General features: G+C 45.4%; 3 protein-coding genes and 1 long non-coding RNA gene across 7 annotated transcripts in view; 1 reads left to right on the forward strand and 3 right to left on the reverse strand.

Moving 5' to 3' along the window:
* The window catches only part of scd (stearoyl-CoA desaturase (delta-9-desaturase)), a 13,988-nt gene extending 4,092 nt beyond the window's left edge, over window positions 1–9,896 (reverse strand). The window contains exons 1-4 of one of the 3 annotated variants that reach the window (XM_065022984.1): window positions 9,761–9,896; window positions 8,440–8,700; window positions 7,661–7,791; window positions 4,166–4,371 (exon numbers count right to left, since the gene is read on the reverse strand). In XM_065022984.1, coding sequence (XP_064879056.1) covers window positions 4,166–4,371; window positions 7,661–7,791; window positions 8,440–8,700; window positions 9,761–9,851 — 689 coding nt within the window. In that variant the 5' untranslated portion in view covers window positions 9,852–9,896. Of the gene's footprint in view, window positions 1–4,165; window positions 4,372–7,660; window positions 7,792–8,439; window positions 8,729–8,978; window positions 9,147–9,760 lie in introns of those variants that run through there. The other 2 variants (XM_065022986.1, XM_065022985.1) reach the window with 2 other exon arrangements.
* Window positions 9,897–24,197: 14,301 nt separating this feature from the next.
* Window positions 24,198–59,669, reverse strand: sec31b (SEC31 homolog B, COPII coat complex component). 2 transcript variants are annotated; one of them, XM_065022988.1, is made up of 25 exons: window positions 59,562–59,669; window positions 58,283–58,398; window positions 57,645–57,768; window positions 57,332–57,527; window positions 55,740–55,835; window positions 55,043–55,183; window positions 51,730–51,872; window positions 51,226–51,325; window positions 49,783–49,944; window positions 48,690–48,842; window positions 47,417–47,650; window positions 46,667–46,834; window positions 46,332–46,470; window positions 45,820–45,998; window positions 44,278–44,404; window positions 43,638–43,783; window positions 43,281–43,454; window positions 42,558–42,734; window positions 41,918–42,227; window positions 41,047–41,466; window positions 31,403–31,458; window positions 29,739–29,900; window positions 28,506–28,625; window positions 28,279–28,350; window positions 24,198–25,783 (listed from the first exon to the last, which is right to left on the reverse strand). In XM_065022988.1, exons 2-25 carry the CDS (start codon window positions 58,359–58,361, stop codon window positions 25,604–25,606), a joined length of 3,858 nt encoding a protein of 1,285 aa, XP_064879060.1. In that variant the 5' UTR covers window positions 58,362–58,398; window positions 59,562–59,669; the 3' UTR covers window positions 24,198–25,603. The 2 variants fall into 2 exon arrangements, with proteins under 2 accessions (XP_064879060.1, XP_064879059.1); XM_065022987.1 differs by having other exon boundaries at window positions 57,645–57,774.
* Window positions 59,670–68,642: 8,973 nt separating this feature from the next.
* ndufb8 (NADH:ubiquinone oxidoreductase subunit B8) overlaps window positions 68,643–72,089 on the reverse strand; it is an 8,839-nt gene continuing 5,392 nt past the window's right edge. The window contains 2 exon segments of the mRNA XM_065022992.1: window positions 68,643–68,811; window positions 70,104–70,259. Of these exon segments, the coding sequence (XP_064879064.1) occupies window positions 68,719–68,811; window positions 70,104–70,259 (249 nt within the window). The 3' untranslated portion in view covers window positions 68,643–68,718.
* On the forward strand, window positions 68,806–70,238 carry LOC135573648 (uncharacterized). Its single transcript, XR_010464804.1, has 2 exons — window positions 68,806–68,918; window positions 70,047–70,238. It is a non-coding gene; the product is annotated as an uncharacterized LOC135573648 (long non-coding RNA).

Consider the following 72,089-nt stretch of genomic DNA (forward strand, 5'->3'; position numbering starts at 1 on the left):
ACATCTTGTAATACCACGTCAAGACCAGAGACATAGTTCCAACCTCTATGACATCTAAAGTAATATCCTGTGAAAGAGAGAAGATACCTATTTTATCAGCCAACTGTGTGCTCGGGAACGCACTGGTAGAGAGCTTCCTCTATGACATCTTGTAATACTCAAATTTTCTTTCCGAAGACCCCACAGAGAGTTTGGTTTTAAATGCCTCACTCTACTGACATCAGAGAGACAATACCCTGCAGCTGCAAGTTTATTGCATTCAGATGACTCGTAATGTCACACAGAAAAGCCATTTCACACAGAAACATATCCTCTATTGACATCTCTTTCCCTACCTGTCCAAGACCAGAGACAAATCTCCTCTATGAAACATCTTTGAAGCACCTTTCCCTGGAGCCAGACCTCTGTGTGATAAGGCAAATCACCATATCCTTTCTAACTATGACACTCTAGTAAACCTGTCTGATAAACCCAACTGTGCCAGATGATGCTCTTACATGACCATTTTCATCTTTACCGATAACCTTCCTGGGATGATACAATGATAGAAGCTCACCTGTCTTTCCTTTTGGATCTTTTCCAGCAGATAGACTTCGTCACAGTGTCCACACATCGCAGGTGCTCTCTCAGGACCCAAACAGCAGATAGAGTTTTTCCCAAGGCAGCTCCATCTCATTTACACATCTTGACACTCTTCATACAGGATCATGCCCAGCCATGCATAGGACGTAACCAAAAACTCTCTGTCACAGGACCCAACACAGCAGATAGAATTGACTCTGGGCAATGTCAGAAATAGACCTCTCTCATCCACAGCCAAGGAATATGCAGATAGACCTCTTTTCAGGACCCAACAGCAGCAGATTGATGACAACTGGTCTCTCTCTCACAATGGACCCAGACTCACATTTAAAAAGCAGATAGACCTCTTTCTGGGCAGGACCCAAAACTTTAATCATGCAGATAGACCTCCCCTCCGGAAATGGCCAGCTGATAGACCTCTCTTCAGGACCAAAATAGAAGACTGGCTCTTGACAGGGCCTTGTGATTTGGCTTTTTTGAACAGAGCCTCTCGAGATTTGAGGCCTCCCAACCTCTGCCTTTTGTAGCCTTTGTTCCATGTCCATAGACTCTGTTTTTGTCAGGACCCAACATAATGTCGTCTCAGATTATACTCTTTCAGTACCGCCACACTTTCTCAACACAGCAGGTTTTCCAGACCTCTCATATACAGGACCCCACACAGTTTGATAGACCTCTTCTACAGGACCCAACACAGCAGATAGCCATTTTTGAGGGTATCTGAAGCAGATAGACCTTTACTGTGATGCTGACAGACAGCTGTGCCTACAAATATTGAAATGAAGACCTACTGCTCAGTCTAACAGAAATGTAGTATCTCTACAGGACCCAACACAGCAGATAGACTATCAGTTCTAATAAATCAGATCATCCCAGGGGCCAAAACAGGACCCATGTCAGATAGACCTCTCTGACAGGACCCAAACATCTAGTAATACCTGTGGAGAAGACCAGAGACATATCCTCTATTACATCTAGGACCCAACACAGACCAGAGACATATCCTCTATGACATCTTGTAATACCTGTGAAGACCAGGACATATCCAACACATCTAGATAGACCTGTCTACAAGACCAGAAACAGCAGATAGATCCTCTATTACATCTAGTAATACCCAAAGACAGCAGATAGACATCTTGTAATACCTGTGGAGGACCAGAGACATAGCCTCTATGACATCTAGTAATACCTGTGGAGAAGACCAGAAACAGAGACATATCCTCTATGACATCTAGTAATACCTGTGGAGAAGACCAGAGACATATCCTCTATTACATCTAGTAATACCTGTGGAGAAGACCAGAGAACAGAGACAGATCCTCTATGACATCTAGTAATACCTGGGACCCAGACAGAGAACAGATAGACATATCCTCTATGACATCTAGTAATACCTGTGGACAAGACCAGAGACATATCCTCTATTACATCTAGTAATACCCAGCAGAAGACCAGAGACAGGATCCTCTATGACACAGTAATACCTGTGGAGAAGACCAGAGACATATCCTCTATGACAACTTGTCCTGTGGAGAAGACCAGAAACAGAGACATATCCTCTATGACATCTTGTAATACCCATGGAGAAGACCAGAGACATATCCAATGACACAGTAATACCTGAGAAGACCAGAGACATATCCTCTATGACAACTTGAATACCTGTGGAGAAGACCAGAGAACAGAGACATATCCTCTATGACAGTAATACCTCTGGAGAAGACCAGAGACATATCCTCTATGACATCTAGTAATACCTGTGGAGAAGACCAGAGAACAGAGACATATCCTCTATGACATCTTGTAATACCCGTGGAGAAGACCAGAACATATCAGATATGACATCTAGTAATACCTGTGGAGAAGACCAGAGAACAGAGACATATCCTCTATGACATCTTGTAATACCCGTGGGAAGACAGAGACATATCCTCTATGACATCTAGTAATACCTGTGGAGAAGACCAGAGAACAGAGACATAGCCTCCTCTATGACATCTAGTAATACCTGTGGAGAAGACCAGAGACATATCCTCTATGACATCTTGTAAGACCCAACACAGCAGACTATCAGGCAGCAACAGAAGATACATGTCTATTCAAACTGTCAGATAGACTGTCAGTCTAACAGACCTCTCTCTACAGGACCCAACACAGCAGATAGACCTCTCTCTACAGGACCCAACACAGCAGATAGACCTCTCTCTACAGGACCCAACACAGCAGATAGACCTCTCTCTACAGGACCCAACACAGCAGATAGACCTCTCTCTACAGGACCCAACACAGCAGATAGACCTATCAGTCCCAACAGAGCAGATAGACCTCTCTCTACAGGACCCAACACAGCACTGTCTCATGGCAGATCTGTGAGTCACATTAACAGACCTCTCTCTAACCCAACACAGCAGATAGTCATACTATCAACTCTAACAGACCTTCTACAGGACCCATACTGCAGATAGACCTCTCTCTAACAGGACAGGTTTACACAGTAACACTGTCTCGGCTGGCAGCATCTTCTTTTGATGATCACATTATTCCTATTCTTAACCTTCTGAGTCATACTGGTGATCTAACTATGAACAGGACAGGTTTAGTGGGGAGTCATACTGGTGATCTAACTATGAACAGGACAGGTTTAGTGGGGAGTCATACTGGTGATCTAACTATGAACAGGACAGGTTTACTTCTGAGTTATACTGGTGATCTAACTATGAACAGGACAGGTTTAGTGGGGAGTCATACTGGTGATCTAACTATGAACAGGACAGGTTTAGTGGGGAGTCATACTGGTGATCTAACTAACAGGTTTAGTGTAGTCATACTGGTGATCTAACTATGAACAGGACAGGTTTAGTGGGGAACACTGGATCTAACTAGGACAGGTTTAGTGGGGTCAGTCTATATGAACAGGACAGGTTTAGTGATCATACTGGTAACTATGAACAGGACAGGTTTAGTGGGAGTCATACTGGTGATCTAACTATGAACAGGACAGGTTTACTTCTGAGTTATACTGGTGATCTAACTATGAACATGACAGGTTTAGTGGGGAGTCATACTGGTGATCTAACTATGAACAGGACAGGTTTAGTGGGGAGTCATACTGGTGATCTAACTATGAACAGGACAGGTTTAGTGGGGAGTCATACTGGTGATCTAACTATGAACAGGACAGGTTTACTTCTGAGTTATACTGGTGATCTAACTATGAACAGGACAGGTTTAGTGGGGAGTCATACTGGTGATCTAACTATGAACAGGACAGGTTTAGTGGGGAGTCATACTGGTGATCTAACTATGAACAGGACAGGTTTAGTGGGAGTCATACTGGTGATCTAACTATGAACAGGACAGGTTTAGTGGGGAGTCATACTGGTGATCTAACTATGAACAGGACAGGTTTAGTGGGGAGTCATACTGGTGATCTAACTATGAACAGGACAGGTTTAGTGGGAGTCATACTGGTGATCTAACTATGAACAGGACAGGTTTAGTGGGGAGTGAACAGAAACAGTTATGAAAAAGAGAATTCAAGGACTACGGTTGAAATGGATCGTCAGGAAGGAACACCTACTTCCTCTGGAACATGACGACCTTGTCAGCCTTCAAGTCACTGAGCTCCAGCTTCTTCCCCTTCTCAATGACGTCTGGGTGTTTACGCACCAGGAGCCAACCGATGTGGGAGAAGAAGAACCCTCGGACGGCGTTGTGCGGGTCGGCATCGGTCTCTGAAAACTTGTGGTGAACTCTGTGGTCCCGAGCCCATTCAAAGATATCATTCTGTAGTGGGGGGCACAAAGACCAATACATAGAATCCATAGAACGGGCCTGATGGCATAATGGGTGGACTTGGCAGCCATTTTGAGTGTACCCATGTAGTGGGGGGCACAAAGACAAATACATAGAATCCATAGAACGGGCCTGATGGCATAATGGGTGGACTTGGCAGCCATTTTGAGTGTACCCATGTAGTGGGGGGCACAAAGACAAATACATAGAATCCATAGAACGGGCCTGATGGCAGAATGGGTGGGCTTGGCAGCCATTTTGAGTGTACCCATGTCTAGGTCGTTAACATACTGGTTAAGACAGCGGAATAATTCCATGCGGAGTGTTCGAAAGGAAACAAATTCATTGGACCGGTGCCGGTGCTGATTCTACAGGATGAGCATTGAACACGTGACCAGCGGTCGGGACATCAAGTAATAAAAGTGGATGTAGATCATTTGAAAAACGTTTCAATGACCAGAACGACAGTTATTCTGTGTTTACTGAGAAGTTAGCTGAAATGAACTACGATTGTGTTTATTCTCCACTTTCATAGCGAACTTTCAGTACTGCTAAAATTCACTTGCAGTCCTTTTTAAAATCGCTAATCCTGTAGAATCAGCAACTGGTCCAATGAATTAGTTTATTTTCAAACGCTTCAGCATGGAATTATTACATTGGCCTAAACGTTGTTCGCTTCAAACTAGACCAATCCAGGAAATAAAACCAGGAAGTGGACCTTTCAATCTTTGCTGTGTTGTCAACTCAAATTACATGACAAAAATAGCAAAAATATATATAGTATAGATTTTTAAACATTGCATGTGACATATACAGGGCCTTGGGTAAGTTTTCAGACCCATTCACTTCTTCCAAACGTTTGTTAGGTTACAGCCTTAATCTAAAATTGATTTGAAAAATAATTATAATCAATCTACACACAATACCCCATAATGACAAAGCAAAAATATATATACAGTGTATAGATTTTTTTTTAAACATTTTTGCTAATGTATAAAAAAAACAAACAACGGAAATATCACATTTACATAAGTATTCAGACCCTTTACTCTGTACTTTATAAGTATTCAGACCCTTTACTCTGTACTTTATAAGTATTCAGACCCTTTACTCTGTACTTTATAAGTATTCAGACCCTTTACTCTGTACTTTATTGAAGCACCTTTGGCAGCGATTACAGCCTCCATTCTTCTTGGGTGTGATGCTACAAGCTTGGAGCACCTGTATTTGGGGAGTTTCTCCCATTCTTCTCTGCAGATCTTCTCAAGCTCTCAGGTTGGATAGGGAGTGTCGCTGCACAGCTATTTTCAGGTCTCTCCAGAGATGTTCGATCGGGTCCAAGTCTGGGCTCTGGCTGGGCCACTCAAGGACATTCAGAGACTTGTCCCGAAGCCATTCCTGCGTTGTCTTGGCTGTGCTTAGGGTCATTGTCCCGTTGGAAGGTGAGGTCCTGTGCGCTCTGGAGCAGATTTTCATCAAGGACCTCTCTGTACTTTGCTCTGTTCATCTCTGCCTCGATCCTGACTATTCTCCCAGTCTCTGCCGCTGAAAAACATCCCAATAACATGATGCTGCCACCACCATGCTTCACAGTAGGAATGGTTCCAGGTTTCCTCCAGACATGATGCTGCCACCACTATGCTTCACAGTAGGGATGGTTCCAGGTTTCCTCCAGACATGATGCTGCCACCACTATGCTTCACAGTAGGGATGGTTCCAGGTTTCCTCCAGACATGATGCTGCCACCACTGCTTCACATCCTGACTATGGTTCCCAGGTCCCTGCCAAAAACATCCCAATAACATGATGCTGCCACCACCATGCTTCACAGTAGGATGGTTCCAGGTTTCCTCCAGACATGATGCTGCCACCACCATGCTTCACCGTAGGGATGGTTCCAGGTTTCCTCCAGACATGATGCTGCCACCACCATGCTTCACTGTCGGGATGGTTCCAGGTTTCCTCCAGACGTTATTCAGGCCAAAGAGTTTAATCTTGGTTTCATCATAGATTCTTGTTTCTCATGGTCTGAGTCTTTAGGTTTCTTTTGGCAAACTCCAAGCAGCCTGTTTTTATGTATTTGTTTAGTATTTAACCTTTACTTAACTAGGCAAGTCAGTTAAGAACTAATTCTTATTTAAAATGACGGCCTACCAAAAGGACACAACACTACATAAAGAGAGACCTAAAGACAACAACATAGCAAGGCAGCAACACATGACAAAACAACATGGTAGCAACACAAAACATGGTACAAACATTATTGGGCACAGACAACAGCACAAAAGGCTGTCATGTGTCTTTTACTGAAGAGTGGCTTCTGTCTGGCCACTCTACCATAAAGGCCTGATTGGTGGAGTGCTGCAGATATGGTTGTCCTTCTGGAAGGTTCTCCCATCTTCACAGAGGAACTCTGGAACTCTGTCAGTGTGACCATCGGGTTCGTCGTCACAGCCCTGACCAAGGCCCTTCTCCCCCGATTGCTCAGTTTGGCCGTGAGGCGAGCTACAACTAGAGTCTTGTTGGTTCCAAACTTCTTCCATTTAAGAATGATGGTGGCCACTGTGTTTAAGGGGACCTTCAATGCTGCAGGGATGTTTTGGTACCCTTCCCCAGATCTGAGCCTCGACACAATCCTGTCTCGGAGCTCTAAGGACAATTCCTTCTACCTCATGGCTTGGTTTTTTCTCTGACATGCACTGTCAACTGTGGGACCTTATATAGACAGGTGTGGGTCTTTCCAAATCATGTCCAATCAATTGAATTTACCACAGGTTGATTCCAATCAAGTTGTAGAAATGTCTCAAGGATGATCAATGGAAACAGGAGGCAGCTGAGCTAAACTTTGAGTCTCATTGCAAAAGGTCTGAATACTTATTTAAATAAGTATATATATATATATTATAATTATTTTTTATACATTAGCAAAAATATTCCAAAACCTGTTTTCGCTTTGTCATTATGGGGTATTGTGTATATACAAATATATTTCAACCCAATTTAGATTAAGGCTGTAACGTAACAAAATGTGGATAAAGTCAAGGGGTCTGAATCCTTTCCAAAGGCACTGTAAATTAGCATAATTTGAATGAACATTCTACATTACAGCCTGATCTCGCGACAGCTCACATTCTGAGTGCATGCAGTCGTCTGCTTGACCAGGCTAACAGAATGATACTTCGGGAAAGTTTGTTCATCATAACAATGGAAGAGGTTTTGTCTGTCTTCTGATGTTCAACCCGGTTCAATAAAGGTGAAGTGGGAAAGACCCATGTTGTACCTGAAAGGCCATGGAGTTGGCAGTGGCTAGGAAGATTCTGAGAGGTAACGAGGCCTTGTAGGACCTGTGGCTCCATAGCCGGTGAGCCCCCGCGGTCACTCCTAAAGCACTTGTTAAAAAGCAAAACACAACTGTGTGGAAAGAGAGAGAACAAGGAAGATAGAGGAACAAAATATATTTCAATGGTCAGATGACAACAGCTCCTCGCGCAGAATCATTTGCATGATAAACAGAGGAAACACGACCATAAACATGAATAGCATCAGGTGGCAGAGAATGGGTCCTGTACTCTCTGGTTTTCCTAAAAACATTAATTCATTTGTTTGCCATCTAATCCAGAAAAAGGGTCTGCTATTCCATAACAGAGTATAAACGAGCGATAGTGAATAATAATATACACCGTCAAACAGAGTGGAAGGTTTCACAGATGATAATGTCTCTTTTCCATAGAATCATTCATTTGGAGTTTATCTCCGGGACACAATAATCATATTTGGAGTAAGAGTTTTTTTTAATGAATGCATAATAACAATTGTTTCTAGAACTTTCTACATGTCTGGTTATGATAGTATTACATTTGCAGAGAAATGACAACCATCCGTGTTCACCAGCAGGGGAGAGAGAAAGAGGCAGGGAGTTTGCGCTACGCAGCACTGAAGACTGGCGAATCCAGCTGTGCCGTGTGCCCAATCCGAGGTGAAAATTAACTACGCCATAAAAACAATACGAAAACTCAAGTTCATTTGAAATAACAAGTGGGTTAGCTTTATCATACTTACACCAAGCCCAGGTCAAAACATGAGCAGATGGGACGAGGGTGATGCCGTACACGGCTCCAATGTGCAATAAAGTCATCAATATGACATTTCTCCACACGATCATCATTGAAGGTTTAGGACCTTCTTTCTCTTTGTATGTTTCATCAAACACATCATCTCTTTTTGTCGCCGATTCTGCGAGCACATCACCGTTCCTGTGTCTCCCCGGACCCTCTATCTCCGTGTCAGTCATCCTCGCCGTGATTTTGTTGATGAATGAAACTGCCAACGAAAGCAGACATTTTGTTACCTTCAAAATAACGAGACAACACAACAGTCATAAAATAGTGGCGTGAATGTGAATTAAATGTAATGTTTCTGCAGAAATTGACATTTGTAACTAATGTCACTCGAAATGGTGGTTAAACGTTGCACGATGGTGACAAAACCTGTCTGTTGCTGGGTGATGCTGAACACTGGCATCAAGACACCGCGTACATTAGTTGACTAATGTTGGATGAAACATCCCTGTATTATATTAAATAAAATATCAAACGTACCTTATGAAGACTACTTCTGTTAATTGATGCGAACAAATATGACAGAATCCAGTTTCAAAAGGTGGTAAACGGCACTGAATTGAAAATAATATAATAACACTGTGATGACCTAAGTTCCAGTGTTGCTGGAGCCGTTTACCTTGCTAGGTGCTCCGGGGTTTGGAGAAGATATTTGCGAGACTGTAATTGGACACGCTGGGTTTGATACCACCTTTCGCGCCTCGTTTCATTGGTTGCCCTGTTATCTGATGTTCACGTTGTTATAAGAACTTGTTAATAGAATATTCTCATCATTTACATAATAATATACTACAGTCTGGTTTTCATGTCTATGCATAGTCACATGTACAAATTACCTCGACTAACCTGTACCCCCGCACATTTACTCGGTACCGGTACCCCCTGTATATAGCCTCGTTATTGTTATTTTATTGTGTTACTTTTTTTTGTTTTTTTTGGTAAATATTTTCTTAACTATTTCTTGAACTGCACTGTTGGTTAAAAGAGCTTGTAAATACGCATTTCACGGTAAGGTCTAAACATGTTGTATTCGACGCATGTGACAAATAAAGTTGGATTTGATTTATGACTACAGTACAGTTCTGGGTTATTACACAGCCCCCTCCCCTCAAAGATGAATATTGGATGGAGAAAGTGTAGGCCTACTTTAGTCACACATCATTAATACGATATTGATCCATAATAATCTATTGTACAGGTTTACACAAATAGTTTAGATGTTTTATTGGATTGGCACTCTAGAAATGTAATGCAATACTGACCATAGCAAGCCCATGCTAAAAACATCAAACGGTTGGTTTGGATCATCAGTGATAGCGACACTGTCAGCATGATGGGACTATCTGCAGCCATTAGATAGTAGATAGGCTACAGTCGTTCCTCCGCTCTCTGCTTCAGCTTTGCCATGTGATGTTACCACGTCTAGTGCTGTGCTTCCCACACCTCTATGATGAATTCCACAGGAAGCCTCTGAATGTCACACCACATTTCAGTGGTTTCGGTGGTTCATGCGCTTGGTGATAATAGGCATGTCTTTAATGGGCTTGATTAATTCATCATATCTTTTTTTTAATATCACCACTTTCATTCAAACACTTAAGAAAGAGGAGAAGAATGCGTTGTCCATTGATACAGCCACACCCACACCCACACGGTTGCCCTGCAATGTTGGGAATGCAGTGAGAGATAATGTCTAAAATTGCTTGATTTGGGCCGGAGCTGTCCCGACGAGCTCCGTACCCGGACTTCACATTTTTTGGTAATTGCAAACCAGCTACTCTATAAAACAAAGTAGCATGTCGCCGGCGCAGATTCACACACCGAGGTAAAACACGGTGATCAAAACGGAATGGAAGGCGGGATCTGCACTGAATAGCAATGAAAATTAGGAATTCATTTCCTGATTCCGCTTTGTTGAAATTGATTTGCCGCTATTCGGTGAAACTATGCATGACTGTAGGCTGTTCCAGATTGTGCAGATTGAAAATGCGCCAGCCTGAATGGCATGGTGTCAAATTAGGGTTTTTAAGGTCATGAAAGGTAATTGAAATGAGTTGAATAATTTTTGTTCATATAATTAATTAATGAAGGCACACTTTTAAATATGATCAATCACTTAAAAACCGACATATCAGCCATTACCGGAAGGACCATTCATTGCGTGACTGTTGTACGCTGCACGTGTGAGAGTATGAGTGGTCTGTTGCCCGAGGAGAGAGAGAGCGCGGCAATTCAGCAGCAGGTATAACATAATGACAGACAACAGACTAACTACCCTGAACTAAAATATAAACGCAACATGCAACAATTTAAAATATTTTTTACTGAGTTTACAGTTCATATAAGAAAATCAGTCCATTGAAATACATTCATTAGGCCCGAATCTATAGATTTCACATGACTGGGAATACAAATATGCAACTGTTGGTCACAGATACCGTGTGGATCAGAAAACCAGTATCTGGCTGGGGCGCAACAAGTCCCCACCACATTCCCCCATTTCATCATTGGAATGTGATACAAACCTAGGAAAAGGTGTGCTTTAGGACCATGCAGACGTTTGGAGTGTTTATCTGTCTGGATTCTACAAAATATTTATATATATTTGTGCTCGGAAGTTTACATAGACTTAGGTTGGAGTCATTAAAACTAGATTTTCAACCACTCCACAAATTTCTTGTTAACAAACTATAGTTTTGGCAAGTCGGTTAGGACATCTACTTCGTGCATGACACTAGTAATTTTTCCAACAATTGCTTACAGACAAATTATTTCACTTATAATTCACTGTATCACAATTCCAGTGGGTCAGAAGTTTACATACACTAAGTTGACTGTGCTTTTAAACAGCTTGGAAAATTCCAGAAAACGATGTCATGGCTTTAGAAGCTTCTGATAGGCTAATTGACATAATTTGAGTCAATTGGAGGTGTACCTGTGGATGTATTTTAAGGCCTACCTTCAAACCCAGTGCCTCTTTGCCTGATATCATGGGAAAATCAAAAGAAATTAGCCAAGACCTCAGAAAAAAAATTGTAGATCTCCACAAGTCGGGTTCATCTTTGGGAGCATTTTCCAAACGCCTGAAGGTACCACGTTCATCTGTACAAACAATAGTACGCAAGTATAAACACCATGGACCACGCAGCCGTCATACCACTCAGGAAGGAGACGCGTTCTGTCTCCTAGAGATTAATGAACTTTGTTGCAAAAAGGTACAAAAGTATCTATATCCACAGTAAATCGAGTCCTATATCGACATAACCTGAAAGGCCGCTCAGCAAGGAAGAAGCCACTGCTCCAAAACCGCCATAAAAAAGCCAGACTACGGTTTGCAACTGCACATGGGGACAAAGATCATACTTTTTGGAGAAATGTCCTCTTGTCTGATGAAATAAAAATAGAACTGTTTGGCCATAATGGCCATCGTTATGTTTGGAGGAAAAAGGGGGACGCTTGCAAGCCGAAGAACACCATCCCAATCGTGAAGCACAGGGGTGGCAGCATCATGTTGTGGGGGTGCTTTGCTGCAGGAGGGACTGGTGAACTTCACAAAATAGATGGCATCACAAGGAGGGAAAATTATGGGGATATATTGAAGTAACATCTCAAGACAATAGTCAGGAAGTTAAAGCTTGGTCGCAAATGGATCTTCCAAATGGACAATGACCCCAATCATACTTCCAAAGTTGTGTCAAAATGGCTTAAGGACAACAAAATCAAGGTATTGGAGTGGCCATCACAAAGCCCTGACCTTAATCCTATAGAAAATCTGTGGTCAGAACTGAAAAAGCATGTGCGAGCAAGGAGGTCTACAAACCTGACTCAGTTACACCAGCTCTGTCAAGAGGATTGGGCCAAAATTCACCCAACTTATTGTGGGAAGCTTGTGGAAGGCTACCTGAAACATTTGACCCAAGTTAAACAATTTAAATGCAATGTTACCAAATACTAATTGAGTGTATGTAAACTTCTGACCCACTGGGAATGTGATGAAAGAAATAAAAGCTGAAATAAATCATTCTCTCTTCTATGATTCTGACATTTCACGTTCTTAAAATAAAGTGGTGATCCTAACTGACCTAAGACAGGGAATTTTTACAAGGATTAAATGCCAGGAATTGTGAAAAACTGAGTTGAAATGTATTTGGCTGAGGTGAATGTAAACTTCTGACTTAAACTGTATGTCCCCCCCACTTCTAAAACCAATGTTGTGCCCCTTGTATCTGGTGTGACCACCATTTACCTAATGCAGCAAGACACATCTCATTCTCATGGAGTTGATCAGGCTGTTGACTGTGGAATGCTGTCCCACTCCTCTTCAATGGCTGTGCAAAGTTGCTGGATATTGGCGGGACCTGGAACACACTGTCGTACACATAGATCCACAGCATCCCAAACATGCTCAATGGGTGACAAGTCTGGTGAGAATGCAGGCTATGGAAGAACAATCACAGTTTCAGCTTCTAGGAATCGTGTACAGATCCGTGTGACATGGGGCCGTGCATTATCATGATGAAACATGAGGTGATGGTGGCGGATGAATGGCACAACAATGGACCTTTAAAAAACATTTTTTTAACCTTTATTTAACCAGGCAAGTCAGTTAAGAACAAATTCTTATTTTCAATGACGGCCTAGGAACAGCGGGTTAACTGCCTGTTCAGGGGCAGAACGACAGATTGGTACCTTGTCAGCTCGGGGGTTTGAACTTGCAACCTTCCGGTTACTAGTCCAACGCTCTAACCACTAGGCTACCCTGTCGCCCCAATGACCTCAGGATTGCGTAACGGTATCTGTGTCCATTCAAATTGCCATCAATAAAATGCAATTGTGTTCGTTGTCCACAGTTTATGCCTGCCCATACCATAACCCCACCGCAACCGTTGGACACTGTGTTCACAACGTTGACATCAACAAACGGCTCGCCCACACCACGCCATACACGTTGTCTGACATTTGCCTGGTACAGTTGAAACCGGGATTCAAGGTCAAGACCCTGGTAAGGACGACGAGCACACAAATGAGATTCCCTGAGACGGTTTCTGACAGTCAACTGTCCAGGTGGCTGGTGGCTGGTCTCAGACGATCCCGCAGGTGAAGAAGCCGAATGTGGAGGTCCTGGGTTGGCGTGGTTACACATGGTCTGCGGTTGTGAAGCCGGTTGGACGTACTGCCAAATTCTGGAGGCAGCTTATCGTAGAGAACATTAGATTCTCTGGCAACAGCTCTGGTGAACATTCCTGCAGTCAGCATGACAATTGGACACTCCCTCAAAACTTGAGACATCTGTGACATTGCGTTGTGTGACAAAACTGCACATTTTAGAGTGGCCTTTTATTGTCTCTAGCACAAGGTTCACCTGTGCAATGATCATACTGTTTAATCAGCTTCTTGATATGCCAGACCTGTCATGTGGATAGATTATCTTGGCAATGGTTAAATGCTCACTAACGGGGATGTAAACAAATTTGTGCACAAAATTTGAGAGAAATAATATGTTTGTGCGTATGGAACATTTCTGGGATCTTTTATTTCAGCTCATGAAACATGGGACCAACCTTTTACATTCATATTTTTGTTCAGTGTAGATAGCCAATTCAAAACAATGTGTAGCAGTTATCTCGCTAGTTAATTATAACTAAGCATTAATGTCGTTGTCTCCTTTCCACCCGCACTCGCCTTATTAAATCTGCACCGTTGGAAAACTAGGATTACCCTCTATTAAACCGTAGCCGTGGAATTGCGACTACAAAAAATGGTAAGAATTGACAAATGACTTGCTGTGCATCACAGGAGGTTGGTGGTACCCTAACTGGGGAGAACAGGCTCATGGTAATGACTGGAGTGGAATCAATGGAATGGTATCAAACACATGGTTTCCATAGTTTCCAGGTGTTTGATGCCATTCCATTTGCTCCGTTCCTGTCATTATTATGGGCTGTTCTCCCCTCAGCGGCCTCCTGTGCTGTGCATAGATATCTCCTGAAATATGAATATTTGAGCCTTATATATAAACAGTTAAGCCGTGTTCACATTGGCAGTTTGAAGTGACTCAAATCCTATTTATTTGCATAATCTTAGCTTGCTACATAACGTCTGAGTGATAGGAAGCACAAGCACCACCAATAATCAGCCTACACCACTATGGCATACACCTGTTGTTACTATGACGACTAGGGTAGCCTTGTCTGCAAATGACTGCTGTCTGAACACACACAAATCCGATTTGGCCACGCTGTTTGGACAGTCAGTAGTCCAAAACGGATTTGAAAAACAAAACTGATTTGAGCATTAAGGCCTGCAGGAACAAGGCTTTAGATACCTTGCTTTGAAGTATCCTACCTTATCCATCTGATCAATATATCCATCTGATCAATATATATCCATCTGATCAATATATCCATCTGATCAATATATTATATCAAGGGTGGCAACCATCCTCCAGGATAACAGTGGCGAAAAAAGTATTAAATTCTCATACTGGAGTAAAGATACCTTAAAAGAAAAGGACTCAAGTAAAAGTGAAAGTCACCCAGTAAAATACTACTTGAGTAAAAGTCTAAAAGTATTTTTAAATATACTTAAGTATCAAAAGTGAATGTAATTGCTAAAATATACTTAAGTATCAAAAGTAAAAGTACCAATAATACAAAATTCCTTATATAAATTCCTTATATACAGCCAGGGTCACACGCCAACACTCAGACATAATTTAAAACAAAGCATTTGTGTTTAGTGAGTCCACCAGATCAGAGGCAGTATGGATGACCAGGGATGTTCTCTGTTTAATGAGTCCTCCAGATCAGAGGCAGTATGGATGACCAGGGATGTCCTCCAGATCAGAGGCAGTAGGGATGACCAGGGATGTTCTCTGTTTAGTGAGTCCACCAGATCAGAGGCAGTATGGATGACCAGGGATGTTCTCTGTTTAGTGAGTCCACCAGATCAGAGGCAGTATGGATGACCAGGGATGTTGTCTGTTTAGTGAGTCCTCCAGATCAGAGGCAGTATGGATGACCAGGGATGTTCTCTGTTTAGTGAGTCCACCAGATCAGGGATGTTCTCTGTTTAGTGAGTCCAGATCAGAGGCAGTATGGATGACCAGGGATGTTCTCTGTTTAGTGAGTCCACCAGATCAGAGGCAGTATGGATGACCAGGGATGTTCTCTGTTTAGTGAGTCCACCAGATCAGAGGCAGTATGGATGACCAGGGATGTTCTCTGTTTAGTGAGTCCACCAGATCAGAGGCAGTATGGATGACCAGGGATGTTCTCTTGATAAGTGTGCGAATTGGACCATTTTCTATCCTGCTAAGCATTTAAAATGTAACGAGTACTTTTGGGTGTCAGGGAATATGTATGGAGTAAAAAGTACATACTTTTCTTTAGGAATGTTGTGAAGTAAAAGTAAAAGTTGTTAAAAATATAAATAATAAAGTACCCCAATAAACAACTTAAGTAGTACTTTAAAGTATGTTTTTACTTAAGTACTTTTCACCACTGCAGGATAGCTACTGGGTGTGCAGACTTTTGTTCAAGCCCTGCTCTAACCACATTGTAGCCTAAACATCAGCTGCTCAACAGGACCTTGATAAGCAGACTTGGGTGTTTCAGGGATAGATCAAAAGTCAAGCCTGAACAGAAGCTCTCCAGATGGAGGGTTGACCACATGTTGACAACATGTGACTAAGAGTGCAGGTCTACTTTGTGGAGGTTAAGTGCCTTGATCAATGGCACAACGGCCTACAGGGGATCAGACACCATGTCAAACACCGTGCCATCAGCTCAGGGATTCGATACAGCAACCTTTTGGTTACTGACACAATGCTCTAACCACTGGGCTAGTTGCTAAGGGCTTGTAAGTAAGCATTTCACGGTAAGGTCTACCTACACCTGTTGTATTCAGCATTTCACTGTAAGGTCTACCTACACCTGTTGTATTCAGCATTTCACGGTAAGGTCTACCTACACCTGTTGTATTCAGCATTTCACAGTAAGGTCTACCTACACCTGTTGTATTCAGCATTTCACGGTAAGGTCTACCTACACCTGTTGTATTCAGCATTTCACGGTAAGGTCTACCTACACCTGTTGTATTCAGCATTTCACGGTAAGGTCTACCTGTTGTATTCAGCATTTCACGGTAAGGTCTACCTACACCTGTTGTATTCAGCATTTCACTGTAAGGTCTACCTACACCTGTTGTATTCAGCATTTCACTGTAAGGTCTACCTACACCTGTTGTATTCAGCATTTCACGGTAAGGTCTACCTACACCTGTTGTATTCAGCATTTCACTATAAGGTCTACTACACCTGTTGTATTCAGCATTTCACGGTAAGATCTACCTACACCTGTTGTATTCAGCATTTCACGGTAAGGTCTACCTACACCTGTTGTATTCAGCATTTCACTGTAAGGTCTACCTACACCTGTTGTATTCAGCATTTCACTGTAAGGTCTACCTACACCTGTTGTATTCAGCATTTCACTGTAAGGTCTACCTACACCTGTTGTATTCAGCATTTCACTGTAAGGTCTACCTACACCTGTTGTATTCAGCATTTCACTGTAAGGTCTACCTACACCTGTTGTATTCAGCATTTCACGGTAAGGTCTACCTACACCTGTTGTATTCAGCATTTCACGGTAAGGTCTACCTACACCTGTTGTATTCAGCATTTCACGGTAAGGTCTACCTACACCTGTTGTATTCAGCATTTCACGGTAAGGTCTACCTACACCTGTTGTATTCAGCATTTCACGGTAAGGTCTACCTACACCTGTTGTATTCAGCATTTCACTGTAAGGTCTACCTACACCTGTTGTATTCAGCATTTCACGGTAAGGTCTACCTACACCTGTTGTATTCAGCATTTCACTATAAGGTCTACTACACCTGTTGTATTCAGCATTTCACGGTAAGATCTACCTACACCTGTTGTATTCAGCATTTCACGGTAAGGTCTACCTACACCTGTTGTATTCAGCATTTCACTGTAAGGTCTACCTACACCTGTTGTATTCAGCATTTCACTGTAAGGTCTACCTACACCTGTTGTATTCAGCATTTCACTGTAAGGTCTACCTACACCTGTTGTATTCAGCATTTCACTGTAAGGTCTACCTACACCTGTTGTATTCAGCATTTCACTGTAAGGTCTACCTACACCTGTTGTATTCAGCATTTCACGGTAAGGTCTACCTACACCTGTTGTATTCAGCATTTCACGGTAAGGTCTACCTACACCTGTTGTATTCAGCATTTCACGGTAAGGTCTACCTACACCTGTTGTATTCAGCATTTCACGGTAAGGTCTACCTGTTGTATTCAGCATTTCACGGTAAGGTCTACCTACACCTGTTGTATTCAGCATTTCACGGTAAGGTCTACCTTTCACACCTGTTTCAGCATTTCACGGTAAGGTCTACCTACACCTGTTGTATTCAGCATTTCACGGTAAGGTCTACCTACACCTGTTGTATTCAGCATTTCACGGTAAGGTCTACCTACACCTGTTGTATTCAGCATTTCACAGTAAGGTCTACTACACCTGTTGTATTCAGCATTTCACGGTAAGGTCTACCTGTTGTATTCAGCATTTCACTGTAAGGTCTACCTACACCTGTTGTATTCAGCATTTCATGGTAAGGTCTACCTACACCTGTTGTATTCAGCATTTCACGGTAAGGTCTACCTACACCTGTTGTATTCAGCATTTCACGGTAAGGTCTACCTGTTGTATTCAGCATTTCACGGTAAGGTCTACCTACACCTGTTGTATTCAGCATTTCACGGTAAGGTCTACCTACACCTGTTGTATTCAGCATTTCACGGTAAGGTCTACCTACACCTGTTGTATTCAGCATTTCACGGTAAGGTCTACCTACACCTGTTGTATTCAGCATTTCACGGTAAGGTCTACCTACACCTGTTGTATTCAGCATTTCACGGTAAGATCTACCTACACCTGTTGTATTCAGCATTTCACGGTAAGGTCTACCTACACCTGTTGTATTCAGCATTTCACTGTAAGGTCTACCTACACCTGTTGTATTCAGCATTTCACTGTAAGGTCTACCTACACCTGTTGTATTCAGCATTTCACGGTAAGGTCTACCTACACCTGTTGTATTCAGCATTTCACGGTAAGGTCTACCTACACCTGTTGTATTCAGCATTTCACTGTAAGATCTACCTACACCTGTTGTATTCAGCATTTCACGGTAAGGTCTACCTGTTGTATTCAGCATTTCACGGTAAGGTCTACCTACACCTGTTGTATTCAGCATTTCACGGTAAGGTCTACCTGTTGTATTCAGCATTTCACGGTAAGATCTACCTACACCTGTTGTATTCAGCATTTCACGGTAAGGTCTACCTACACCTGTTGTATTCAGCATTTCACGGTAAGGTCTACCTACACCTGTTGTATTCAGCATTTCACAGTAAGGTCTACCTACACCTGTTGTATTCAGCATTTCACGGTAAGGTCTACCTACACCTGTTGTATTCAGCATTTCACTGTAAGGTCTACTACACCTGTTGTATTCAGCATTTCACGATAAGGTCTACCTGTTGTATTCAGCATTTCACTGTAAGGTCTACCTACACCTGTTGTATTCAGCATTTCATGGTAAGGTCTACCTACACCTGTTGTATTCAGCATTTCACGGTAAGGTCTACCTACACCTGTTGTATTCAGCATTTCACGGTAAGGTCTACCTGTTGTATTCAGCATTTCACGGTAAGGTCTACCTACACCTGTTGTATTCAGCATTTCACGGTAAGGTCTACCTACACCTGTTGTATTCAGCATTTCACGGTAAGGTCTATTCAGCATTTCACGGTACACCTGTTGTATTCAGCATTTCACGGTAAGGTCTACCTACACCTGTTGTATTCAGCATTTCACGGTAAGGTCTACCTACACCTGTTGTATTCAGCATTTCACGGTAAGATCTACCTACACCTGTTGTATTCAGCATTTCACGGTAAGGTCTACCTACACCTGTTGTATTCAGCATTTCACTGTAAGGTCTACCTACACCTGTTGTATTCAGCATTTCACTGTAAGGTCTACCTACACCTGTTGTATTCAGCATTTCACGGTAAGGTCTACCTACACCTGTTGTATTCAGCATTTCACGGTAAGGTCTACCTACACCTGTTGTATTCAGCATTTCACTGTAAGATCTACCTACACCTGTTGTATTCAGCATTTCACGGTAAGGTCTACCTGTTGTATTCAGCATTTCACGGTAAGGTCTACCTACACCTGTTGTATTCAGCATTTCACGGTAAGGTCATTCAGCATTTCACGGTAAGATCTACCTACACCTGTTGTATTCAGCATTTCACGGTAAGGTCTACCTACACCTGTTGTATTCAGCATTTCACGGTAAGGTCTACCTACACCTGTTGTATTCAGCATTTCACTGTAAGGTCTACCTACACCTGTTGTATTCAGCATTTCACGGTAAGGTCTACCTACACCTGTTGTATTCAGCATTTCACTGTAAGGTCTACCTACACCTGTTGTATTCAGCATTTCACTGTAAGGTCTACCTACACCTGTTGTATTCAGCATTTCACGGTAAGGTCTACCTACACCTGTTGTATTCAGCATTTCACTGTAAGGTCTACCTACACCTGTTGTATTCAGCATTTCACTACTACCTACACCTGTTGTATTCAGCATTTCACGGTAAGGTCTACCTACACCTGTTGTATTCAGCATTTCACTGTAAGGTCTACCTACACCTGTTGTATTCAGCATTTCACGGTAAGGTCTACCTACACCTGTTGTATTCAGCATTTCACGGTAAGGTCTACCTGTTGTATTCAGCATTTCACGGTAAGATCTACCTACACCTGTTGTATTCAGCATTTCACGGTAAGGTCTACCTACACCTGTTGTATTCAGCATTTCACTGTAAGGTCTACCTACACCTGTTGTATTCAGCATTTCACGGTAAGATCTACCTACACCTGTTGTATTCAGCATTTCACTGTAAGGTCTACCTACACCTGTTGTATTCAGCATTTCACTAAGGTCTACCTACACCTGTTGTGTTCAGCATTTCACTGTAAGGTCTACCTACACCTGTTGTATTCAGCATTTCACTGTAAGGTCTACCTACACCTGTTGTATTCAGCATTTCACTGTAAGGTCTACCTACACCTGTTGTATTCAGCATTTCACTGTAAGGTCTACCTACACCTGTTGTATTCAGCATTTCACTGTAAGGTCTACTACACCTGTTGTATTCAGCATTTCACTGTATACACCTGTTGTATTCAGCATTTCACTGTAAGGTCTACCTACACCTGTTGTATTCAGCATTTCACTGTAAGGTCTACCTACACCTGTTGTATTCAGCATTTCACTGTAAGGTCTACCTACACCTGTTGTATTTAGCATTTCACGGTAAGGTCTACTACACCTGTTGTATTCAGCATTTCACTGTAAGGTCTACTACATTTTTATTTGATTACTTAACAGATCCACGGCTGTTCTATCTTTGTCTTTGAGGCCAAAGCTCTCAGTAAATTGCAAGTGAAGGGTTTCCCTAAAACTCAAAGCTGGCTAGAGCTCTAGGAATCCTGTCTGGGTGGGACTATGAATGTAGATATAAACTGCTCCCCAAATGGCACTCTATTGCCAATATAGTGCTTAACTTGACCAGGGCCCTCTTTTCAAAAGTAGTGCAATATATAGGGAATATGGAGCCATTTGGGATATATCCCATATGACTCTGACACACCCCAACAACAAATTAAGACTGTGTTCACTTCCCATTGGTGAATGTAGGATAATTACATATGCATTGTGTTTGATGGAGGTTATGGTTACATCACCTTGTCAAGAAGAGGTTACTTTAGGTCATAATGGCACTAGGGCGGTTCACCTGGTAAAATCACCCGCACAACAGGTTACGTCGTCTGATTCAACACAACCAATCAGCAGCAGTTCTTCAACATGTGTTCCCCTCTGACCAATCCTACGACATGCCTGCAAATTGAGTGAAAACCTTAGCACGGCATCACGTCTGAAGTAAAATAAAAAAACAATCCAACCTATAAATTACGGTCATTCCTATATGAGCTCATTGGGACGTCCCTACCCTAAACCCGAACTTTACCTATAATTTACATTTCCCTTGGATGACAGTGGCACAGATGGAACAATGAGCCAGATCTTTCACTGGCTGTATAAATGTGAAGAAACCGGTTGGCGTTTCCACTCACTACCAAATATGGTGATAAGAGGAACCCCAATAGCCGGCTGTGGGAGAAGATGGAGCCAGATGGATTTTGGCCTACAATCTGCAAATTTTCTCATCGATGAAACATTTGATCTCCATACGGTTTTCTGTTTCCAAAGCTAGAGTCTGTAACAAACATAGTAGATGTAGATTTTACGCTTTGCCAAATGTTTTAAAAAATTGCGTTGTTTAGGAGTGCAATAGCGAATTTTGTTATTGTACACGTACTCTTCAGAGTAGGCGTTCCCTTAACAGAAATATGCAAATAAACTCTAGAACATGCCAATAGGATCTCACTACCTCGTGCTTGGCTCTGCCCACCCCCTTCCTTGTTCTGCCCACTATGATTAATTTGCTCCCACTGGAAAGGACAGGCTCTGGTATATCTTGGGTTAGTTATAGAAATCTTTGATAGTGGGGTGACGTGTTCCCACCTTAAAACCTCCAGCTTTGTTGTATGGCTATAGCTGAGTTTTGGCGCCACCTACCTGGCAAGACACAACATGACAAGGCAGAACATTCGTAGTATCACGGTCTCGTAATTGGGTGATTCTGCAACTACGGGCATTTCCATGTCCTCAGGTCAATTTTGGAGATTTTATTTAAAAAATATATATATATATATATTCCTTATATGTTAAGTTCACACTACAAGCGGTTCCACACCGCTGCCTGGTTCCACACTGGTTGGTTCCATGCTGTTGGTCCGCTCCATACTCACCACTCAGTTCAGCCTGACCTGCTGTTATTAAGTCTCTCGTGCCATTCATTCATTCGCCTTCTCTCCTGTAGGCCCACATGTACATCAGCCTACTCTGCTGAGGAATCAACCTTACACAATCATAAATCCCTTGATACACTTTCTGCACTAAACATTGACACGTCCTTATTTATACAAGTCTGAATTATTATTATTTTATTTCAAAACAAAATTATATACAGCAAAGGATGGCAATGTAAGCATCAATGGATTGGATAAATATTTTTGTGCAACAAATAATGAGCACTGGGTGAGGTACTTCAATGTCTTCTGTTGCCACATGATGTTCTCTGTTCGCTCTCTCTGGCCAACCTGTTTAACGGACTGACATCTCTTCAACCAACCTATAGTACAGAACTAAAGTAATACACAACAGGGTGTAACATAGTAAATTACATGACCAAAAGTATGTGGACATCCATTTCTTGAACATCTCATTCCAAAATCATGGGCATTAATATGGAGTTGGTCCCTCCTTCGCTGCTATAACAGCCTCCACTCTTCTGGGAAGGCTTTCCACTAGATGTTGGAACATTGCTGCAATAACAGCCTCCACTCTTCTGGGAAGGCTTTCCACTAGATGTTGGAACATTGCTGCTATAACAGCCTCCACTCTTCTGGGAAGGCTTTCCACTAGATGTTGGAACATTGCTGCAATAACAGCCTCCACTCTTCTGGGAAGGCCTTCCACTAGATGTTGGAACATTGCTGCTATAACAGCCTCCACTCTTCTGGGAAGGCCTTCCACTAGATGTTGGAACATTGCTGCTATAACAGCCTCCACTCTTCTGGGAAGGCTTTCCACTAGATGTTGGAACATTGCTGTAGGGACTTGCTTCCATTTAGCCACAGGAGCATTAGAGAGGTCGGGCACTGATGTTGGGCGATTAGGCCTGGTGTTTGATGGAGTTGAGGTCAGGGCTCTGTGCAGGCCAGTCAAGTTCTCCCACACCGATCTCGACAAAACATTTCTGTATGGACCTCGCTTTGTGCACGGGGGCATTGTTATCATGCTGAAACAGGAAAGGGCCTTCCCCAAACTGTTGCCACAATGTTGGAAGCACAGAATGTTATTGTATGCTGTAGCATTAAGATTTCCCTTTACTGGAACTAAGGGGCCCGAACCCTGAAAAACAGCCCCAGACCATTATACCTCCTCCACCAAACTTTACAGTTGGCACTATGCAGTAGGACAGGTAGCGTTCTCCTGGCATCCGCCAAACTCAGATTCGTCTGTCGGACTGCCAGATGGTGAAGCGTGATTCATCCCTCTAGAGAAGGCGTTTCCACTGCTCCAGCTCTCAAACATTTGATTTAGCACATTAGATCTCGACTAATATTAAGTACATACGTAATCATAGGCCACTCCCAGTGAGAACAAAACACTAGAATGGATTAGCTTTGGTGTGATCATTTTTTGTGCACAACCCCCCTGAAAAAGAACAAGGTGGCGTGGGAAGGTCGTTTCTATGGCTACGCACAATTAGAAACTAAATATAGGATGCAACAGGTCACATAAGAAATGTCTAATTCCTTATTAAAACAGGGGTAATGTACTAATTCATGATTAAAAATGGGGAAATACTCATTAATTATTAAAACAGGGACATCGTCAACAACAAAAAAAATAGGGGGAGTGTAACTTACTCAACACTTACAATTCACAAAAATATTTCAAGAGATTTATTCATGGGTTTCTTTGCCATAATTCATATTTCAGTGGATAACTGCCACGTTCTTCAATCAGCATGAAATGTCAAGTGTAACCACTGTTTACAGTGGTGTGCTCATTACAGTTTATACACAACAGAAGCCAGCACACTATAAACAGGGGGCGAAGCTAACAACCAGAACACACACAGTTCTCATACAGTATCTCAATCACACAAGCTAGCTGACAGCAGTGGGCCGCTCTATAGTGACTGTAACGGGGACTGACTATAAAAAAAACATCCAGCAACTCCACAAGAATCATCAAATTACATTCTGTTGTTGCATAGCTCTGGACCAGGGCGTAATGTGCAGGCTCTGACACAGCTCTGAGTCAACAAGCTGCACGTAACACCCTGGATCAGAGCTAGTCGTTGCAGTGCTTTGGCCTGAAAACATAACAAAGTAAGAGATGGCACACTGGTCTGTAGAGCCCACTGGTCTGTAGAACCCACTGGTCTGTAGAACCCACTGGTCTGTAGAGCCCACTGGTCTGTAGAGCACACTGGTCTGTCAGTGAAAAGTAACAATTTCAGCACTGTGGTACAGTATGCATTACAAAAGTGTATATAACTCATTCACTCTTCCTAACTATTGTAAAAATCAGCTGGACGTTGTGTGGTTTGTTAAGGAAAGATGAGGTAGGAAGGTGGACAAAAACAACCTCGCTCTCCAAAGTCTTCCCTTAGTTGGATGTGTTACCATGTTAAGAACGACTGACAGCCAGAGAATCCAAGCCCACATTGTTCAGAGACATTTGCGTATATCTTTCTCCACTCTCAAACACATGACATTAAAATCCTCAGCTATCTTTACAATCCTCCCACACCAGTAACCCCCACCTCTTTAATATTTAACATCAGGTATCTTCCCATCGAAAAGCTAAAAGGACTCAACTTCTTTAATACTATTGGGTGTTTTGCTGTTGATAACCACCACAGTGACTCGTCTTCTCAGAGAGAAGAACACCTCTCGTCATCAGCCAAGTCAGAAACCTTTCTATGAGTTGGCTTTAGTCAAGTGAAAACCACACATCTGCAATCATGTTTTTTTCTTCTTTATCAAAGCACATTTCAACAGCTGAAAAATAAATATCTAATCTATAACATTGTGATCCATCCATATGATAACACTGAAGGCTGTTTTATCTTGGTGTGTTTTTGAGTGTTCCAAATGGCACTCTACTCCCTATATAGAGCACTACTTTTGACAAGAGCCCTCGGGGGCCCTCATAGACCCCTCGGGGCCCTCATAAATCATAGGGCCCACGGGGCCCGTAAAGAGCCCATAGGGTCTGGTCAAAAGTAGAGCATTATAGGAAATAAGGTTTATTCTAGAAGCCTGCCTTGGTGTGGGATCAGTGGTCAGACGCCCAGCTTGTTGGCGATGGTCATGACCACTTTGAGGATGGGCATGAAGGCTTGGATCTCGCTGAAGTTGCTGCTGGTGACCACAGCAGTGTGGACCTCTAGGCCACGCTGGTAGTTCTGGCCCGCCACACAGCGACTGATCTCATGTAAACCCCCCAGGATGTTGTTAGACAGCTACAGGATGAGGGGAGAATTTAAAGTTACTATAGGCATGTACACATTTCCTTTGGGTCTGTTATGTAGTGGAGTAACTTGACTGGGTCTGTTATGGAGTGGACTAACATGACTGGGTCTGTTATGTAGTGGAGCACCATGACTGGGTCTGTTATGTAGTGGAGCACCATGACTGGGTCTGTTATGTAGTGGACTAACTTGACTGGGTCTGTTATGGAGTGGAGCACCATGACTGGGTCTGTTATGTAGTGGAGCACCATGACTGGGTCTGTTATGTAGTGGAGCACCATGACTGGGTCTGTTATGGAGTGGAGCACCATGACTGGGTCTGTTATGGAGTGGACTAACATGACTGGGTCTGTTATGTAGTGGAGCACCATGACTGGGTCTGTTATGTAGTGGAGCACCATGACTGGGTCTGTTATGTAGTGGAGCACCATGACTGGGTCTGTTATGTAGTGGAGCACCATGACTGGGTCTGTTATGGAGTGGAGCACCATGACTGGGTCTGTTATGTAGTGGAGCACCATGACTGGGTCTGTTATGGAGTGGAGCACCATGACTGGGTCTGTTATGGAGTGGAGCACCATGACTGGGTCTGTTATGGAGTGGAGCACCATGACTGGGTCTGTTATGGAGTGGAGCACCATGACTGGGTCTGTTATGGAGTGGAGCACCATGACTGGGTCTGTTATGTAGTGGAGCACCATGACTGGGTCTGTTATGTAGTGGAGCACCATGACTGGGTCTGTTATGTAGTGGAGCACCATTGCTGGGTCTGTTATGTAGTGGAGCACCATGACTGGGTCTGTTATGGAGTGGACTAACTTGACTGGGTCTGTTATGGAGTGGAGCACCATGACTGGGTCTGTTATGGAGTGGAGCACCATGACTGGGTCTGTTATGGAGTGGAGCACCATGACTGGGTCTGTTATGGAGTGGAGCACCATGACTGGGTCTGTTATGGAGTGGAGCACCATGACTGGGTCTGTTATGGAGTGGAGCACCATGACTGGGGTCTGTTATGGAGTGGAGCACCATGACTGGGTCTGTTATGGAGTGGAGCACCATGACTGGGTCTGTTATGTAGTGGAGCACCATGACTGGGTCTGTTATGTAGTGGACACCATGACTGGGTCTGTTATGGAGTGGACTAACATGACTGGGTCTGTTATGGAGTGGACTAACTTGACTGGGTCTGTTATGGAGTGGAGCACCATGACTGGGTCTGTTATGTAATGGAGCACCATGACTGGGTCTGTTATGGAGTTGACTAACTTGACTGGGTCTGTTATGGAGTGGAGCACCATGACTGGGTCTGTTATGGAGTGGACTAACTTGACTGGGTCTGTTATGGAGTGGAGCACCATGACTGGGTCTGTTATGTAATGGAGCACCATGACTGGGTCTGTTATGGAGTTGACTAACTTGACTGGGTCTGTTATGTAGTGGAGCACCATGACTGGGTCTGTTATGGAGTGGAGCACCATGACTGGGTCTGTTATGGAGTGGAGCACCATGACTGGGTCTGTTATGGAGTGGAGCACCATGACTGGGTCTGTTATGTAGTGGAGCACCATGACTGGGTCTGTTATGGAGTGGAGCACCATGACTGGGTCTGTTATGGAGTGGAGCACCATGACTGGGTCTGTTATGGAGTGGAGCACCTTGACTGGGTCTGTTATGGAGTGGAGTAACATGACTGGGTCTGTTATGGAGTGGAGCACCTTGACTGGGTCTGTTATGGAGTGGACTAACTTGACTGGATTAAAATGAGAACTAACTGACATCATGGTACAGGAGTCGCGTTAATACAGAATTGTGTGATTTTGACGCAGAAAAGAAAGAAGATAAAACGAATAAGAAATATCTTGCTGCGTTTTGTACAGCAAATCTAAAATGCTTCTTATTGTAATTTCTGCTCTGCATCAGACTAATTTTGTGCTTCAGTTGCACTTCTCCCCTCAGATGAGACTTCAGGAAACGGCATTCTATCAGCAGACAGCGCTCTGACTGATGTGTAGCTACTTTTCCGTGTAGCCAACTTTTCTCTGGTTAAATACAAGATTAACTTCAAGCAAAACATTGGGAAATGTAGCTGGCTACATTCTCTCTCTATGCTAAACAGAAATATGATGGCCATGCATCGCTTTTGCAAAAAAAAAAGACAGTGCTTTTTAATTGTAAACTCATTTACTTGTGTGGCTGCCAGCCAAATGGAGTTCCACTTCTGTTGTCATCTGATGAAAACGAAGCTATTTTCTGCCAGAATGTGTTGCACTAATGTATTTTCTGTGAAGGAAAACTATAGTTACATGTCCCTGATCACTCTATTGAAGCAAAAAAAACTAAAAACAGCCGACTTTCAATATAAAACGCAGGTGAAATGTTTTAAAAACACAGATTATTTTTTTGAAGGTGTGTGTTTTGAAACAGCAGATTTGTGAACTCTAAGGCTGGGGCCCTGTGGTAGAGTATCTGCTCTGTGTTCTCACCGTTTGCTCTCTCAGCTTGTCATACAGGTACCCAAGGCGTTTCGATGCATCGTCAAGTTTCCTTTTTGTCTGCTGAGGAAAATAAATAAATATATTGAATATTAGGATGTCAGACTCGAACAGCAGCACCTTCAGAATGGCTCTGTGTGTCTTATGCAGAGAGACGGGTAGAAATTATGTCTTTTGAATCACAAGAGCCGATACTACCGTCTTGTGTAAAGACTTACTGGGTCTTGTGCGGCTAGCTGGCAGCGTTGAACCAGGCTGTCGAAGGTCTGCTTGAGGACCATGTGCTCTGCAGGGATCTCTCTCTGCTCCACCCTCTCAGCCGGCAGCGCCTGGAGGAGCTGAAGGGACACACAGGGGTTAGAGGTCGGCCTGCCTATAAGTAACTGGTAGCCTGACTTTAGGGGTTAGAGGTCGGCCTGCCTATAAGTAACTGGTAGCCTAACTTTAGGGGTTAGAGGTCGGCATGCCTATAAGTAACTGGTAGCCTGACTTTAGGGGTTAGAGATCTGTCTACCTATAAGTAACTGGTAGCCTGACTTTAGGGGTTAGAGGTCGGCCTGCCTATAAGTAACTGGTAGCCTGACTTTAGGGGTTAGAGATCTGTCTACCTATAAGTAACTGGTAGCCTGACTTCAGGGGTTAGAGATCTGTCTACCTATAAGTAACTGGTAGCCTGACTTTAGGGGTTAGAGATCTGCCTGCCTATAAGTAACTGGTAGCCTGACTTTAGGGGTTAGAGATCTGCCTGCCTATAAGTAACTGGTAGCCTGACTTTAGGGGTTAGAGATCTGACTACCTATAAGTAACTGGTAGCCTGACTTTAGGGGTTAGAGATCTGACTACCTATAAGTAACTGGTAGCCTGACTTCAGGGGTTAGAGATCTGTCTACCTATAAGTAACTGGTAGCCTGACTTTAGGGGTTAGAGATCTGCCTGCCTATAAGTAACTGGTAGCCTGACTTTAGGGGTTAGAGATCTGACTACCTATAAGCAACTGGTAGCCTGACTTCAGGGGTTAGAGATCTGTCTACCTATAAGTAACTGGTAGCCTGACTTCAGGGGTTAGAGATCTGTCTACCTATAAGTAACTGGTAGCCTGACTTCAGGGGTTAGAGATCTGTCTACCTATAAGTAACTGGTAGCCTGACTTTAGGGGTTAGAGGTCGGCCTACCTATAAGTAACTGGTAGCCTGACTTTAGGGGTTAGAGGTCGGCCTACCTATAAGTAACTGGTAGCCTGACTTTAGGGGTTAGAGGTCGGCCTGCCAGGCCTTAAATAAGAAAGTAAATGGCATCCTGACTTTAGGGGTTAGAGGTCAGGCTGCCAGGCCTTAAATAAGAAAGTAAATGGTACTGGGTTAGGTTGGCACTAGTCTCATGCTACCAGAAATCCCACTGTATTCTGGCTCCAGAACTGGGCATGGAGAAACACAGAAGAGGTTGTCACTGACCTGTACGCTGGGCTCCTGAGGGGCCCCTGGGGGGAACTGCTGCGTGCGGCTGGGGTCGTGGCCCTGCTGTCCTTGGGGCTGATGATGATGGCCCTCCATGGGGAAACCCCCCATAACAGGGGCGGTGATGGGAGCCGGAGGGGTGTAGTTGTCTGGGACAACCTGAGACGCGGACAGAACACAGATTCACACACTGGCAGGTTTATTATTACAGACATAAAAGCTTCACCTACTGGTTAACATACAGCTAAGATCTTAGATTCACCTACTGGTTAACATACAGCTAAGATCTTAGATTCACCTACTGGTTAACATACAGCTAAGATCTTAGATTCACCTACTGGTTAACATACAGCTAAGATCTTAGATTCACCTACTGGTTAACATACAGCTAAGATCTTAGATTCACCTACTGGTTAACATACAGCTAAGATCTTAGCTTCACCTACTGGTTAACATACAGCTAAGATCTTAGATTCACCTACTGGTTAACATACAGCTAAGATCTTAGATTCACCTACTGGTTAACATACAGCTAAGATCTTAGATTCACCTACTGGTTAACATACAGCTAAGATCTTAGATTCACCTACTGCTAAGATTAACATACAGCTAAGATCTTAGATTCACCTACTGGTTAACATACAGCTAAGATCTTAGATTCACCTACTGGTTAACATACAGCTAAGATCTTAGATTCACCTACTGGTTAACATACAGCTAAGATCTTAGATTCACCTACTGGTTAACATACAGCTAAGATCTTAGATTCACCTACTGGTTAACATACAGCTAAGATCTTAGATTCACCTACTGGTTAACATACAGCTAAGATCTTAGATTCACCTACTGGTTAACATACAGCTAAGATCTTAGATTCACCTACTGGTTAACTAAAGATCTTAGATTCACCTACTGGTTAACATACAGCTAAGATCTTAGATTCACCTACTGGTTAACATACAGCTAAGATCTTAGATTCACCTACTGGTTAACATACAGCTAAGATCTTAGATTCACCTACTGGTTAACATACAGCTAAGATCTTAGATTCACCTACTGGTTAACATACAGCTAAGATCTTAGATTCACCTACTGGTTAACATACAGCTAAGATCTTAGATTCACCTACTGGTTAACATACAGCTAAGATCTTAGATTCACCTACTGGTTAACATACAGCTAAGATCTTAGATTCACCTACTGGTTAACATACAGCTAAGATCTTAGATTCACCTACTGGTTAACATACAGCTAAGATCTTAGATTCACCTACTGGTTAACATACAGCTAAGATCTTAGATTCACCTACTGGTTAACATACAGCTAAGATCTTAGATTCACCTACTGGTTAACATACAGCTAAGATCTTAGATTCACCTACTGGTTAACATACAGCTAAGATCTTAGATTCACCTACTGGTTAACATACAGCTAAGATCTTAATGCATGTTTAAACACATGAAAGTACTGAAATAGCAAAGACCGTCTACAACATCTGGAGAACATGGATTCACTGAATACTGGTTTACATACAACTAAGATTGTAGCTATTAACATTTCCAAGATGGTCTACTGGTCCACATTTCTCCAGTCTGAGCTAGTCCATGTTATCAGAGAGGATGGGGAATCCGGTATGAAAGTAATTTATCCAGAGAAGATACCTTTTTCTTCCTAGAACCCCCTCGTACTGCTGGTGGGTCATTCCAGCCATCTTGTCCTATAGATAGTGAAAGATGAATAGTCAGCCACAAGACACCTGATGCTTTTTAAGAATCCAGACAGCAGCCAAAGCCAAGAGCCTAGAGATCCATGGAAAGTTCTGGGACATTAAGTTGAGCAGGTTTATTTCTCAATCTCTTAGGAGGATAAATTAGTCTTAAAAATCACTTTCAACTCTGAAAAACAAAAAAAGGGATTTCCACTTGAGTAGCAACAAACAGGTCACTTCAACAGACAGTAGGTCACTTCAACAAACAGGTCACTTCAACAGACAGCAGGTCACTTCAACAGACAGTAGGTCACTTCAACAAACAGGTCACTTCAACAGACAGTAGGTCACTTCAACAACAGTCACTTCAACAGACAACAGACAGGTCACTTCAACCCAGCCAGGTAGCAGGTCACTTCAACAGACAGTAGCCACTTCAACAGCCAGGCCAGGTAGCAGGTCACTTCAACAGACAGCAGGCCACGGCCAGGTAGCAGGTCACTTCAACAGACAGCAGGTCACTTCAACAGACAGCAGGTCACTTCAACAGACAGCAGGTCACTTCAACAGACAGTAGGCCACGGCCAGGTAGCAGGTCACTTCAACAGACAGTAGGCCACGGCCAGGCAGCAGGTCACTTCAACAGACAGCAGGCCAGGCCAGGTAGCAGGTCACTTCAACAGACAGCAGGCCACGGCCAGGCAGCAGGTCACTTCAACAGACAGTAGGCCACGGCCAGGCAGCAGGTCACTTCAACAGACAGTAGGCCACGGCCAGGCAGCAGGTCACTTCAACAGACAGCAGGCCTTCACGGCCAGGCAGCAGGTCACTTCAACAGACAGCAGGCCACTTCAACAGACAGCAGGCCACGGCCAGGCAGCAGGTCACTTCAACAGACAGCAGGCCACGGCCAGGCAGCAGGTCACTTCAACAGACAGCAGGCACTTCAACAGGCCACTTCAACAGTTCACTTCAACAGACAGCAGGCCACGGCCAGGCAGCAGGTCACTTCAACAGACAGCAGGCCACGGTCCTTCAACAGACAGTAGGCCAGGCCAGGCAGTCACTTCAACAGACAGTAGGCCAGGCCAGGCAGGCCTTCAGACAGTAGGCCACGGCCAGGCAGCAGGTCACTTCAACAGACAGCAGGCCACGGCCAGGCAGCAGGTCACTTCAACAGACAGTAGGCAGCAGGTCACTTCAACAGACAGAGGCCACGGCCAGGCAGCAGGTCACTTCAACAGACAGCAGGGCCAGGCAGCAGGTCACTTCAACAGACAGCCCAGGTAGGCAGGTCACTTCAACAGACAGCAGGCCACGGCCACTTCAACAGACAGCAACGGCCAGGTCACTTCAACAGACAGCAGGCCACGGCCAGGCAGCAGGTCACTTCAACAGACAGCAGGCCTTCAGGCAGCAGGTCACTTCAACAGACAGCAGGCCACGGCCAGGTAGCAGGCAGTCACTTCAACAGACAGCCAGGCCAGGTAGCGGCACTTCAGACAGCAGGCCAGGTCACTTCAACAGACAGCAGGCCAGGCACACTTCAAGACAGAGGCCAGGCCAGGTCACTTCAAGACAGACTTCAACAGACAGCCACGGCCAGGCAGTCACTTCAACAGACAGCACGGCCAGGCAGCAGGTCACTTCAACAGACAGCAGGCCACGGCCAGGCAGCAGGTCACTTCAAGACAGACAGGGCCACGGCCAGGCAGCAGGTCACTTCAACAGGTCACTTCAACAGACAGGCAGCCACAGGCCACGGCCAGGCAGCAGGTCACTTCAACAGACAGCAGGCCAGGCAGCAGGTCACTTCAACAGACAGCAGGTCACTTCAACAGACAGCAGGCCACGGCCAGGCAGCAGGTCACTTCAACAGACAGTAGGCCACGGCCAGGCAGCAGGTCACTTCAACAGACAGCAGGTCACTTCAACAGACAGCAGGTCACTTCAACAGACAGCAGGTCACTTCAACAGACAGCAGGTCACTTCAACAGACAGCCAGGCACGGCCAGGCAGCAGGTCACTTCAACAGACAGCAGGGCCACGGCCAGACAGCAGGCCAGGCAGCAGGTCACTTCAGACAGACACTTCAACAGACAGCAGGGCCACGGCCAGGCAGCAGGTCACTTCAACAGACAGCAGGCCACTTCCAGACAGCAGGTCACTTCAACAGACAGCAGGCAGGCCACTTCAACAGACAGTAGGCCACGGCCAGGTAGCAGGTCACTTCAACAGACAGCAGGCCACGGCCAGGCAGCAGGTCACTTCAACAGACAGCAGGTCACTTCAACAGACAGCAGGCCACGGCCAGGCAGCAGGTCACTTCAACAGACAGCAGGCCACGGCCAGGCAGCAGGTCACTTCAACAGACAGTAGGCCACGGCCAGGCAGCAGGTCACTTCAACAGACAGCAGGCCACGGCCAGGCAGCAGGTCACTTCAACAGACAGCAGGCCAGGCCAGGGCAGCAGGTCACTTCAACAGACAGCAGGCCACTTCAACAGACCAGGTCAGACAGGTCACTCACTTCAACAGACAGCAGGCCACGGCCAGGCAGCAGGTCACTTCAACAGACAGCAGGCCACGGCCAGGCAGCAGGTCACTTCAACAGGCCACGGCCAGGCAGCAGGTCACTTCAACAGACAGCAGGCCACGGCCAGGTAGCAGGTCACTTCAACAGACAGCACGGCCAGGCAGCAGGTCACTTCAACAGACAGGCCCACGGCCACACTTCAACAGACAGCAGGGCCAGGCAGCGGAGTCACTTCACGGCCACGGCCAGGCAGCAGGTCACTTCAACAGACAGCAGGCCCACGGCCAGGACCACGGCCAGGCAGCAGGTCACTCACTCACTTCAACAGACAGCAGGCCACGGCCAGGCAGCAGGTCACTTCAACAGACAGCAGGCCACTTCAACAGGCCAGGCAGCAGGTCACTTCACTTCACTTCAACAGACAGTAGGCCACGGCAGCAGGGTCACTTCAACAGACAGTCCACGGCCAGGCAGCAGGTCACTTCAACAGACAGCCAGGCCAGGCAGCAGGTCACTTCACAGACAGTAGGCCACGGCCAGGCAGCAGGTCACTTCAACAGACAGTAGGCCACGGCCAGGCAGCAGGTCACTTCAACAGACAGGCCACGGCCAGGCAGCAGGTCACTCACTCAACAGACAGCAGGCCACGGCCAGGCAGCAGGTCACTTCAACAGACAGCAGGCCACGGCCAGGCAGCAGGTCACTTCAACAGACAGCCAGGCACTTCACGGCCAGGCAGCAGGTCACTTCAACAACAGACAGCCAGGCCACCCAGGCAGCAGGTCACTTCAACAGACAGCAGGTCACTTCAACAGACAGCAGCAGGTCACTTCAACAGACAGCGGCCACGGCCAGGCCAGCAGGTCACTTCAACAGACAGCAGGGCCACGGCCAGGCAGGTAGCAGGTCACTTCAACAGACAGCAGGCCACGGCCAGGTAGCAGGTCACTTCAACAGACAGCAGGCCACGGCCAGGTAGCAGGTCACTTCAACAGACAGCCAGGCCACACTTCAACAGACAGCCAGGCCACGGCCACTTCAACAGGCCAGGCAGCAGGTCACTTCAACAGACAGCAGGCCAGCAGGTCACTTCAACAGACAGCAGGCCACGGCCAGGCAGCAGGTCACTTCAACAGACAGCAGGCCAACAGACAGCAGGCCACGGCCAGGTAGCAGGTCACTTCAACAGACAGCACGGCCAGGCAGCAGGTCACTTCAACAGACAGTAGGCCACGGCCAGGCCAGGTAGCAGGTCACTTCAACAGACAGCAGGCCACGGCCAGGCAGCAGGTCACTTCAACAGACAGCCAGGCCACGGTCCAGGCAGCAGGTCACTTCAACAGACAGCGGGCCACGGCCAGGCAGCAGGTCACTTCAACAGACAGCAGGCCACGGCCAGGCAGCAGGTCACTTCAACAGACAGGACAGCAGGCCACGGCCAGGCAGCAGGTCACTTCAACAGACAGCAGGCCACGGCCAGGCAGCAGGTCACTTCAACAGACAGCACTTCCAGACAGCAGGCCAGGACAGCAGGTCACTTCAACAGACAGCAGGCCACGGCCAGGCAGCAGGTCACTTCAACAGACAGCAGGCCACGGCCAGGCAGCAGGTCACTTCAACAGACAGCAGGCCACGGCCAGGCAGCAGGTCACTTCAACAGACAGCAGGCACTTCAACAGACAGGGCCAGGTAGCAGGTCACTTCAACAGACAGAGGGGGTCACTTCAACAGACAGCAGGTCACTTCAACAGACAGCAGGCCAGGCCACGGCCAGGCAGCAGGTCACTTCAACAGACAGCAGGCCACGGCCAGGCAGCAGGTCACTTCAACAGACAGCAGGCCACGGCCAGGCAGCAGGTCACTTCAACAGACAGCAGGCCACGGCCAGGCAGCAGGTCACTTCAACAGACAGCAGGCCACGGCCAGGCAGCAGGTCACTTCAACAGACAGCAGGCCACGGCCAGGCAGCAGGTCACTTCAACAGACAGCGGGCCACGGCCAGGCAGCAGGTCACTTCAACAGACAGCAGGCCACGGCCAGGCAGCAGGTCACTTCAACAGACAGCAGGCCACGCCAGGCAGGCCAGGTCACTTCACTTCAACAGACAGCAGGCCACGGCCAGGCAGCAGGTCACTTCAACAGACAGTAGGCCACGGCCCGGGTAGGGTCACTTCAACAGACAGCGGCCACGGCCAGGTAGCAGGTCACTTCCACAGACAGGCAGGCCACGGCCAGGCAGGTGGCAGGTCACTTCAACAGACAGGTCACTTCAACAGACAGTAGGCCACGGCCAGGTAGCAGGTCACTTCAACAGACAGCAGGCCACGGCCAGGCAGCAGGTCACTTCAACAGACAGCAGGCCACGGCCAGGCAGCAGGTCACTTCAACAGACAGTAGGTCACTTCAACAGACAGGCCACGGCCAGGCAGCAGGTCACTTCAACAGACAGCCAGGCCAGGCCACTTCAACCAGGCAGCAGGTCACTTCAACAGACAGCAGGCCACTTCAACAGCCAGGCAGCAGGTCACTTCAACAGACAGTAGGCCACGGCCAGGCAACAGACAGTAGGCCAAAACAGGCAGCAGGTCACTTCAACAGACAGCAGGCCACGGCCAGGCAGCAGGTCACTTCAACAGACAGCAGGCCACGGCCAGGCAGCAGGTCACTTCAACAACAGACAGCAGGTCACTTCAACAGACAGCAGGCCACGGCCAGGCAGCAGGCAGCAGGTCACTTCAACAGACAGCAGGCCACGGCCAGGCAGCAGGTCACTTCAACAGACAGCAGGCCACGGCCAGGCAGCAGGTCACTTCAACAGACAGCAGGCCAGGCCACACTTCAACAGACAGCAGGCCACGGCCAGGCAGCAGGTCACTTCAACAGACAGCAGGCCAGCGGCCAGGCCAGCAGGTCACTTCAACAGACAGCAGGCCAGGTAGTCACTTCAACCAGCAGGCCACGGCCAGGTATCACGGCCAGGCAGCAGGTCAAGACAGACGGCCAGGTGGCAGGTCACTTCAACAGACAGGCCAGCAGGCAGCAGGTCACTTCATCAGACAGCAGGTCCACAGACAGCAGGCCAGGCCAGGCAGCAGGTCACTTCAACAGACAGCAGGCCACGGCCAGGCAGCAGGTCACTTCAACAGACAGCAGGGCCACTCACTTCAACAGACAGGGCCACGGCCAGGCAGGTCACTTCAACAGACAGTCACTTCAGGTCACTTCAACAGACAGCGGGCCACGGCCAGGTAGCAGGTCACTTCAACAGACAGCGGGCCACGGCCAGGCAGCAGGTCACTTCAACAGACAGCAGGCCACCAGGCCAGGCAGCAGGTCACTTCAAAACCAGGCCAGACGGCCAGGCAGCAGGTCACTTCAACAGACAGCCCACGGCCAGGTAGCAGGTCACTTCAACAGACAGCAGGCCACGGCCAGGCAGCAGGTCACTTCAACAGACAGCAGGCCACGGCCAGGCAGCAGGTCACTTCAACAGACAGCCAGGGTCACTTCAACAGACAGCGGGCCACGGCCAGGTAGCAGGTCACTTCAACAGACTTAGGCAGCAGGTCACTTCAACAGACAGCATCACGGCCAAGCAGGTCACTTCAACAGACAGCAGGCCACGGCCAGGTCAGGTCACTTCAACAGACTTCAGCAGGGGTCCAACAGACGGCCAGGCAGCAGACAGCGGTCACTTCAACAGTCACAGGCAGACAGCAGGCCCCAGGTCAGGTCACTTCAACAGACAGCAGGGCCACGGCCAGGCAGCAGGTCACTTCAACAGACAGCCACGGCCAGGCGGACCAGGCCAGCCAGGTCAGGTCACTTCAACAGACAGCAGGTCACTTCAACAGACACCATTCAAAGACAGCCCTGTCCAAGGCCAGGCAGCAGGTCACTTCAACAGACAAACGGCCAGGCAGGTCACTTCAACAGACAGCAGGCCACGGCCAGGCAGCAGGTCACTTCAACAGACAGCTACGGCCAGGCTCACTTCAACAGACAGCGGGCCACGGCCAGGCAGCAGGTCACTTCAACAGACAGCAGGCCAGGCAGCAGGTCACTTCAAGCAGGCCCAGGCAGCAGGTCACTTCAACAGACAGCAGGCCACGGCCAGGCAGCAGGTCACTTCAACAGACAGCATATCCAGGCAGCAGGTCACTTCAACAGACAGCAGGCCAAGGCCAGGCAGCAGGTCACTTCAACTTCATCCAGACAGGCCAAGGCCAGGCAGCAGGTCACTTCAACAGACAGCAGGCCAAGGCCAGGCAGCAGGTCACTTCAACAGACAGCAGGCCACGGCCAGGCAGCAGGTCACTTCAACAGACAGCAGGCCAAGGCCAGGCAGCATCACAGTGCAGTTAGATTGGACACACTGACTCACAATAACACATTATTGTTGTTCCATTATCTTCACTACTTGGCATAGCCTAATACTGTGGTAAATTTACATTTTTTAGTACTCAAATATCATAAACTTAAAACAGATATTTCAGTATTAAATGAGTAAATGTAAATCGCCAACAACAGTGATGGATTATTTCACTACATCGTTACAATGTTTGTTATAAATCAAAGACCGGCTCAACACGTTCCTGTAAAATCATGTGACGGCACAAGACCTTTCTACATGTCTGCATTAACACAGTCTTATCCCACCATATCTAAACCTAGCCCTGTCTTATCCCACCATATCTAAACCTAGCCCTGTCTTATCCCACCATATCTAAACCTAGCCCTGTCCTATCCCACCATATCTAAACCTAGCCCTGTCTTATCCCACCATATCTAAACCTAGCCCTGTCTTATCCCACCATATCTAAACCTAAACCTAGCCCTGTCTATCCCACCATATCTAAACCTAGCCCTGTCTTATCCCACCATATCTAAACCTAGCCCTGTCTTATCCCACCATATCTAAACCTAGCCCTGTCTTATCCCACCATATCTAAACCTAGCCCTGTCTTATCCCACCATATCTAAACCTAGCCCTGTCTTATCCCACCATATCTAAACCTAGCCCTGTCTTATCCCACCATATCTAAACCTAGCCCTGTCTTATCCCACCATATCTAAACCTAGCCCTGTCTTATCCCACCATATCTAAACCTAGCCCTGTCTTATCCCACCATATCTAAACCTAGCCCTGTCTATCCCACCATATCTAAACCTAGCCCTGTCTTATCCCACCATATCTAAACCTAGCCCTGTCCCCATATCCCACCTAAACCTAGCCCTGTCTAACCATATCTAAACCTAGCCCTGTCCTATCCCACCATATCTAAACCTAGCCCTGTCCTATCCCACCATATCTAAACCCTAGCCCTGTCTTATCCCACCATATCTAAACCATAGCCCTGTCCTATCCCACCATATCTAAACCTAGTGTTCCACCATATCTAAACCTAGCCCTGTCCTATCCCACCATATCTAAACCTAGCCCTGTCTTATCCCACCATATCTAAACCTAGCCCTGTCTTATCCCACCATATCTAAACCTAGCCCTGTCCTATCCCACCATATCTAAACCTAGCCCTGTCTTATCCCACCATATCTAAACCTATCCCTGTCTGCATTAACAGTCTTATCCCACCATATCCAAACCTATCCCTGTCTTATCCCACCATATCTAAACCTAGCCCTGTCTTATCCCACCATATCTAAACCTAGCCCTGTCTTATCCCACCATATCTGTATCCCTGTCTTATCACCCTAAACATTCCCTTTATAAACCTACGTCTTATCCCACCATATCTAAACCTAGGTCTGCATCCCACCATATCTAAACAGTAGGGTCCTAAGTACCCTGAAAGTTAAACAAGGAGGATCCCAGCTCAACCATCAGAAGCCCTGTCTTATTTAAACCTAGAAATGAAAACGTTCTTATCCCACCATCAAACGTCTCAAATCTCACTACACATGATTTAGTATTTATAAAAAACCTAGACCAAGTGTTCATCCCAGGTCAACAGTAGGTGGATTCTGTTTACCATAAATGATCCCATAAAGATATGGTCCTTAAAGATGACTATCCCAGGTAACAGATAAACAGGTCCTATCCCACCATTACAGAACTGTGTCCCACATTACAGCCCCATATCCCACCATTCTAAAAGAGTCCCATCCCATCTCCCAGGTCAACAGTAGGGTCCTACCGACCGTCTTATCTATCCCAGGTCAACAGTAGGGTCCTACCCCGTCTTATCGATCCCAGGTCAACAGTAGGGTCCTACCCTACCGTATCCCACCATATCCCAGGTCAACAGTAGGGTCCTACCGACCGTCTGCATTAACAGATCCCAGGTCAACAGTAGGGTCCTACCGACCGTACGATCCCAGGTCAACAGTAGGGTCCTACCGACCGTACGATCCCAGGTCAACAGTAGGGTCCTACCGACCGTACGATCCCAGGTCAACAGTAGGGTCCTACCGACCGTACGATCCCAGGTCAACAGTAGGGTCCTACTGACCGTATGATCCCAGGTCAACAGTAGGGTCCTACCGACCGTATGATCCCAGGTCAACAGTAGGGTCCTACCGACCGTACTATCCCAGGTCAACAGTAGGGTCCTACTGACCGTATGATCCCAGGTCAACAGTAGGGTCCTACCGACGGTACGATCCCAGGTCAACAGTAGGGTCCTACCGACCATACGATCCCAGGTCAACAGTAGGGTCCTACCGACGGTACGAGCCCCGGTCAACAGTAGGGTCCTACCGACGGTACGAGCCCAGGTCAACAGTAGGGTCCTACCGACCGTACGATCCCAGGTCAACAGTAGGGTCCTACCGACCGTACGATCCCAGGTCAACAGTAGGGTCCTACCGACGGTACGAGCCCAGGTCAACAGTAGGGTCCTACCGACCGTACGAGCCCAGGTCAACAGTAGGGTCCTACCGACCGTACGATCCCTGGTCAACAGTAGGGTCCTACCGACCGTACGATCCCAGGTCAACAGTAGGGTCCTACTGACCGTACGAGCCCAGGTCAACAGTAGTGCACTATACCAGGCATAGGATGGCATTTGGGAAGCAACACATGAATTGCATCATGGTCAGTACCTGTAGGAGGAGGAGCAACCGACGGAGCAGAGAAGGACTTGACGGCCGGGGCTCCAGGACCTCCTTGTGGGTACCCAGGTCCCAGGGGTGGGTACGGACCAGAGGGGGGACCTGCAGGTGGGCCCTGGCTGTGAAGGTGAGACCCCCCTGGTGGGTACATGCCGACGGGGGCCCCAGGCTGCTGGTAGCTGGGTGGCATGGGGCCTGAAGGGAGCGAGGTGGGGGTGAAGCCTGACGGAGGTGGCCCTGGGCTGGGCATGGTGGGGAGGCCGCCAGGGGCAGAGAACGGAGGCAGGGGGGGTCCAGATAGGCTGGAGCCTGGCATAGCAGGTCCTGGAGGGAAGGCAGAGAGGCCGGGGCCACCTAGTCCTGCAGACATGGGCTGCTGTTGTGGCTGGAATGGCTGGAGTGGAGAGAACCCTGAGCAGACAGGAGACAGACATGCTACATCAAGACCAGTCTGGAGTAGTGTCTGGCAGGTGACAGAGTAGTACCTGGTTCAGCAGGGCACAGCTTGTATATTACGTTCAGATAGAAATATATTATGTAGAACAAACATGTTTCAATGTCACATACACAAGTACAGTGCTTCTACACCTGCATTGCTTTGGAGTTTTAGGCTGGGTTTCTGTACAGCACTTTGAGATATATCAGCTGATGTACGAAGGGCTAGATAAATACATTTGATTTGATACAGTGAAATGCCTTTCTTACAAGCTCCAAACCCAACAATGCAGCAATCAATATCAAATGTAGCGCTAGAAATAACACAGGATAGAAAAACAACCAGATGAAGTCAGTAAGCATCCTACACACAGGGTCAGACATAACACCTGCTGAACACGGCCCTGGACGGAGGGCGAGTGCCTACCTGGGGCAGTGGCAGGATGTTGAGGGTAGGCTGGCCGTAGTCCTGTACGTGGCAGCCCACTAGGTGGAGGAGCAGGGGAGGAGGGGGGCAGACCGCCATACGAAGGAGGAGGCAGCCCTCTGGAGAGAGCAGCAGCTTGAGGAGTGAAGACTGTCGTCATAGGAGGCTGGCCACCCACTGACATCACAGGAGGAGGAGGCTGGCCACCCACTGACATCACAGGAGGAGGAGGCTGGCCACCCACTGACATCACAGGAAGAGGAGGCTGGCCACCCACTGACATCACAGGAAGAGGAGGCTGGTAGGGCCCCTGGAGAGGAACATCATTTACACACAGCCGGCGTCCCAAAACGGCACCTTATTCCCTTTATAGTGAACTACTTCAACAGTAGACTGGAACGCAGCCACAGAAACACACAGGAGAGAATAACAATATACCAAGCTGATGTTTCACAACATGAACTCTAGCAACTGCAATGATATCTTCAAGTGGAGATTAGATTCATCGATGTATAAATCAATGGAAATACATCTGTTTACTTTGTGTTTTAGAATCCTCAATCAGTTTTATATGTGTTTATTGTTGCATTCTCAAGGCTGAGGCAAAAGTGTCAAATAAAATGCATTCATTCCTAAATACCGGTGTCTGTGCCGGTGGTTGTGCTTGGACGGGGACAGCAGGGGCCTGAGCGGGGGCAGGGTCGCCCCCAGTCACCCTGACTCTGTTGTAAGGGAACGGTGGGGGCTGTTGCCCCCCTGCAGCGCCTCCCTCTCCCTGGGCGTGGAACAGCCGGTCTCTCATCATCATGATGCAAGCCTGCAGGAGGACAAACACCACAGAACAACAGTTCTAATAGTACTGGAAATATTTCAGTTTGATGCGTCAGCCTGCCCGAGGGGGTCAACTATAAACCAGGGAGTTAGCAGGCTAACTTGCCCATTTCAAGCTTAGCAAAAACATATGATAATAATAATAATAATAATAATAATAAATCATAATATTTAGGCATGGTTTTATTGACTCAACAGCCAAGAACACATGGATGTTTAGCTTTGTTAATGAACCAGAAAATGTGTAGTAATTTCTGGTTGTTTATCAAAGTAAGCTGGTTAACTCATTGATCCTGCTCTGCAGTACAGCCCTCTGGAGTAACAGATGGTGGGACAAACCCTTTCTGGACCACAACAACATGAAGTTCTCTTTCATCAGGCAAGATCAACGAAGCATAACTTACATATTACAATGCAGGTCTGAACAGGATCCCAGGAGAGAGAAAACATGGGGTCTTTGAAGCACGATGACACGTTTTAAACATTTCCTGGTTGATAAGGAAGAAGAAGAGGAGTGGGAGGTTGTGTTTACCTGGTCTGAGGTGTCTGGCAGGTAGGACAGGGCTGTAGCCAGGCTGCCTTGTGAAGCTAGGAGACCAGCGTAGTGAGTCAGCTTGTCAGCCAGGACAGGACTCTGTACAGTCACCTCGCTGTTCCTCAGACGCTCCACAGACTTACGCAGAACCATCATCTTCTCTACCAAGTCCTGGCGGTCAATCACACAGACGACATAATGTTACCACCTGGTTACTACCACGCCAATAGAGATGGTATCTGTGGCCAGTTATCACATCATCATAACGCTTGGGTTCACTTGGAAAAGTGACTTCCATCGTTAAATGAAGGATAAATATATAGATAATATATATAAAAAAACTTGATTTCTTACCTCTAAAACCAGGGGAGATGAGCAGTCCCTCTGCAGGGCCCAGCATTCCACTAGTTTCTCAATGTTCCCAGAGCAAATGTAACAGAGACATGCCTGCAGACAGCGTTTCTCTGTCCTCTCCCCCTCCAGACGAGACCCCAGGGTCTCTACAGTACCAGGAGAGGGCGGGAGAGCAAGGAAGAGAGAGAGGAGGAGAGGTTAGATAGAAGATGTAACAGAGATCAGTTATAGTCCAACCAGGAGAAAGGGAGGGAGGGGTTAGGAACAGGAAGCAGAAGAGCTACACAGCACAGAGATCAGTTATAGTCCTACCAGGAGAAAGGGAGGGAGGGGTTAGGAACAGGAAACAGAAGAGCTACACAGCACAGGGATCAGTTATAGTCCTACCAGGAGAAAGGGAGGGAGGGGTTAGGAACAGGAAACAGAAGAGCTACACAGCACAGGGATCAGTTATAGTCCTACCAGGAGAAAGGGAGGGAGGGGTTAGGAACAGGAAACAGAAGAGACCATCAGGTACAATCAGGTCTCTCTTCTGAAATAGATTTCTAGTGACTTGCAGAAATAAGCGTTGAACTCAAGGTAAAAGCAAGCCGGGGTTTACTGATGCCTTTGTTTACGATCCTCAACATCTTGTTCTTACCACACAGATGAGCAAACTGTTTGGGGTGAGCGTAGGTCAGGAGAGCAGCGAGAGCCTCCTTCCAGTTCTCCAAGGCACAGCTCTGCACGATGTCTCCCCAGTTCTGGGTCACCACGGATGAGATCAGCTGAGGACGGTCGACAGTAAACTTAACCAGGTTGTATGTATTCATGTTGACTCAGATTATTTTGCACTGTTGATACAAAATAACTATATTCTGAACTAAACTAACTTTGCTAGCTAGTAATCAAGTCATACAAATATGATAAAAATCAAATAGCCGTGAGGGTAAGTCCCAAATGTTCCCTGTCTTACCATAGAGATGCTGTTCCTCTGCTCGTCCAGGTATGTCCCCCCCCCCCCTGTCTTACCATAGAGATGCTGTTCCTCTGCTCGTCCAGGTATGTCCCCCCCTGTCTTACCATAGAGATGCTGTTCCTCTGCTCGTCCAGGTATGTCCCCCCCTGTCTTACCATAGAGATGCTGTTCCTCTGCTCGTCCAGGTATGTCCCCTGCTGTCTTACCACCATAGAGATGCTGTTCCTCTGCTCGTCCAGGTATGTCCCCTGTCTTACCATAGAGATGCTGTTCCTCTGCTCGTCCAGGTATGTCCCCTGTCTTACCATAGAGATGCTGTTCCTCTGCTCGTCCAGGTATGTCCCCTGTCTTACCATAGAGATGCTGTTCCTCTGCTCGTCCAGGTATGTCCCCAGTCTTACCATAGAGATGCTGTTCCTCTGCTCGTCCAGGTATGTCCCCCTGTCTTACCATAGAGATGCTGTTCCTCTGCTCGTCCAGGTATGTCCCCCCGTCTTACCATAGAGATGCTGTTCCTCTGCTCGTCCAGGTATGTCCCCCTGTCTTACCATAGAGATGCTGTTCCTCTGCTCGTCCAGGTATGTCCCCCTTACCATAGAGATGCTGTGTCTTACCATAGAGATGCTGTTCCTCTGCTCCCCCCCCCTCTTACCATAGAGATGCTGTTCCTCTGCTCGTCCAGGTATGTCCCCCCCTGTCTTACCATAGAGATGCTGTTCCTCTGCTCGTCCAGGTATGTCCCCCGTCTTACCATAGAGATGCTGTTCCTCTGCTCGTCCAGGTATGTCCCCCCCTGTCTTACCATAGAGATGCTGTTCCTCTGCTCGTCCAGGTATGTCCCCCTGTCTTACCATAGAGATGCTGTTCCTCTGGTTGTCCCCTGTCTTACCATAGAGATGCTGTTCCTCTGGTATGTCCCCCTGTCTTACCATAGAGATGCTGTTCCTCTGCTCGTCCAGGTATGTCCCCAGTCTTACCATAGAGATGCTGTTCCTCTGCTCGTCCAGGTATGTCCCCTGTCTTACCATAGAGATGCTGTTCCTCTGTTCGTCCAGGTATGTCCCCCTGTCTTACCATAGAGATGCTGTTCCTCTGCTCGTCCAGGTATGTCCCCCTGTCTTACCATAGAGATGCTGTTCCTCTGCTCGTCCAGGTATGTCCCCCCCTGTCTTACCATAGAGATGCTGTTCCTCTGCTCGTCCAGGTATGTCCCCCCTGTCTTACCATAGAGATGCTGTTCCTCTGCTCGTCCAGGTATGTCTGCTGGGTCCTCTGCAGTAGCTCCTGTCCTCCACTGATCGCCAGCAGGATGGCCTCAGCGTAGCGCCCCTCGTTCAGACACAGGGCCACCGCTCCCTCAAAGTTTCCCACCAGCAGAGCCTGGCTGATCAGACCATCTGCATCTAATACAACAGGAGCATAAAGCAACTGAATGAGATACGGGAGAGTTACAGTCATACAATAGGGCCAGTTACCAGGACAACAGATTCATATTAAGACTAAAAACAAAAAGGTTTTACGTTGAACATTCTTTTATTTTTCACCTTTATTTAACCGGGTAGGCAAGTTGAGAACAAGTTCTCATTTACAATTGTGACCTGGCCAAGATAACAAATAGAATTTAGAATTAGAATTTATGTGTCCGGGAAACCAGTCCGTACTGTTTAGACTTCACAGGAAGAGAGAGCTGAAGTCACGTCCAACTGCTGTGATACTGAAGGGAAGACGAGCAGTACCTGCTGAGACAGGGATCAGGAAGCTGATCTTCTTGTCCTTGTCTTGTGGTTGTGGTGGGATCTGACTGAAAAAGTCAGAGGGCGAGGATGAACCCGGAGTCTTGGTGGAGTCAACCTCATCCCCGGATTCTTCTGACCTCTGGAAACGAAACGAGGACAACGTACTTTTATGGAAGGTTGGTGGCAGGATTCATGTTGTTAAGAAAAGAGACCACATATCACTTCTGATACTCGCCACTGCCCTCTAGTGGACGGTGGAAGAACTGCAGTCTAGACGAGAAGTAGGACTACTATAAAAGAGAATGGGCTATGTAGAGGTTTGTTCCTGGACTGACCTGAGTAGAGAGAAGCTGTATCTTCTCAGCCAGATCGTTGGCATCCACTCCATGTCCGTTAGGCTGCAGGTTTTTCCCCAAGCAGGTGGATATCTTCCTCTCTAAATCCTCTTTGCTGAAACCCAAAAGTCTCAGGAATTTGACCCGGGCTTCATCTTCAAAGTTGACCTGCAAACATCAGGAGGTGGACAACATTAGAAACCTAAACAACCCTTGCAGAACTTGTGTTCATCATATGTCGGTCTTGGCTCCTGAGTGCCTTTCTATCCAAATACATTGTACAGAGAAGCCTACTGTTCATGGAACTGCATCATCTCCATAGGTGTTCTGTGAGTCCTACTACTGTCCAGTCAGAAGGACAGACAGGGACACAGATGTCACAGATAACTGGACTTTAAAAAAACATTTAGGCAATTAAGCAACTTTTCTACTTAACGAGGGTCAGATGAATTCATGGATACTATTTTAGCATGCTAACAGTTCCAGGAGACTTCCAGTCATTGTGCTAACGCTAGTTAGCAATGGCTACCGAAACTACCTTCAAAACTGAGGCAAAAACATGGTATCCATGAGATCATATGACTCTGGGTGAGGAGAAAAAGGGATTAAATGACAAAAATGTCACACTGTCTCTATAATGTTACATTGTTTGACCCTGGGGTATGTAGAAAAGTTGCTTAATTGCCAAAATCGCCCATTATTCCTTTAAAATGAACCTTTCGTGCCACTGTGCAGTGTCATAACACCTACCAGGAGAAACCTCCATATGTCCTGTTCAGAGTCTGTGGGGGCCTTGTTGATCTTGGCCTGGCAGTAGTCTGACAAGGATCCAGATTGCAGAGCAGCCTGCAGCTCCCTGGAACGTTGGAGGAGCTCTGTTTCCGTGGTGACCTGGCTCACAAACACCTGCCTGGGGACAGGGACGGGCTGTGGGCTCTGGACTGGAGCCTTAGGACTCTCAAAGGTGATCAGCTTCCCACCAAACTACAAGGAGAAGAGGATGGGGGGGTACTATTACTATGATGCAGTTATAATACATTGTAAGACTTGTCATAAGCACGTACTGTCCCTTTAAGAGTAGAGCGTGACCAAAGAGTAGCACTTTACGTCATACCTAAGAATAGACTTTAACCGTGTGTTTCCACCATAATCCACAGGTTGTCATGCCTAAGAATAGACTTTAACCGTGTGTTTCCACCATAATCCACAGGTTGTCATGCCTAAGAATAGACTTTAACCGTGTGTTTCCACCATAATCCACAGGTTGTCATGCCTAAGAATAGACTTTAACCGTGTGTTTCCACCATAATCCACAGGTTGTCATGCCTAAGAATAGACTTTAACCGTGTGTTTCCACCATAATCCACAGGTTGTCATGCCTAAGAATAGACTTTAACCATGTGTTTCCACCATAATCCACAGGTTGTCATGCCTAAGAATAGACTTTAACCATGTGTTTCCACCATAATCCACAGGTTGTCATGCCTAAGAATAGACTTTAACCGTGTGTTTCCACCATAATCCACAGGTTGTCATGCCTAAGAATAGACTTTAACCATGTGTTTCCACCATAATCCACAGGTTGTCATGCCTAAGAATAGACTTTAACCATGTGTTTCCACCATAATCCACAGGTTGTCATGCCTAAGAATAGACTTTAACCATGTGTTTCCACCATAATCCACAGGTTGTCATGCCTAAGAATAGACTTTAACCATGTGTTTCCACCATAATCCACAGGTTGTCATGCCTAAGAATAGACTTTAACCATGTGTTTCCACCATAATCCACAGGTTGTCATGCCTAAGAATAGACTTTAACCATGTGTTTCCACCATAATCCACAGGTTGTCATGCCTAAGAATAGACTTTAACCATGTGTTTCCACCATAATCCACAGGTTGTCATGCCTTACTGCTTAAACATATTGGGGTTCCTCACAATAGGCATTTACTGATGTTATTTACCTTTTGAAATACAAAAAAATATATATAAAAAGCAACAAAAAAGTACATTGCACTTACAGCGAATGAGGCTCCTACGGGCCTACGAACCCACTTGGGGGGCTTCTTCAGCGGAGCGACGAGGGTGGTCTGAGGGGTGGGTTGGGGAACTTGCAGAGGGGGCAGCACCTGGCCTGTCCCAAACGGATCCATGGTGTCAAAGGACGAGGAGATCTGTGGGAAAGCACCACACAAAGACTGCATTCCAATCTAAATATTATGTAAAGGTAAGATAAATGAGCAGAGGTCTTTAAATTATTTGTTATTTTTTAACCTTTATTTAACTAGACAAGTCAGTTAAGAACAAATTCTTATTTTCAATGACGGCCTAGGAACAGTGTTTTAACTGCCTTGTTCAGGGGCAGAACGACACATTTGTACCTTGTCAGCTCTGGGATTTGAACTTGCAACCTTTCAGTTACTAGTCCAACACTCTAACCACTAGGCTACGCTTCCACCCAAATGAGGTCTACAACCATACCAGGCTAGACACCTGACTACGCCAAAATGTTACTACAATCATATCTATTCCATAAATGGTAAACAACTTTTGTCCCCTGGTCAAAAGTAGTGCACTACATAGGAAACAGGGAGCCTTTGACGTTTTAGCATTTAGCAGACACTCTTATCCAGAACGACTCCCAGCGGCAACACTGGATTGTGGGTGGTTTCCTTTAGACGGTAAACAGACGTGGATCGTGGGTGGTTTCCTTTAGACGGTAAACAGACGTGGATCGTGGGTGGTTTCCTTTAGACGGTAAACAGACGTGGATCGTGGGTGGTTTCCTTTAGACGGTAAACAGACGTGGATCGTGGGTGGTTTCCTTTAGACGGTAAACAGAAGTGGATCGTGGGTGGTTTCCTTTAGACGGTAAACAGACGTGGATCGTGGGTGGTTTCCTTTAGACAGTAAACAGACATGGATCGTGGGTGGTTTCCTTTAGACAGTAAACAGACATGGATCGTGGGTGGTTTCCTTTAGACAGTAAACAGACATGGATCGTGGGTGGTTTCCTTTAGACAGTAAACAGACATGGATCGTGGGTGGTTTCCTTTAGACAGTAAACAGACCTGGGCCACAGACAGAGCTGTAAGACAGATGAAGACTCTCTACCTGATCAGCCCTGCTCTGCTGCTGAGCCTCCAGGCTTCCTCCCATCACGCTGTACACACTGATCCAGCCGTCAAACGAGGCCGCCGACAGCAGCGCTGGGTTCCTGGGACACCACTGGATGTCAAAGCACCACTGATTGGTCGTTGGTAATTCATAGATCACCTAGAGAGACGAGAGAGAGAGATTGTAGAAACAGATCACCTAGAGAGATGTGAGAGATTGTAGAAACAGATCACCTAGAGAGACGGGAGAGAGAGAGAGATTGTAGAAACAGATCACCTAGAGAGACGGGAGAGAGAGAGACATTGTAGAAACAGATCACCTAGAGAGACGGGAGAGAGAGAGATTGGATCACCACGACATTGTAGAAACAGATCACCTAGAGAGACGGGGGAGAGAGAGATTGTAGAAACAGATCACCTAGAGAGACGGGAGAGAGAGATTGTAGAAACAGATCACCTAGAGAGACGGGAGAGAGAGAGAGAGATTGTAGAAACAGATCACCTAGAGAGACGGGAGAGAGAGATTGTAGAAACAGATCACCTAGAGAGACGGGAGAGAGAGAGATTGTAGAAACAGATCACCTAGAGAGACGGGAGAGAGAGAAACAGAGATTGTAGAAACAGATCACCTAGAGAGACGGGAGAGAGAGAGATTGTAGAAACAGATCACCTAGAGAGACGGGAGAGAGAGAGATTGTAGAAACAGATCACCTAGAGAGACGGGAGAGAGAGGAAGAGATTGTAGAAACAGATCACCTAGAGAGACGGGAGAGAGAGAGATTGTAGAAACAGATCACCTAGAGAGACGGGAGAGAGAGAGATTGTAGAAACAGATCACCTAGAGAGACGGGAGAGAGTAGAAACAGATCACCTAGAGAGAGAGATTGTAGAAACAGATCACCTAGAACGGGAGAGAGAGAGATTGTAGAAACAGATCACCTAGAGAGACGGGAGAGAGAGAGATTGTAGAAACAGATCACCTAGAGAGACGGGAGAGAGAGAGAGATTGTAGAAACAGATGACCTAGAGAGACGGGAGAGAGAGAGATTGTAGAAACAGATGACCTAGAGAGACGGGAGAGAGAGAGAGATTGTAGAAACAGATCACCTAGAGAGACGGGAGAGAGAGAGAGAGATTGTAGAAACAGATCACCTAGAGAGACGGGAGAGAGAGAGAGATTGTAGAAACAGATCACCTAGAGAGACGGGAGAGAGAGAGAGATTGTAGAAACAGATCACCTAGAGAGACGGGAGAGAGAGAGAGATTGTAGAAACAGATGACCTAGAGAGACGGGAGAGAGATTGTAGAAACAGATGACCTAGACAACAGAGGCATCTGAAGAAGCCCAGGGCAGGGAAAGATGGCGGGGGCTTTGTGATGGGAGGCCATATGCACCACATGACACCATGAGGTCTTTAGAACAGAGCAGAAAAGCAGGTACCTCTCCAGTGTTTGGGTTCCAGCAGAGGATCCTGTTGTCTTTAGCACTACTGAGCAACAGCTCTGGGTCTGCTTGGCTCCACGCTATGGACAGAAGTCCCCTGAGGAGGAAAAACACCAAGCCTTAATCACCGACGGTCGAGGCTCTCTCTCTTAACTTCAACTATGAAACGACAACAGCCGCCGAGCTACAAGAACTCATTGTATTTTATTAATCCATTAAAAAAAGGAAAATGTGATTGAACCACGTAACACATACAACACCGATAAAAACACAACCAACGACATACAGACAATTAAAGTGGCACAACACCAACGTATAAAAAAATAAAAATAATAATGTTTTATTATGTGAATTACTATGGTTAGATATTACTGCACTGTTGGAGCTAGAAACATTAAGTGTGTACCTGCACCTGCCATAACAGAGACCATATCGTCACCATCATCACACATAACAATTCCAGTTAAAGTGATGTGTGGCACAACGATCCCAGAGGCTCACCTTGTGTGGTTCTCCAGGACTTTGAGAGGGGACGTGGCAAAGCGCAGGTCCCACATCTGAATGACTGGCATGCGGTCATCTTCTGAGGCCAGGACCAACTGGGTGGCCACCTCAGGGTGCCAGAGCATCCCTGAACAGTGCATCTATAACACAACCCCACATCAGACCAGAGCATCCCTGAACAGTGCATCTATAACACAACACTACATCAGACCAGGGCATCTACAACACTACATCAGACCAGAGCATCCCTGAACAGTGCATCTATAACACTACATCAGACCAGAGCATCCCTGAACAGTGCATCTACAACACTACATCAGACCAGAGCATCCCTGAACAGTGCATCTATAACACAACACTACATCAGACCAGGGCATCTACAACACTACATCAGACCAGAGCATCCATGAACAGTGCATCTATAACACTACATCAGACCAGAGCATCCCTGAACAGTGCACCTAAACAGATGCATCTAACACAACACTACATCAGACCAGAGCATCCCTAAACAGTGCATCTATAACACAACACTACATCAGACCAGAGCATCCCTGAACAGTGCATCTACAACACAACATCAGACCAGGGCATCTACAATACTACATCAGACCAGAGCATCCCTAAACAGTGCATCTACAACACTACATCAGAGCAGAGCATCCCTAAACAGTGCATCTATAACACAACATCAGACCAGAGCATCCCTGAACAGTGCATCTACAATACTACATCAGACCAGAGCATCCCTAAACAGTGCATCTACAACACTACATCAGACCAGAGCATCCCTAAACAGTGCATCTACAATACAACATCAGACCAGAGCATCCCTAAACAGTGCATCTACAACACAACATCAGACCAGAGCATCCCTGAACAGTGCATCTACAACACTACATCAGACCAGAGCATCTACAACACTACATCAGACCAGAGCATCCCTGAACAGTGCATCTACAACACAACATCAGACCAGAGCATCCCTAAACAGTGCATCTACAATACAACATCAGACCAGAGCATCCCTAAACAGTGCATCTACAACACAACATCAGACCAGAGCATCCCTAAACAGTGCATCTACAACACATCAGACCAGCATCCCTGAACAGTGCATCTACAACACAACACAGACCAGAGGCATCTACAACACCACACAGACCAGAGCATCCCTGTTGCTCTATCACCAATCTACATCAGACCAGGTTGCATCACTAATCTACAACACCCATGTTGCTGTGGTCACCAATCTACTGTACCCACCCGGTTGCTGTATAACACAACACTACATCAGACCAGAGCATCCCTAAACAGTGCATCTGTAACACAACACTGTTGCTGTGGTCATCCAATCTACTGTACCCACCCGGTTGCTGTGGTCACCAATCTACTGTATTCACATCCCTGTACAGTGCATCTACAACACTACATCAGACCAGAGCATCCTGTAAACTGTACTGCATCTACCCAACCCGTTGCTGTGGTCACAATCTAGTACCACATCCCTAAACAGTGCTGTGGTCACCAATCTACTGTACTCACTAGTCTACATCAGACCAGAGCATCCCTGTCTAACAGTCTACTGTACAACTACTACATCAGACCAGACCATCTGTTGCTGTGGTCACTAATCTAGTACCACCCGGCATCCCAAACAGTGCATCTACAACTACTGTACATCAGACCTAGAGTATCCCTAAACAGTGCATCTACAATCTACTGTACCACTAGCATCCCTAAACAGTCATCTACAACACAACATCAGACCAGAGCATCTAAACAGTGCATCTACAACACATCAGAGCATCCTGTTGCTGTGCATCTACTGTACACACCAGAGCATCTACAACACCACACCAGTCTATGTACTCACCCTGTTGCTGTGGTCACCACCCGTCTGTACCACCCGGCTACTGTGGTCACTAATCTACTGTACCCACCCTGTTGCTGTGGTCACCAATCTACTGTACTACTGTACACTAATCTACTGTACTCACTAATCTACTGTACCCACCCTGTTGCTGTGGTCACCAATCTACTGTACCCACCCGGTTGCTGTGGTCACCAATCTACTGTATTCACTAGTCTACTGTACTCACCCTGTTGCTGTGGTCACTAATCTACTGTATTCACTAGTCTACTGTATTCACTCAGTCTACTGTACTGTACTCACCCTGTACCCACCCTGTTGCTGTGGTCACCAATCTACTGTACCACCCGGTTGCTGTGGTCACCAATCTACTGTACTCACTAGTCTACTGTACTCACCCTGTTGCTGTGGTCACTCCTGTTGTACTCACTAGTCTACTGTACTCACTGTCTACTGTATTCACTAATCTACTGTACTCACCCTGTCACTAATCTACTGTCTTGCTGTGGTCACTCTACTGTACTCACTACCCTGTTGCTGTGGTCACCAATCTACTGTACTCACTAGTCTACTGTTGCTGTGGTCACTAGTTGCTGTGGTCACTAATCTACACCACTACCCTGTCTACTGTACTCACTAGTCTACTGTACTCACCCTGTTGCTGTGGTCACCAATCTACTGTACCCACTAGTCTGTGGTCACCAATCTACTGTACTCACTAGTCTACTGTACTACTGTACTCTAGTCTACTGTACCCACCCTGTTGCTGTGGTCACCAATCTACTGTACCCACCCGTTGCTGTGGTCACCAATCTACTGTACCCTAGTCTACTGTACCCCTGTTGCTGTGGTCACCAATCTACTGTACCCACCCGGTCTGTGTCACTCACTACTGTACTACTGTACTGTGGTCACCAATCTACTGTATTCACTAGTCTACTGTACTCACTAGTCTACCCGTTGCTGTGGTCACCAATCTACTGTACCCACCCGGTCTGTGGTCACCAATCTACTGTACCCACCCGGTTGCTGTGGTCACCAATCTACTGTACTGTACTCACCCTGTTGCTGTGGTCTACTGTCTACTGTACCTACTGTTGCTGTGGTCACCAATCTACTGTACTCACTAGTCTACTGTACTCACTGTCTGCTGTACTCACTACTGTTGCTGTGGTCACCAATCTACTGTACCCACCCGGTCTACTGTACTCACTAATCTACTGTACTCACTAGTCTACTGTACTGTTGCTGTGGTCACCAATCTACTGTTGCTGTGGTCACACTAGTCTACTGTACTAGTCTACTGTACTCACTAGTCTACTCTACTGTACTCACTAGTTGCTGTACTCACTAATCTACTGTACTCACTAGTCTACTGTACTCACTAGTCTACTGTACTCCACTAGTCTACTGTACTCACTAGTCTACTGTACTCACCCGGTTGCTGTGGTCACTAATCTTGATGATGGGCTCGTTCTTCCTCAGGTCCCAGACCACTGCTTTCCCACTGGGGTTTGCAGAGGCCAGGATGTGTTGCACCTGTCTGTTCCACGACACTACACTGATATCTTCAGGAGGCTAGGTGGATGGGGAGAGAAGGAACAGCACTGTTACAAATATAGATATTCCTCCAGGAATTATTGAGTGGTAGAATGTCACGGCACACATTTTAGAGATTAACACAAAAAAAAAAAAAGGTGTTATTTCACATCAAAAAGCAAAGCCAAAATTCCCAACACTGCTACACTGTGGAAGACTATCGTCACAGGCTATTTCTCTGAGACTTCAGTAATATCTTGATAGGGGGAAGTGTTAGGTTATTTAACCTTCCCATCAGCCCACACATGTTAAAGCCACCACACACCACCCACACACACACACACACACCAGACAACCACACACCAGACAACCACACACCAGACAACCACACACCAGACAACCACACACACACTGGCTTTCACTCTTACCTCACAAAGCTACAAAGAGGGGAAAACATGGAGAAAACGGTTCAAAATTAAATTCAGACTCATTCCAGGGATTTAAATCACCTGGAATTACCCACCATTTTGATTTAGAGAAGAAGTTGAATGAAAATAGAAGAGGACGGGACAAACTTCCCCCCAGAGACATTTACCTGTGACTTTGTACCGGGTGTCATTGGATTGCTGAAATTGTTCAAATCCCAGATGTAGATCTCTGAATCGTTTGCCCCTGACGCCAACAGATTACTCTGAGAGAGAGAGAGAGAGAGAAAGAAAGAGTGAGAGAGAAAGAGTGAGAGAGAAAGAGAGAGAGAGAAAGAGAGAGAAAGAGTGAGAGAGAAAGAGAGAGAGAGAAAGAGTGAGAGAGAAAGAGTGAGAGAGAAAGAGAGAGAGAGAAAGAGAGAGAGAGGGAGTAAGAGAGAGAGAGAGAGAGAGAGAGGGAGTGTAAGAGAGAGAGAGGGAGTGTAAGAGAGAGAGAGAGAAAGAGTGAGAGAGAAAGAGTGAGAGAGAAAGAGAGAGAGAGGGAGTGTAAGAGAGAGAGAGAGAGAGGGAGTGTAAGAGAGAGAGGGAGTGTAAGAGAGAGAGAGGGAGTGTAAGAGAGAGAGAGAGAAAGAGTGAGAGAGAAAGAGTGAGAGAGAAAGAGTGAGAGAGAAAGAGTGAGAGAGAAAGAGTGAGAGGGAGTGTAAGAGAGAGAGAGAGAGAGAGAGAGAGGGAGTGTAAGAGAGAGAGAGAGAGAGAGAGAGAGTGTAAGAGAGAGAGAGGGGAGTGTAAGAGAGAGAGAGGGAGTGAGAGAGAAAGAGAGAGAGAAAGAGTGAGAGAGAAAGAGTGAGAGAGAAAGAGTGAGAGAGAAAGAGTGAGAGAGAAGAGTGAGAGAGAAAGAGTGAGAGGGAGTGTAAGAGAGAGAGAGAGAGAGGGAGTGTAAGAGAGAGAGAGAGAAGTGTAAGAGAGAGAGAGAGAGAGAGAGAGAGGAGTGTAAGAGAGAGAGAGAGAGAGAGAGAAGAGTGTAAGAGAGAGAGAGAGAGAGAGAGAGAGGGGAGTGTAAGAGAGAGAGAGAGAGAGAGAAAGAGTAAGAGAGAGAGAGAGAGAGAGAGAGAGAGTGTAAGAGAGAGAGAGGGAGTGTAAGAGAGAGAGAGAGGGAGTGTAAGAGAGAGAGAGAGGGAGTGTAAGAGAGAGAGAGAGTGTGAAGAGAAAGAGAGAGAGAGAAAGAGAGAGAGAGAAAGAGTGTAAGAGAAAGAGTGTAAGAGAAAGAGTGTAAGAGAGAGAGAGAGAGAGTGTAAGAGAGAGAGAGAGAGAGAGAGTGTAAGAGAGAGAGAGGGAGGTAAGAGAGAGAGAGAGGGAGTGTAAGAGAGAGAGAGAGGGAGTGTAAGAGAGAGAGAGAGGGAGTGTAAGAGTTAGAGAGAGGGAGTGAGTGTAAGAGGGAGTGTAAGAGAGAGAAAGAGAGAGAGAGAGAGTGAAGAGAGAGAGAGAGAGAGAGTGTAAGAGAGAGAGAGAGAGAGTGTAAGAGAGAGAGAGAGAGAGAGAGAGAGAAAGAGAGAGTGTAAGAGAGAGTGTAAGAGAGAGTACATTCAAATGAGAGAAAGAAAATACATGTGAGGAATATGATACAGAACATTGGATTGAACATATCCTTTAAGTGTTCATATTAAAAGCTTCATTTAATGTAATTTAGTAGCCATTTTAAATTGCATGTCAATCTACAAGTGAGAAATGGGCCAAAGCCTTGAGTGGCTGCTACCAGTATTACCTGAAAGGGGTTGAAGTCTAGTGCTCTGACAGGCCCAGTGTGTTTGTCAGACTGTCCTATTATTGCCTCTGCCCCTGATGTTACGATGGCTTCTGGGCTATACACCGTTACCGTGCCATTATCACTGCCTCCAATCAGTCTCCCTCCCAAACCGTCTTCTCCTTCTCCAAAGTTTACCCACACCAGACTATGGAGCCTAGGGCACAGATATCACAAATCAAATGTTATAGGTTGAATCGTATGTATTGATACAATAATATATTAACTTGATAACTCGTATAGTATTGGGTTAGCAGGTCATGTTGTTGCTTACCTGTTAGAAGTAGGTAGGGACCCCTTGAGCTTCATGCCCAGGGAAGGATCGGCAAAATCCACCTGGAATATTTCCAAGGCGGCAGTGGTGTTGAATGACGCATCCAGCTGCTGAGCTGACGTGCCTGTTCCTCAACAACAACAACAAAAAACAGACCAACAAAGAAATCTAATAAACTCAAGAAGTATGTTATTCAGAATTAAAAGTGAAGCCTGTTATCATCAGTTACACAACTCCTGATTTTTAGAAGCCTGCTCCCAAGTCTGTTTATGCATGCTTGCCAAGTTAGGCAAGTTGGCTAGATGGCATAAACAGATCTGGGAGGCTACTGGCAAGAATGCCTAAACATCTGGAACTATCTACTGTATAAGTGCATGACAGTACACAAAACAGTTCTACCCTACCTAAGATTAGGTAGAAGGGTTAGAGTTAGTGTAGGACAGGTATGGACAGGCCTGATACACAAAACAGTTCTACCCTACCTAAGATTAGGTAGAAGGGTTAGAGTTAGTGTAGGACAGGCATGGACAGGCCTGATACACAAAACAGTTCTGACCTACCTAAGATTAGGTAGAAGGGTTAGAGTTAGTGTAGGACAGGTATGGACAGGCCTGATACAGGTAACATTTATGCCCTACCTAAAGCCAGGCAGATAGGGTGGTGGGGGGCAGGACTCCATGCTGGATGAGCGGTCCTCTGGATCTCTTTCAGCCTCATCTTTCCTCTATTGGGCTAGGATGCCTCTATCAAAGTCCTAAAAAAAATAGAAAACAAGCACTTTTAATTACGTTTCAATACTGGGGTGCATTCAGTTCAGTTCAACGTGTGCAGCATTCTTCAACAACTTTTGAGGTCTGTTTGCTTCTGTTTGGTGGGTGTACCCTGATCAATATGGGTGACACATTGAGATACATAAATCACCAGTGTGACCATTTGTAGCTAATCGCACAATATTGTGCAGCCCACCATACACAATAGCCCTCTGAGCCACCGTTCTTCTCTTCAGTACCGTTTCCATTGACTAAAACGTTGAACATAGCCAAAAACATTTCGAAATGTTTTGGCTATGTTGAACAAAGTTTTGTCATATTAAACATACCCCTGACGTTATGACCCCTTGAGTGTATTCATTACGCAAATTCTGTTGCAAAACGTTTCCTCCAAACGGAAAAAGTTTTGCAACGAAAACGAGAGATTCTATCGGAAAAACTCAGGTAGGTCTGTCTCAGGTGACTTCGTAAACGGTACAAAGTTTCCGTTGCAAGACGTAAGGAATAAACCCAAGGTAAGCGCATTGCATTGGGCAGTAATGGACGTCATATGGGGATAACCGATTTCTAAACACTATGAACCAACCTGCAGCTAACTAGCAAACGTTAATAGTTTCTGAATAATCAAAACAACATATTGTAGGGCGTTACAGTAGCTAGCTAGCTACGTAACATGTAGGCATGGTTAATAAGCTGAAACAATTTACTAAACGTTAGAAGAATCAATTTCAATCACGTCTCATGAATCAACAACACGAGAAGGAAGCGAGCCGTTAGATGGAGAGCTGCTGGGTGATGAGAAAACGTTGAGCTAGCTAACATCCATCATTTGGTTAGCTAGTAATACACGTCTGTCAACGGCTTATCTTCGCCGTAATGTATATGTTCTATAAATAGATAGGTAGTTAATGCTGGTTGAGCTATTAGCAATAAACCATCCCTGGTTCAACCAGTTTCTTTAGTTAGCTAACGGTAGCTAGCTAGGCTAGTTACCGATACGTGTCGTTGGCTTCTGCTAGAGCTTGACAGCTAAATCATGCAGACGTGTCGTTCATCTTATAAATCTAGCAAGCTAGCTAAAAGTTAGAATAAATATATTCTAACACTATATTGTTAGTACCCCAATATCTTCATGTAAAATACTTACGTCGGAATTTATGATTATCAATCTTTCTAGCTTACAAATGATGTAGAAAACCACCGGGCACTCCCAACGTAATCCTGGATGTTTATCGTCTTCTACGGTGGCCGACATGGTATCAAATATCACAGCAGTCAGTATCTTGATTAGACCTGTAGCTGTGTTTTGCAAAGATTGTCTCGCCTCTTCATATGTCAGTAGTTGAAAGTACTGAATAGATATGTTTCATTTTTTTTCAAAATAGTACTACATCTATAACTATAAATTGTAATTTCCTGATGAACAATGTTGTAACTAGCTTCAGCCAGACAAACATAGTGCCTTACCGCTATTATAGTATTCATACCGCTTGATTTTGTCCACTTTTTTATATATTTTTTATACACACAATACCTATAATGAAAACATGTTTTAGACATTTTTACAAATGTATTGAAAATAAAAATACAGATATCTCATTTACATAAATCTTCACATCCCTGAGTCAATACAAATTAGAATCACATTTGGACGTGATTACAGTGGTCTGTACAGAGTCTTTCTGGGTAAATCTGTAAGAGTTTTGCACACCTGGATTGTACAATATATGGTAGTGAGGAAGCCCGATTGCGGGCAGCGGGAGAAGATGGACCCAGATCGATTTTAGCCGATATTCTACACATTTTCTTATCGATGAAACGTTTGATCTCAATACAGCTTTTTGTTCCCAAAACTATATGTTATGAAAAGAGTGGCCTAAGTTTTGCAGACTTTGCCTTTTGTTTAGAAAAAAATGGCGTTGTTTAGAAGGGGCGCAAAGGCGAATTGAGTTATTGCACACGCGCACCTCACACAGGTCCCTAACGGACATAACGCAGATGTGTGCAAGAACACGCCAATAAGATCTCGCTAGCTCATGCTTGGCTCATTTGTTCCCATTGGAAACGAGAGGGTGTGGTCTATCTTGGTCTACTTATAAAATCTTTGATTCATTGACGTCTTGGTAAGCAACTCTTTCTTCTTCTTTTTTTGAGATCGAGTTGGCAGATCGCATCCAACTTTTAAGGTGCATCACTGCCACCTACTGTAGTGGAGTGTGAGGCCAGTCACAGCCCTTCTCCTCCTTTGTCTTCTTATTCTTCTGTGGGGGTTTGTCGACGGTTGGCATCCAACATGATGGTGCATTACCGCCACCTACTGTACTGGAGTGTGGGCCAGAGACGGAGAAACTAAATCTTACCTGCCAGCCCCATTACTCTTTAAAAAAAAAAAAACGAAAATATTTTAGAATATATCTAATGATGTTCTACACAATACACTCTTTAAACTAATTTCCCGTATCCCCTTCTCCCTCATACTAGATCTCAGCTTCTCTTTCCCTCTGATACTGCCCACACTAGCAATACACGCTCCATGGTCTCTGTTTCCTGGCAATAATCACCCTGTTGGATGCTTTCATCCATCACGCTTAAGGTCTTATTCAACCGGGTGTGTCCCACCCTTAATCTTGTAAAAATAGCCTGCTATTTTCTGTCCCTTCCTGCCGTCCTCCCCTCTCCGACTTTCCTCTAAATAAATGCCTGCCTTTAGTATCTCTATTCCACTGCTCCTGTCATCTCTACACCATCACTGTCCATATCAGGCTTTTAACCTGCTCCTGTCATCTTTTCACCATCACTGTCTATATCAGGCTTTAACCTGCTCCTGTCATCTCTACACCATCACTGTCCATATCAGGCTTTTAACCTGCTGTCTCTACACCATCACTGTCTATATCAGACATTTAGCCTGTCATCTCTACACCATCACTGTCCATATCAGGCTTTAACCTGTCATCTCTACACCATCACCGTCTATATCAAGCTTTTTGCCTGTCATCTCTACACCATCACTGTCCATATCAGGCTTTAACCTGCTCCTGTCATCTCTACACCATCACTGTCCATATCAGGCTTTTAACCTGCTCCTGTCATCTCTACACCATCACTGTCCATATCAGGCTTTAACCTGCTCCTGTCATCTCTACACCATCACTGTCCATATCAGGCTTTTAACCTGGCATCTCTACACCATCACTGTCCATATCAGGCTTTTAACCTGCTCCTGTCATCTCTACACCATCACTGTCTATATCAGGCTTTTAACCTGTCATCTCTACACCATCACTGTCTATATCAGGCTTTTAACCTGCTGTCTCTACACCATCACTGTCCATATCAGGCTTTAACCTGTTATCTCTACACCATCACTGTCCATATCAGGCTTTTTGCCTCTGCCTTGCTCATCGAAACTACAACATTAACATCCCCACTACTAAGTGCTTGTTGAGCCAGTACATCAACATCCCCACTACTAAATGCTTGTTTAGCCAGTACATCAACTGCCTCGTTCCCCTCCACCCCCACATGGGCTGGGACCAAGTAAATCTTATCTGTATTCCCATCTGTCTAATCCTGCCATGGGGTTTGTAGCAACTCATACAGCACGTCTTGTCTTCTACATGACCTAAATGACTGAATACTCATTAACACTGCACATGAATCAGAGCAAATAACTACTCTGTCTGGCTTGACTTCCTCCACCCACTGAAAGGCCATCAGCTCTGCCAGAATATCTGTACTGTGTTTCCTGACTGCCACCCCACATTCCTGCACTACAAATGCTGACCCAGTACGTCTTGTCCTTCCCTGGCTTCCGGATTGGTACCACTAGTGCTCCTTCCAGCTGTCTGGTAGTTTCCCCTATTCCCAGATTGGTACCACTAGTGCTCCTTCCAGCTGTCTGGTAGTTTCTCCTATTCCCAGATTGGTACCACTAGTGCTCCTTCCAGCTGTCTGGTAGTTTCACCTATTCCCAGATTGGTACCACTAGTGCTCCTTCCAGCTGTCTGGTAGTTTCTCCTATTCCCAGATTGGTACCACTAGTGCTCCTTCCAGCTGTCTGGTAGTTTCCCCTATTCCCAGATTGGTACCACTAGTGCTCCTTCCAGCTGTCTGGTAGTTTCACCTATTCCCAGATTGGTACCACTAGTGCTCCTTCCAGCTGTCTGGTAGTTTCTCCTATTCCCAGATTGGTACCACTAGTGCCCCTTCCAGCTGTCTGGTAGTTTCCCCTATTCCCAGATTGGTACCACTAGTGCTCCTTCCAGCTGTCTGGTAGTTTCTCCAATTCCCAGATTGGTACCACTAGTGCTCCTTCCAGCTGTCTGGTAGTTTCTCCTATTCCCAGATTGTACCACTAGTGCTCCTTCCAGCTGTCTGGTAGTTTCCCCTATTCCCAGATTGGTACCACTAGTGCTCCTTCCAGCTGTCTGGTAGTTTCTCCTATTCCCAGATTGGTACCACTAGTGCTCCTTCCAGCTGTCTGGTAGTTTCCCCTATTCCCAGATTGGTACCACTAGTGCTCCTTCCAGCTGTCTGGTAGTTTCTCCTATTCCCAGATTGTACCACTAGTGCTCCTTCCAGCTGTCTGGTAGTTTCCCCTATTCCCAGATTGGTACCACTAGTGCTCCTTCCAGCTGTCTGGTAGTTTCTCCTATTCCCAGATTGGTACCACTAGTGCTCCTTCCAGCTGTCTGGTAGTTTCCCCTATTCCCAGATTGGTACCACTAGTGCTCCTTCCAGCTGTCTGGTAGTTTCTCCTATTCCCAGATTGGTACCACTATTGCTCCTTCCAGCTGTCTGGTAGTTTCCCCTATTCCCACACTCTGTAGTACAACACCAATACCTTATCCAGTGCTTCATCACTAAGATGGGCCAACATAACATGTCTCAGAGCATCGTAGCACCATTAGGTGTAAAAACTTTACTTATCCAGTTGCGGCCCACTTCTTGGAGGCAGGCCACTCAATTTCGTCTCTGCGTTATATTGGCATCAAACATGTCACCCTCCCTAGGAGAGGGGGTGACCTTGATAATTTATTGTTAAAACGAGAGCCTGCCTGGATCTTTAATTTAAAGACCCTTGCGCCCTTCGGTCTCAACGTAGACTTTGATCTGAAGCCATTCTTGTGATTATTGTGACTTTGCCATTGCAATTGTTTGTAAACTTGTGTAGTCAAATTAATCTATGATCGTATGCTATCCATTTGTTTTTTTATGCTGTTCTTTGTATGACATTTTAATATTTGATTATTAACCAATGATATTAGGCCACTCTTGGCCATGATTACAGACACCTGTGTCTTTTGACACTATATAAACGAGTCATCCCGCAGTGTTTGTGATTATACCCTGATGAAGACAGCTTGGCTGTCGAAACGTTGGTATTACATTTTTGCATCTGAGCTCCTAGAGTGTGCGGCTCTCTCTTATTTTCAAGGGCCAACATAACATAGCACATCTCATCTTTCCCAGGTGAAGTTAACCCAGCATTACTTATTGCCCTTTTCACCTCTGCCATGGTAAATGGTCCATTCAACTCATCCTTTATGTCCTCCCTCCTCTCCAGCACTCTCTTGTTCTCTCTCGCCTCCTCCTCTGACAAATTTACAGAGCTTTGCACTTGGATAAATGCTTTGGCCATCATCTCTGCCTTCTTCTCACCTGTTACTGCCACATCCTTCCCACTCGTCAACACTGGATAATCCCGCTCCCTTCTGGGAAATGTCAGCTGGGAAATCCTGGAGATCTAAGAACCTATTAGCCGCTTTCACAATTTCTTAGATATTTTTGTTAGTCTGTCATGTACAATTAATCACCTGCTCAATAAACACCACCTTCTATACAATTAGTATTTCAGGATCTCTCAATTGACTGACATCCACAGACTGTTGGCGATCATCCTCTCCCATAGCTTCATCATCTCTACCCGCTGCTTCGACAATTTTCACTGCCTCCTGCATAGGACACCTTCTCGACAGCCCTGACCCTTCCTACTTTGACCTCCTTCAGCCTAACAGGGCACTCAGAGAACCGTGGAACGTAATTCCCATCACAATGGCAACACCATTGCATCCTCAGACTCTATTCCGTTTGCAAACACTTGACAAGAGGCCCTTTTTTTTTTTTTACATTTACGACATTAAAGTGGATTTTGTACATCAGATCCCACCACAAATCTCATATATCCCAGCTTTACATGGGAACTTCTTCATCAAACATCAACAATACAAAGCCCCTTCTCCTTCTTTCCATTCACAGTGTGGGTTAAGAGACGTGAATCAACTATGCCCGGCACGTTCATCTTAAACCATGAAGCCTCAATCTCCATCGACACACCAGATATGACACCAATAATCAAATTTTATTGGTCACATACATACATAGCAGATGTTATTGCGAGTGTAGCGAAGTGCTTATATGGACTTGAAGCAAAGCTGCCATCTTACTTATCAGTGTCCTACTCCAATAATCGTAGCATTCACAGTGCTTTCTGCTTTTGTTCTTTTCACACAAATGAAATCAACAACACACCACTCCTGGTCACTCTGACTGACTCAACTTCTCCCAATGCATCCTTCATCTACTATGTGACCATAAATGGCCCCCCAAAAAAATATCCTTGTTCATGAATTGCACTCGAACAAGGAATGAGGCATTATCATACCAAGGCTTTACTACCTCAGGCCTTTTATCTCCATTAGATGTTACAGTATTCTGGTGATTTCCTCCATCTTCACTCTTCAGGCATTTTATCTCCATTAGATGTTACAGTATCCCGGTGATTTCCTCCATCTTCACTCACGCCAAAAGAATTAAGCATCACCTCCGCTTCCATTGTTACTCTCCCACCTTCGGTAAGCAACTCCCGTATATATTTGGCCTTGTGTTTTAGTTTATTTTTTGACCTTTTATTTACCTAGGCAAGTCAGTTAAAGAACAAATTCTTTATTTTACAATGACGGCTTACCCGGGTCAAACCATCCCCTAACCCGGACGACACGGGGCTAATTGTGCACCGCCCTATGGGACTCCCGATCACGGCCGGTTGTGATACAGCTCGGGATCGAACCAGGGTCTAGCACTGAGATGCAGTGCCTTACACCACTGTGCCACTCGGGAGCTTTTGTTTTCCTGCTGAAAGGTGAATTTGTCTCGCAGTGTCTGTTAGAAAGCAGATCACCTTGTTTTTCTCTAAGATTCTGCCTGCGCTGAACTCTATTCCATTTATTTTTATCCTAAAAAAAGTCCCTAGTACTTGCCGCCGACAAGCGTACCCATAACCAATGTTCCCTCTAAACTGCGCGCGTGGGCGGGCGGGCGCCCCACTCCCCATGACTGCCATACAGCCTGCGCAGAGATGCATGAGATTGAACTTCACTCAACTTTCGTCAAGTTTTCTCCCTTAGTTAACACTATCAACGTTTCCCTTTACTGTGGGAATTGTCATTGAATCAATGCAATCTTAGCTACTTTCAATGCAACATACCGAAACAAAACGAACTAGTCAAGACATTGTGTTGTAGGCAGAACACATCAGTGTAGGATTCTATTTCATTGACAAGCACCACTCCGCCCATACTCTACACACAGACCGGTGAGGCCTAACCAATCAGAGCTGCCAGTAGGCCTATATGCAAATAGACCATTGCCATATATGGATCTGTGCCATTCACTTTGAACTGGACTGTGTTTACAGCATGAGTGGTCTTGAGTAGATGTTTTCGTTTTCAGATCAAAGCGAGAGCTGCATGGAGCCACTTGTGTACATTTGTTTATATCCTTTGCTAGTTAGTGATTTATTAACCCAGTTATAGATCATTAATAGTCAACAATAGGGGAGTGATTGCTTCCTACAAGAGCACGAAACTTGTCCATTTCTAGACATCTTTGAAAAGCCAGTCTGGTAAAGAGCTTTGTTATGTCTTAAAGGGGCAGTGTTGTATTTTGAGGCAGGCTTAAATAAGCAGCCAATAGGCAGAGAGTAGCATAATTTGTTTGATTCTTTGTAATAATGGAATGAGAATAATAATGCATTTTATTTTGTAAAGTCATTTCTTGCATCAAACACAACATTTTCAGTCCCCTCATCTGAAGGACAAGTGGATAAACAGGTTAATGTCAAGCCCTGTATATTTTTTCAAAAGTCTGATGAAATGTAGGCCTACATTGAACACCACACATTGGCTGGTACTGTAGGCAATTTTCAAACAGCTATTGCCATGTTAAAATGTTATGGGAGGCATTATCTCAATTAGATTTGATGGTAGGCCATTCTGGTAGGCCTACATTATGATCAAATAGCCACAGTAGCCTACTCTACCACTGTCTGAAACTAACTTAAAGTGGGTAAAGCCTCAAGTGTTCACAGTAAACATGTGCTCGAAGTTACATAGAATGTTCACAACATTCAAGTTTGCTCTCAGCAGGCCTGACATTTTTTTAGTGCCGAAATTGCTTTGAGGGAACATTGCCCATAATAACATGATGCAGCAAAATATGAAGAGTGGTACTCAGTGATGGATTTGAGCAAAACATAACACTTTGTATTCAGGACAGAAGGTTCATTTCCTTGCTGTTTTACTTTAGTGCCTTATTGCAAACAGGATACATGTTTTTGTAACATTTTTATTCTGTACAGACTTCCCTTTCAGTCTGTCATTTAGGTTAGTATTGTGGAGTAACTACAATGTTGTAGATCCATCCTCAGTTTATCACAGTCATTAAACTCTGTTTTAAAGTCTCCATTGACCTCATGGTGAAATCCCTGAGTGGTTTCCTTCCTCTCCGGCAACGGCCTAAGGAAGGAGGCCTGTATCTTTGTAGTGACTGGGTGTATTGATACACCTTCCAAAGTGTCATTAATTACTTCTCCATGCTTAAAGGGATATTCAAATGTCTGCTTTTTATTTTTTTTACCCATCTACCAATAGGTGACCTTTGCACTTATTGGTAGATGGGTATCTGTTTGAATCTGTGCTTGAAATTCCCTGCTTGACTGAGGGACCTTACAGATAACTGTATGTATGTGTGGGGTACAGAGGCGAAGTAGTCATTACAAAACCATGTTAACTCCTATTACTGCAGACAGAGTGAATCCGTGCAACGTATAACTCTTTATGAATAATTCCTCTCTGACATTATGGGACATTGCTTATAGGCTCGTGACACAATCTAAATGCAGTCTAACAAAGTGGGAAAAGTTAAGGGGTGTGAATACTTTCCGAAGGCACTCTTCTTATGTCAGTCAAAGAAGTTGAGAAGTTGAAATTGAGCGTAGTAGTGACTGTATGCACTATGAAAGTGACACAGCATTTAAGGATGTAACCGTGTCCTTTTTTGTAGGCTTTTTGAATGGTCTTCAATAAGGGAAAAAAACATTTGGCAGAAGTAAATTCATTCACACAAAAAATATATAATTTGATATCCTAAACGGCCTCGTTTTCACATTGTATTTTTTAATTGTCAAACCCAATCAAAAAATATTAGGGGACAAGACCCAGACGTATGACGACTCCACTTGCGCAGCGTTTTACAGTAGTGGGATAGTATCTTTTAATGATAGTCACCCTAAATTAAACATAACGTAGCCCCATAATGCACTATGATAAAAAGGACTTCATTTAAAAACACAAACAAGTCATTGACTATTTACCATGTAGCCTAATTAATTAGCCATGTATTTACCATGTCAATTGGCTATAGGACTATCCACTGATATCTCTCTCTCTCTCTTTACCTCTGTCTCTCTCTCTCTCTTTACCTCTGTCTCTCTCCCTCTCTTTACCTCTGTCTCTCTCTTTACCTCTGTCTCTCTCCCTCTCTTTACCTCTCTCTACCTCTACCTGTCTCTCTCTCTCTCTCTTTACCTCTCTCCCTCCCTCTCTTTACCTCTCCCTCCCTCTCTTTACCTCTCTCCCTCTCTCTTTACCTCTCTCCCTCCCTCTCTTTACCTCTCCCTCCCTCTCTTTACCTCTCTCCCTCCCTCTCTTTACCTCTCTCCCTCCCTCTCTTTACCTCTCTCCCTCCCTCTCTTTACCTCTCTCCCTCCCTCTCTGAAAGGAGAGCCACGGGAAGCAGGCGACGACACAGATAAGTGATATTATAAAGTTGTACCCAAACAGCTTACTCCAGAGTTGCCTGCACGTTTTAAAGTTTGAAAAGCCATTCAATCTTAAGGGATTTAGAAGGAGTAGCTTTCCAAAGAATAAGATCTAGAGGTCAAAGATCAAGGAATGTGACTGAAGTCACACTAATATCTCTTTATTAGACAGAAATATACACATTTAGAGAGAAGCAGATATTTAAATGTTAAAATGTTTGACTTCTTCAGGTTGTTTCTCGGGATCCTCTCCTCTCTCTAGGTGCAGGTTGCTGTAAGGATATTGTTTGGGTGCCTGGAATAGAGGACAGGGAGCGTCAGACAGGATGTACCTATTCTATTCACCTTTCCTACAGAAGAGGACATTTGAAGACCTTTGTACTTTTTAAAAACAGGTGTTTGGTGAGTGTGTGAGAGGTGCCCAATGGTCTTCAATAAATACCAGAAACATATCATAAGGAAATTAAAGAGCAAAATAATGGTGGAATATGATAAATGCACTTCAGTTACCAATGTGCACGTCTTCACACTATTGAATTGGTAGCAAGGCAAGGAAACCAATGAAAACACTAACAGCAGTAGCATCATCTCCGAGTCCGTGTACACCCGTCATTAAACTGTATTCAGGGATCAGATCTGTTGCTCCAACTGTAAAATCCCATGTTAGTGTCCACGGGACACATATGAGGGGTAGACCCAAAGGCTGTTATTGGATAAGTCCTTCTCAAATCCAGATTTTTTAAAATGTTTTATTTATTTTACCTTTATAATAAAATAAACTTAACTGACTTGCCAAGTAACTTGGCAAGTCAGTTAAGAACAAATTCTTATTTTCAATAACGACCAGAAGATAATATAATTATAGGAACAGTGGGACCAGAAGATAATATAATTATATGTCCCTGCCTTGTTCAGGACCTCTTTTTACTCTGGCAGAGCCTAGTGGTTAGAGTGTTGGACTAGAACCGGAAGCACAAACCCCGAGCTGACAAGGTCAGGTCTGTCGTTCTGCCCCTGAACAAGGCAGTTAACCCACTGTTCCTAGGCCGTTATTGAAAATAAGAATTTGTTCTTAACTAAGAACTAACTAACTTGCAACCTTCCGGTTACTAGTCCAACACTCTAACCACTAGGCTACCCTGCCGTCAGAGTAAAAAGAGGTCTTGAGATACCAAAATGGGAAAGGGTTTCAATTCAACAGGAAAGACATATAATTATATTATCTTCTGGTCTGTGACATCTTAGGGGGTTACAACAGGAAAGACATATAATTATATTATCTTCTGGTCTGTGACATCTTAGGGGGTTACAACAGGAAAGACATATAATTATATTATCTTCTGGTCTGTGACATCTTAGGGGGTTACAACAGGAAAGACATATAATTATATTATCTTCTGGTCTGTGACATCTTAGGGGGTTACAACAGGAAAGACATATAATTATATTATCTTCTGGTCTGTGACATCTTAGGGGGTTACAACAGGAAAGACATATAATTATATTATCTTCTGGTCTGTGACATCTTAGGGGGTTACAACAGCGATTACAACGGAGACAAAGACTGATGCTCAATGCAATACTTACCACCGGCTGGTAAGATGGAAACTTCTCCCCAAGGTAGAACATCAGCAGCATGAATCCAACGAAACCAAACAGATGTTTGCACATGGTGTGCCAGGCCACAGGGCTGGGCGACGTGTCCACTCGATTCCTGATGAACATGTCAAAATCCCAGTGGATCTAGAACGAAAACATGCAACAGACGAAACCCATTTTTTGATTTTTATTTATTTATCCGTTATTTTACCAGGTAAGTTGACTGAGAACATGTTCTCATTTGCAGTAACGACCTGGGGAATAGTTACAGGGGAGAGAAGGAATGAGCCAATTGTAAACTGGGGATTATTAGGTGACCATGATGGTTTGAGGGCCAGATTGGGAATTTAGCCAGGACACCGGGGTTAACACCCCTACTCTTACGATAAGTGCCAATGGATCTTTAATGACCTCAGAGAGTCAGGACACCCGTTTAACGTCCCATCCGAAAGACGGCACCCTACACAGGGCAGTGTCCCCAATCACTGCCCTGGGGCATTGGGATATTTTTTAGACCAGAGGAAAGAGTGCCTCCTACTGGCCCTCCAACACCACTTCCAGCAGCATCTGGTCTCCCATCCAGGAACTGACCAGGACCAACCCTGCTTAGCTTCAGAAGCAAGCCAGCAGTGGTATGCAGGGTGGTATGCTGCCAGCAGTGGTATGCAGGGTGGTATGCTGCCAGCAGTGGTATGCAGGGTGGTATGCTGCCAGCAGTGGTATGCAGGGTGGTATGCTGCCAGCAGTGGTATGCAGGGTGGTATGCTGACAGCAGTGGTATGCAGGGTGGTATGCTGACAGCAGTGGTATGCAGGGTGGTATGCTGACAGCAGTGGTATGCAGGGTGGTATGCTGACAGCAGTGGTATGCAGGGTGGTATGCTGACAGCAGTGGTATGCAGGGTGGTATGCTGCCAGCAGTGGTATGCAGGGTGGTATGCTGCTGGCAACCCGTTGTCAGGGGGGAAATACATGAGTAGATAATGAGTGGTAGCTTACACACATTCACTTCTTGCCATTTCAAATGTCTACGTACATAAATGTACACAATACGTTACAGTAAACAACAGGTGGTGCACTGTGAATAATACACAGGACGGCTGTAACGATACCAGTATCGTCATATGTTCCCATGGCAAAACATTTACACGAAGCAGCTCAAACTCTTTGGTTCTTTATAAAAACCTGCTTTGTGTAAAATGTTGTGTGCTATAGCTTGGAAAATAAATACAAAATGTGACTCTGGGTAACATGTTTGTTTCCAACATTAGCGCTGTTTTTCTAAACTAGTTAATCCGCTGGGTGTTGTTTTCTTGTCGCGATACTAAACAAGTATCGGGATACTGGTATTGTCCCAGACCTAATATATAGTCTTATTAGTCAGTTGTGTAGTCACGATACTAAACAAGTATCGGGATACTGGTATTGTCCCAGACCTAATATATAGTCTTATTAGTCAGTTGTGTAGTCACGATACTAAACAAGTATCGGGATACTGGTATTGTCCCAGACCTAATATATAGTCTTATTAGTCAGTTGTGTAGTCACGATACTAAACAAGTATCGGGATACTGGTATTGTCCCAGACCTAATATATAGTCTTATTAGTCAGTTGTGTAGTCACGATACTAAACAAGTATCGGGATACTGGTATTGTCCCAGACCTAATATATAGTCTTATTAGTCAGTTGTGTAGTCACGATACTAAACAAGTATCGGGATACTGGTATTGTCCCAGACCTAATATATAGTCTTATTAGTCAGTTGTGTAGTCACGATACTAAACAAGTATCGGGATACTGGTATTGTCCCAGACCTAATATATAGTCTTATTAGTCAGTTGTGTAGTCACGATACTAAACAAGTATCGGGATACTGGTATTGTCCCAGACCTAATATATAGTCTTATTAGTCAGTTGTGTAGTCACGATACTAAACAAGTATCGGGATACTGGTATTGTCCCAGACCTAATAT

Source organism: Oncorhynchus nerka, linkage group LG10 (assembly GCF_034236695.1).
Source record: "Oncorhynchus nerka isolate Pitt River linkage group LG10, Oner_Uvic_2.0, whole genome shotgun sequence".
Lineage (NCBI taxonomy): Eukaryota > Metazoa > Chordata > Actinopteri > Salmoniformes > Salmonidae > Oncorhynchus > Oncorhynchus nerka.

What these genes read in the sequence shown, in the direction of transcription:
- sec31b (XM_065022987.1), bottom strand. Translation starts at nt 58,361, where the DNA reads ATGAGGCTGAAAGAGATCCAGAGGACCGCTCATCCAGCATGGAGTCCT. An exon ending in TACAGCTTCTCTCTACTCAG is followed by an intron (nt 46,471 to 46,666) that starts GTCAGTCCAGGA and finishes TTTCGTTTCCAG; the next exon opens with AGGTCAGAAGAATCCGGGGA. An exon ending in ACATCCTGCCACTGCCCCAG is followed by an intron (nt 41,467 to 41,917) that starts GTAGGCACTCGC and finishes CTGTCTGCTCAG; the next exon opens with GGTTCTCTCCACTCCAGCCA.